Genomic DNA, 72,089 nt, shown 5'->3' with positions numbered 1-72,089 from the left:
TTTTCATTATTGTAAGATTAGGAATTTAAGACAACCAAATTCAGCAATATTTTCTTCTGCACTTAACGCTTCCCATTCCTGTTCAAGTAGTCTTTCCCAATTGCAAGGATGGAAAAAGATTCATCAATATTTTCTACTAAAATTTTGCCACCTTATTTCGACATTTAAGCTTTTAATCCTTTTGGAGTTGATTTTGGTTTTTCATGTAAAGTAGGTACACAATTTAATTCCTCCCCCCCTCCCCGGGTGGATAAATATGTTTTCCAGCTCAATTTATTAAGTGATCTTTTCCCAGTGATTTGTTAGACCACGTTTGTCATTTATCAAAGTACCATAACGTAGGGCCTGGTTTCTGAGCTCACTACGCCATTCCACTGGGCAATGTGCTCATCCCCGCGTAATCACATGATGCTTTAAGATATGCTGGCTGCAGTGTCACTCCTAATCTCTACTGAAGCACATCTCCCCTCCTTCTTTTTCAGACACGTCTAGCTACTTAGTATCATCTTATTGAGTTCCATGAGAAACTCTGTTAATTTGTGTTAAATTCATTGTATTAAATTGAATTTGTGTTAAATTTATAGATTAATTCAAAATTCAACATAATTTTGACAGAAAACCTTCCATCCATGAGCATGAGATATTTCTCCGTTTATATAGGTCTCCTTAATGTCTTTCAGTGAACTTTTATAACTAATATGTACAGGTCCTTTATGTAAACTTTGCTAGATTCATTAACAAGTATGGTTTTCGTTGCTGCTGTAATGTTCTACATAAATTACATTTTCTGTGTGTTGTTGCCACAGTACAGAGATATGATCAAATTTTCAATATTGATCTTCTTCTTAACCACCTTGCAAGTCTCCTGTTATTTCTAATAATTTATTGATTTTTTTTGAGTGAGGTTTTATGTAGACAATTGTTATTATTTCTAATGCTGGATGTCTTTCTTTTCTTTTTCTTTTGGTTCTGTTCTGGCTATGCCCTCTATCATGATGTGGAAGAAAAAAATGATAAAAGTTGGTATTTTTGTGTAATTCCTGATTTTAAACCTATGGGGATTTCCATAGGTTATCAATGCTTTCATGATATTTTCTTATTTAGCATAATGCTGAGTATAGATTCCTTGTTTGAGGTTTGTTGTTATTTTGGAGAAAGAGTGGTGATACACATCATCATATTAAGAAAGTCCTCTTCTTGTCCTAATCTACTGTTTTTTTTAATAACGCATGAAGGATTATAAATTTTATAGGTGGGATTTTTTAAAACAATTCCTTTTTCATTCAAGTTAATTTAATTGTGTTATTCAAATCCTTGGTAAATTTACTTATTTCTTTTCCTCTATTTGATCCATCTGTTTCTGAGCTGGGTATATGATATATCTGACTATAATTGCTTACGTTTCTAGATGCCTCTACATTTCTAGAGGTGTTACATACACTTTGAAACTAAATTGTTAATTGGATATGTGCTTATGCTTCAGGGTACATTGTTCCTCCCCCCACCCCGGATTCATTGTTCCTTTATATTCATTATGATGATTTTCACTATAATTATTTTTGTGTCATATTAAAGCTATTACCCTGGCTTTCTTTGGGTTCAGAACGGCATGAGATTATATCTCCCATCTTATTGTTTTCAGTCTTTTCCTATCTTTTTCAGTCTGCCTATTGAAGAAAACGTGATGATGAATATCATTTTTTTAAAAACAATTCTTTTCTACCATCACACTGTCTTTTTATTTCTTTAATATTCTTTTCCTGCTCTCCATTGCTTTGAAAGTTACACATTTCTATCTTTGTAGTGCTTTCTCATAACATGTTAAGATTCATACTTATTTTCTTCCAGTCTATTTCTTTTTTTTTTTTTAAGATTTTATTTATTTATTCACAAGAGACACACACACACAGAGGCAGAGACACAGGCAGAGGGAGAAGCAGGTTCCATGCAGGGAGCCCATTGCGGGACTCGATCCCCAGACTCCAGGATCATGCCCTGGGCCAAAGACAGGCTCTAAACCGCTGAGCCACCCAGGGATCCCCTCTTCCAGTCTATTTTTAAAGCTCACCAACAGATAAATACGTTTCAAATATTTTAAATTTTTCAAATATTTCCATCAAATAAGAAAAATAAGAGTGCTCATCTCACTCTAGTTTCTCCCTTTTCTGCTTACTGCCCAACCCCTAGCCCAAGCCATAGTGTTAGTTTTCATTTTATTGATTAACTATTACAATTAACTTGGAGGGGTGAGATAATTATTTATTTAGACAGGAGTAAACTTACTCTTGCTTTACATATACCTCATGGGGCCTTGAATTTAGTTTTCCTTTTTTATTAATGTATTCTTTGCAATGAGTTTTCGAAGAGGGTCTTGGGGAAACTTTCTAACACTTTTTCACGTCTAAAAATATCTTTATTTTGTTCTTACACTAAAAAGGTATCTTGGTTTGGTATATTATTTTAAACTCTAAGTTATCACTATTCCACAACTGGAAAATACTATTTCGTTGTCTTCTAGCATCTGACATTGCTATTGATAAGTATGAAGTCAGTCTGGTTTTCCTCCTTTGCAGGTAATCTTCTGTTTCTCTCTGGAACTCTCTACAATATTATTTGACTTTAACCTTCTTAAATTTCACTATATTGTGAGCAGTTGTGAGGTAGTATGTACACATCTTCTGATATTCAGTCTGTAAGTCATTTATTTTTAAAATTCATTTAAAAATTATTTATATTAGGAATCTTTCACTACACAAAATAAAGACAATATTACAATGAAGTCTCATGTCCATCACCCGGTTTGAACAAATATCAACAAATAGCCAATTTAACTTTGTCTCTACTCTTCCTACTTCACCACCACCACCACGCCATCCATTTTAAAGCAAACCCCAAGCCTCATAACTTTACATTCACAATAAATTCAGTATCTTTAAAAAAAATTTAAGGGGTGCCTGGCTCAGTGGTTGAGCGTCTGCCTTCAGCTTAGGGTGGGATCCTGGAGTCCTGGGGTCAAGTCCCCCAACAGGCTCCCTGCAGGTGTCTTCCTCTGCCTGTGTCTGTGCCTCTCTCGGTGTGTCTCTCATTAATAAATAAATAAAATATTTTAAAAAATTTGTTTAAATTTTTTAAATTTTAAGTAGGCTGCATACCCAATGTGGGGCTTGAACTCACAACCCCAAGGTCAAGAATCACATGTTGCACTGACTGAGCCAGCCAGGCACCCCATAAATTCAGTATCTTTAAGTAAAAATTATTAGGTTTTTCCCAAATGAATGGCAGAGAAATTAAAACCGGCAGAGCCATGCAGTAGGTTCAAGTGTGCTTTAATGGGAAGTGCTCCCGGGCGAGGTTCTGTGACTCGGAGGGGCTTGAGTCAGGGAAGTCCTGCCCAGGCAAAAGGCAGGGGGGTCTATAAAGAGTTTTCCGAGGATCCCTGGGTGGCTCAGCGGTTGAGCGCCTGCCTTTGGCCCAGGACTGGGATCAAGTCCCAAGTCGGGCTCCCGGGATGGAGCCTGCTTCTCCCTCTGCCTGTGTCTCTGCCTCTCTCTCTCTCTCTCTCTCTCTCTCTTTAGGTCTATCATGAATAAATAAATAATTTTTTTTTAAAGCGTTTCGGCGGGGAAGATGGGGGCAGGGCGGCATTCTGATTAGGGCAAGGGTTACAGGTCTTGTAAGCTAAGTTAGGGTAGGGCGGCAAGGTGGCCTTATTGGGAGGCTGCTGGCCTGGGGTCAGCCGTTTTGAGGTCCCCAGTCTCACCAGCCCAACAAAAAGAGTCCATCTTCTTAACATACCCACAACACTATGATTACACCTAAAAATATTATATTAATTCCTTAATATCGTTTAAAATCTAATCTGTGTTATATTTTTCTGATTAATCAGAAAGATGTCTTTTTATACTTGTTCAAACTAGGCTACAAACAAAATCAAAGCATTACATTTGTCTTACATAGTTTGTAAGCATTTTTAAACTGTAACTGTTTTTCCCTCCTTATTGGTTTTTTTGATGAAATGGTGGGGTTTTTTCCATTTTTTTTCTAATTTTGAGAAATTCTTTTAAATATTTTTCAAGTATTTTCTCTTTTGCTTACATTTCCCCTCCTTTTTGTAATTCTATTATGCAGATGTTGACATTTCTACAGTATCCTCCATCTGTCAACTTTTCTCCTGCTTTTTCTGTTGTTCTACCCTTTGCTAATGCCTTTTTTTTTTTTTTTTTTTTTTTTTTTTTTATTTATAAATTTATTTTTATTGGTGTTCAATTTGCTAGGTGCTGGAGTTTTATTTTTTTTATTTTTTTTTTTATTTTTATTTTTATTTTTTTTATTGGTGTTCAATTTACTAACATACAGAATAACACCCAGTGCCCGTCACCCATTCACTCCCACCCCCCGCCCTCCTCCCCTTCTACCACCCCTAGTTCGTTTCCCAGAGTTAGCAGTCTTTACGTTCTGTCTCCCTTTCTGATATTTCCCACCCATTTCTTCTCCCTTCCCTTATATTCCCTTTCACTATTATTTATATTCCCCAAATGAATGAGAACATATAATGTTTGTCCTTCTCCGACTGACTTACTTCACTCAGCATAATACCCTCCAGTTCCATCCACGTTGAAGCAAATGGTGGGTATTTGTCATTTCTAATAGCTGAGTAATATTCCATTGTATACATAAACCACATCTTCTTTATCCATTCATCTTTCGATGGACACCGAGGCTCCTTCCACAGTTTGGCTATCGTGGCCATTGCTGCTAGAAACATCGGGGTGCAGGTGTCCCGGCGTTTCATTGCATTTGTATCTTTGGGGTAAATCCCCAACAGTGCAATTGCTGGGTCGTAGGGCAGGTATATTTTTAACTGTTTGAGGAACCTCCACACAGTTTTCCAGAGTGGCTGCACCAGTTCACATTCCCACCAACAGTGTAAGAGGGTTCCCTTTTCTCCGCATCCTCTCCAACATTTGTTGTTTCCTGCCTTGTTAATTTTCCCCATTCTCACTGGTGTGAGGTAGTATCTCATTGTAGTTTTGATTTGTATTTCCCTGATGGCAAGTGATGCAGAGCATTTTCTCATATGCATGTTGGCCATGTCTATGTCTTCCTCTGTGAGATTTCTGTTCATGTCTTTTGCCCATTTCATGATTGGATTGTTTGTTTCTTTGGTGTTGAGTTTAATAAGTTCTTTATAGATCTTGGAAACTAGCCCTTTATCTGATATGTCATTTGCAAATATCTTCTCCCATTCTGTAGGTTGTCTTTTAGTTTTGTTGACTGTATCCTTTGCTGTGCAAAAGCTTCTTATCTTGATGAAGTCCCAATAGTTCATTTTTGCTTTTGTTTCTTTTGCCTTCGTGGATGTATCTTGCAAGAAGTTACTATGGCCGAGTTCAAAAAGGGTGTTGCCTGTGTTCTTCTCTAGGATTTTGATGGAATCTTGTCTCACATTTAAATCTTTCATCCATTTTGAGTTTATCTTTGTGTATGGTGAAAGAGAGTGGTCTAGTTTCATTCTTCTGCATGTGGATGTCCAATTTTCCCAGCACCATTTATTGAAGAGACTGTCTTTCTTCCAATGGATAGTCTTTCCTCCTTTATCGAATATTAGTTGCCCATAAAGTTCAGGGTCCACTTCTGGATTCTCTATTCTGTTCCACTGATCTATGTGTCTGTTTTTGTGCCAGTACCACACTGTCTTGATGACCACAGCTTTGTAGTACAACCTGAAATCTGGCATTGTGATGCCCCCAGATATGGTTTTCTTTTTTAAAATTCCCCTGGCTATTCGGGGTCTTTTCTCATTCCACACAAATCTTAAAATAATTTGTTCTAACTCTCTGAAGAAAGTCCATGGTATTTTGATAGGGATTGCATTAAACGTGTATATTGCCCTGGGTAACATTGACATTTTCACAATATTAATTCTGCCAATCCATGAGCATGGAATATTTTTCCATCTCTTTGTGTCTTCCTCAATTTCTTTCAGAAGTGTTCTATAGTTTTGAGGGTATAGATCCTTTACATCTTTGGTGAGGTTTATTCCTAGGTATCTTATGCTTTTGGGTGCAATTGTAAATGGGATTGACTCCTTAATTTCTCTTTCTTCAGTCTCATTGTTTGTGTATAGAAATGCCACGGATTTCTGGGCATTGATTTTGTATCCTGCCACGCTACCGAATTGCTGTATGAGTTCTAGCAATCTTGGGGTGGAGACTTTTGGGTTTTCTATGTAGAGTATCATGTCATCGGCGAAGAGGGAGAGTTTGACTTCTTCTTTGCCAATTTGAATGCCTTTAATGTCTTTTTGTTGTCTGATTGCTGTGGCTAGGACTTCCAGTACTATGTTGAATAGCAGTGGTGAGAGTGGACATCCTTGTCTTGTTCCTGATCTTAGGGGAAAGGCTCCCAGTGCTTCCCCATTGAGAATGATATTTGCTGTGGGCTTTTCATAGATGGCTTTTAAGATGTCGAGGAATGTTCCCTCTATCCCTACACTCTGAAGAGTTTTGATCAGGAATGGATGCTGTATTTTGTCAAATGCTTTCTCTGCATCCAATGAGAGGATCATATGGTTCTTGGTTTTTCTCTTGCTGATATGATGAATCACATTGATTGTTTTACGGGTGTTGAACCAGCCTTGTGTCCCAGGGATAAATCCTACTTGGTTATGGTGAATAATTTTCTTAATGTACTGTTGGATCCTATTGGCCAGTATCTTGTTGAGAATTTTTGCATCCATGTTCATCAGGGATATTGGTCTGTAATTCTCCTTTTTGGCGGGGTCTTTGTCTGGCTTTGGAATTAAGGTGATGCTGGCTTCATAGAACGAATTTGGAAGTACTCCATCTCTTTCTATCTTTCCAAACAGCTTTAGGAGAATAGGTATGATTTCTTCTTTAAACGTTTGATAAAATTCTCCTGGGAAGCCATCTGGCCCTGGACTCTTGTGTCTTGGGAGGTTTTTGATGACTGCTTCAATTTCCTCCCTGGTTATTGGCCTGTTCAGGTTTTCTATTTCTTCCTGTTCCAGTTTTGGTAGTTTGTGGCTTTCCAGGAATGCGTCCATTTCTTCTAGATTGCCTAATTTATTGGCGTATAGCTGTTCATAATATGTTTTTAAAATCGTTTGTATTTCCTTGGTGTTGGTAGTGATCTCTCCTTTCTCATTCATGATTTTATTAATTTGAGTCTTCTCTCTCTTCTTTTTAATAAGGCTGGCTAATGGTTTATCTATCTTATTAATTCTTTCAAAGAACCAACTCCTGGTTCTGTTGATCTGTTCCACAGTTCTTCTGGTCTCGATTTCGTTGAGTTCTGCTCGAATCTTTATTAACTCCCTTCTTCTCTTGGGTGTAGGATCTATTTGCTGTTTTTTCTCTAGCTCCTTTATGTGTAAGGTTAGCTTTTGTATTTGAGTTCTTTCCAGTTTTTGAATGGATGCTTGTATTGCGATGTATTTCCCCCTTAGGACTGCTTTTGCTGCATCCCAAAGATTTTGAACGGTTGTATCTTCATTCTCATTAGTTTCCATGAATCTTTTTAATTCTTCCTTAATTTCCTGGTTGACCCTTTTATCTTTTAGCAGGATCGTCCTTAACCTCCATGTGTTTGAGGTCCTTCCAAACTTCTTGTTGTGATTTCGTTCTAATTTCAAGGCATTATGGTCCGAGAATATGCAGGGGACAATCCCAATCTTTTGGTATCGGTTCAGACCCGATTTGTGACCCAATATGTGGTCTATTCTGGAGAAAGTTCCATGTGCGCTTGAGAAGAATGTGTATTCAGTTGAGTTTGGATGTAAAGTTCTGTAGATATCTGTGAAATCCATCTGGTCCAGTGTATCATTTAAAGCTCTCGTTTCTTTGGAGATGTTTTGCTTAGAAGACCTATCGAGTATAGAAAGAGCTAGATTGAAGTCACCAAGTATAAGTGTATTATTATCTAAGTATTTCTTCACTTTGGTTAATAATTGATTTATATATTTGGCAGCTCCCACATTCGGAGCATATATATTGAGGATTGTTAAGTCCTCTTGTTGAATAGATCCTTTAAGTATGATATAGTGTCCCTCTTCATCTCTCACTACAGTCTTTGGGGTAAATTTTAGTTTATCTGATATAAGGATGGCTACCCCTGCTTTCTTTTGAGGACCATTCGAATGGTAAATGGTTCTCCAACCTTTTATTTTCAGGCTGTAGGTGTCCTTCTGTCTAAAATGAGTCTCTTGTAGACAGCAAATAGATGGGTCCTGCTTTTTTATCCAGTCTGAAACCCTGCGCCTTTTGATGGGGTCATTAAGCCCGTTCACATTCAGAGTTACTATTGAGAGATATGAGTTTAGTGTCATCATGATATCTATTCAGTCTTTGTTTTTGTGGACTGTTCCACTGAACTTCTTCTTAAAGGGGAATTTTAAGAGGCCCCCTTAAAATTTCTTGCAGAGCTGGTTTGGAGGTCACATATTCTTTCAGTTGCTGCCTGTCTTGGAAGCTCTTTATCTCTCCTTCCATTTTGAATGAGAGCCTTGCTGGATAAAGTATTCTTGGTTGCATGTTCTTCTCATTTAGGACCCTGAATATATCCTGCCAGCCCTTTCTGGCCTGCCAGGTCTCTGTGGAGAGGTCTGCTGTTACCCTAATACTCCTCCCCATAAAAGTCAGGGATTTCTTGTCTCTTGCTGCTTTAAGGATCTTCTCTTTATCTTTGGAATTTGCAAGCTTCACAATTAAATGTCGAGGTGTTGAACGGTTTTTATTGATTTTAGGGGGGGATCTTTCTATTTCCTGGATCTGAATGCCTGTTTCCCTTCCCAGATTAGGAAAGTTTTCAGCTAGAATTTGTTCAAATACATATTCTGGCCCTCTGTCCCTTTCGGCGCCCTCGGGAACCCCAATTAAACGTAGGTTTTTCTTCCTCAGGCTGTCGTTTATTTCCCTTAATCTATCTTCATGGTCTTTTAATTGTTTGTCTCTTTTTTCCTCAGTTTCCCTCTTTGCTATCAACTTGTCTTCTAGGTCACTCACTCGTTCTTCCACCTCGTTAACCCTCGTCGTTAGGACTTCTAGTTTGGATTGCATCTCATTCAATTGATTTTTAATTTCTGCCTGATTAGCTCTAAATTCTGCAGTCATGAAGTCTCTTGAGTCCTTTATACTTTTTTCTAGAGCCACCAGTAGCTGTATAATAGTGCTTCTGAATTGGCTTTCTGACATTGAATTGTAATCCAGATTTTGTAACTCTGTGGGAGAGAGGACTGTTTCTGATTCTTTCTTTTGAGGTGATGTTTTCCTTCTAGTCATTTTGCTCAGTGCAGAGTGGCCAAAAGCAAGTTGTATTGGGAAAAAGAGAAAAAGAGAGGAGAGAAAGAAGGAAAGAAAAGAGAAAGAGAAAAAAAAAGGGAAGAAAAAGAAAAAAAAACGAAAAAAAAAAAAAGAAGAAGAAAAAGAGAAAGAAAAAGAAAGGAGAAAAAAAGGGGGTGGGGGAAGGAAACAAATCAAAAAGCAAAACAAAACAAAAACAAAAACAAACAAACAAAAAAGAACTACCGGGGAGTATCTTCTGATTCTGTGTACTTTAAGTCCCTTGGCTTCTCCTGGAAGTTGTCCGTCTAGCTGGTGTTCTGGGGGAGGGGCCTGTTGTGCTGATTTTCAGGTGTTAGCAGTTGGGGGAGCTGCTGTGCCCCTGCCTGGTGCAGGGCTCAGTGGGGGTTGTTTACCCCGTGAGGCCGCAGGAGGAACAGCCCCAGTGGCGGGGCAGCTCTGGAAACCTGGATTCAGCTCCGGCAGGAACTCCAGAGCTCTCCGTCTGCAGGGCCTGGAGGCTCCGGGGCGGGGCCGCTGATCTGCTCAGCTGGGGCAGGAGCGTCCTTGCTGTCCTGGGCCCTCCCGGCCTCTGCCTGTCCCGGGGGAGGCGGGATCCTGGGCTGTGTCCCGGCGCCCTGTGCTCCGGAGCCTGCGCTGTTGGATTCGCGCTCCCGGGCCGCGCAGCCCCCTCCGCACGGAGCCTCTTCCTCTGCCCGAGCCCCTCCGAGCTGCTCCCGGGGCCGCGCAGCCCCCTCCGCGGAGCCGCTGCCCGAGCCCCTTCAGCTGCTCCGGGTCCCGCCGGGTCCCGCCGTGCGCGCTGCAGCCCTTAGGGAGCTCAGCGCACTCTCCTGGGTGCGCAGTTGCTGTTACTGTCCCCGGGAGCCCGAGGGCATCCCCGCCCTCCTGGTTCCTGCTCCAACTCCCCGCGAGCCCCTTTCCGCCCGGGAAGGTCGGTGCAGCTCCTGCGTCTCCGGGACGGGGCTCTCCTGTCCTGGGGACACTCACCCCGGCCTCGGCCCGGCTCCTCGCGGGGCCCCTCCCCCTTGGAGGCCTTTGTTTCTTTATTTCTTTTTCCCCCGTCTTCCTACCTGGATAGATGCGCGAACTCTTCTCACTGTAGCATTCCAGCTGGTCTCTCTTTAAATCTCAGGCCGAATTCATAGATTTTCAGGATAATTTGAAGGTTTTCTAGGTAGTTTGGTGGAGACAGGTGATTTGGAGACCCTACTCTTCCGCCATCTTGCTCCTCCCCTGCTAATGCCTTTGAGACAGCGTCCTAACCTGTTCTGCGTACTAATTCATTCTTCAGTGAGACCTACTTTGCTATTCAGTTCATCCATTGTATTCTTTATCCCAGTTCTTGTATTTTTCATATCCAGTATTTGTGATTGATCCTTTGTTACAGCCACGTTTCCATTGCACGCTATCAAAACTCTCCATTAGTTAAGACGAATTTCTACATTTATTTTACACTCCTGCTTTTCTCTTCTCCATAAAATCTCAATGGTTTATAGTCTTCCTTGTATACAGATTGGCTCAGATGGCTTGGCATTTTTCTTCCTGAGTTCCTATTTTACTAAAGATAGCAGCTATGTTGGCAGATCCTGTGTGCCCCAGGGCAAAGCTCCCAGGCAGGAAAGTCTGGGTGATGGGTGCAGAGAGAGGAGTGTGAGTTTGGCCATGCTGTCATTCTAGGCCACCCACCTTGTCACATACCTTCCTGTCTCTGCCCTTTCCCAGTTTAAATGCTCTATGGTTTCTCTCCCTTGGTTGTGATCACCTCACTTTATGGGGTGCTGGGCTTGTACCACTGTTTTTCTCTTTTCTGGGGCAATGGCTTCCTCAGGGGTATGTCTGAGGTCCCCCAAATTGTCCCCCAGTACAAACCTTTGCCTCTCAGCCCTCTTCTGTGTTTAGACACCCTTCTGTACTGGGCTGCCTCTTCCCTGCCCCTGGGGCTCCTCTGGGGATTTCCATAGGTTATCAATCCATCCACCTCCCTCTTCCTTTTATGGAGTAGATTAACCTACATCAATATAAAATGACCATCTTTGTCTTATATAATAGTCTGTGATGGTTTCAAGTCTATTCCTTTCATGTTCCTCTGTTTAAAATAATCCTTACCTATTTTACTTCCCCCTATCTCTTTTAGTTGTCTTTCTTATAAAGCGCATAGTTAGATGAGGTATTTTTTCTATCATATCTCAAGAAGTAGTCTTTTAACAGGAAGCTCTAACCTACATATAGTACTTTCATAACTAAGATACACGGTTTTTGAGCACATCATCTATTCTAATACTGATTTTTATTTTCTGCTTCCATGTTGGTTTTTTCTAGTTGTTTTAAATATCGCTTCCAGCTTCTTCCAAAATAACTCTTTTCTTTGATAGTGTTTTAAAAATTGTATTTACCATCAATTTAAAACTTTTGAAAACATCTTCTACTGAATTGTTGATATTTTGTGTTTCTCTTATTTAAGAATGGTGCTTAATCTTGCTCCTGTTTTCCCATGCACCTTTCTCCTACCCCTCTGTCTGTGTTTATAGAAACTGAAGCTTTAAATTCTAATCATTACTAATAAGTTATAGTTCAAATGTGGCAGGTTCTGTATTTCAAGAATTATTTTGAAAATATATATGCATTCAGCATTACAATCTGCTCTGCTACTATTGTGATTTATGCTCTGTTGAACTAGCTTGAACTCTCACAGTCAGTTCTAGTTTATGACGACTTCCTTATACTTGAGCTCTTTATTTTGCTCCCTCCCTCTAGATTCAAGGGCTTTTTGAAACAAGTACACATAGATGCTATTTCTGAATTTTTGCATGTTTGAGAATGTTTCTCAGTTTCCCTCACCCTCATAAGATGATATTCATGGGAAATAATGTCTGGACAGCATTCTTCTTCCTACAAAATTTAGTAATTATCACTTTATTGACTTTCAGTGTTCTGTCAAGAAATAAATCTAAAACTCTAATACAGTATCAACCAAAATTCACACACTTCGTCTTGACAAAAAAAAATACCCTAACATTTGTGTGGACAAATGAATATGGAAGGAAGGTCAAGACTTTTCAATAAACTTTCTGAATCAAATGTATAATGAGGGGGTACTTGCCAATCCAAAATGAGAAGATGTTATTAATTTCTAACAATTAAAAGAACACTGGCTCAAGAACAAGCATACAGATCATAGAAGCAGATTTAGTATAATGTTTAGCATAAAGTAAAGATAACATTACAAGTAATGTTAGAGAAAAGATAGAATATTTAACTTATGGTATTTTGATTCATTTGTTCCCAAATTGACTGATATGGTTTATAATATTTGAAAGCTATTTTAGTGTAGAGAAACTAGAAATAAATATAATTATGTAATATATAAATTTGCTGTGATGGTGGCCCAACTACATCAACCCTGTTTATCAAACCTGACAGTGTGCTAAGTGATATTTCAGGAGCAAGAAGCATAATGATGAATAAGAGGGTTTGTGATCCCTGCCCTGGCAGAGCTCACACTCTGTTACAAATTATTAAAATCTAAGAATAACACAACAGGGAAAAATCACACAGTATATGAAAATGCCCAGTGGTTAAGAGAAGGGAGGTATTGGTGTCTGATGTGAGTAATCATGCAAATTATTCCTATGAAATAGATTAACTGTAAGAATATGCAAAAAAAAAAAAAAGAATTCTAGTGTCAATGAGATCCGATAGTGAAATGAAAATGAAATGAAAAAAATGATATCTGAAATTAACGTTCTCAGATGTATAAGGAAGAACTACAATTACGGTGATACACTGTCTCATTTTTCCTAGTCTTTGACAAACCATACAAATTTTAAAATAATACAGAGCATTTGGATATTGAAAACACTCAAACTTAAATTTTAGTGATACACACACAAACATGTTTCATACTATGATGAAGTATTAAGATATTCAATTACTAAAAAAAGAGATATTCAACTACTAACATGTTAGGGAAAAAATATAAGATTATTTTATAAATCAATATGAAAAATGTAGCATCTCAATTTAAGAACTAAGAAGCTAAAGAGGAGAGAAATACAAATAAATAAGATGCTACAAATTATGCAGTCTCTTAATAACAGAAATTCACTTTATTAAAAAATGAGGCAGAATTTTAGATCTCAGTTTGGCAAATATCTTAAAACACGATATGATGGATTGCTGCCAGGACTGTCGTGAAAACAGAACTCCCATAAACTTTTGACATTGTAAATTGGTATATATCTTCTGGAAGCCTCTCTTATATCAAGAGACTCAAAAATGCCCAACTTTTCTGACTCAATATTTCTAAGATTTCCCCCCAAATAAAATGTGTGTGTGTGTGTGTGTGTGAAGATGTTCAGTGGGAGATTGTATGAGGAACACAAACAGACACTTCCATTCATAAGACTAAGTCATGCACAATATTAAATCATGTCTCTGAAGATTATTTAATACAGAAAAATGTTATATAACTTAAGAAAATAAGCCACACAATTGTATGCACAGTACATATGTATTTTGTGAAAACCATATGATGTGTAAGCTATGTATACTTTTACAAAGTCCTTGTGTAGATTTTTATTGTATAGAAAAAGGTATCAAATGGAAACATGTCAAATTGTTAACAACGGTCAGCTATGGATGGTGAGGTTAAGGATGCTTCTTTTCTTCTGAACACTTTATTTTTCAAATAGTCATCTGTGGACATATTCTACTATAATAATTATTACAAAATGTTATTTTTAAAAGTGAGTCATCTGGTTTTATAGCATCTCTGACAGATGGTATGCCAGCCTGAACACTTCCAGTGTGTAGGGGTCTCAACATTTCCCAGCTTATCCACTCCATTGTGTGACAGTTTTAATTATTAGAAAATGTCCCTTATACTGAGCCAAAATCTGTTTCTCTGTGAATGCTGTCCATTGGTCAGAAGTGCATCTTCTCCTCCATATGGAGAGTCTTTGGATATTTGAAGACAGCTGTCACGTCAGCCCCGGGTTTTTCCAGGTTCAAACTCCTTAGCTTCTTTAACAATCCCTAGTATGGACCACATCTAGTTCATTGGCTTCCAGGCTGCAGAATTATGTGTTAGAAAGAAAAGCTTAATTATCAGAATCAGTTATGCTTGCCAAAAAGGAAGACATCAAGCCTGCCTGTGACCATTTGTGGCCTTCACTCTACCTGTGATGACTTCTCACAGCCCAGGCAGAGGGGGCAAGGTCCTCACCTGCCTCTTGTCTTCTCCTCTACCTGCCAGGTCTTGGCTTCCTCCTTACTATCAGAGTACCATGTCATGCCTTCATCTTGTTCAAAGCCGAACCGCAAGGGATGTGCTTTTGCTCTGCTATTCTCTTTATCACTCTTTGTTACTTGTCTCCTTCAATTCCCTATTTCTTCACATTTTTTGCCAGTGTTGTCTGCCTTTTCTCCCACCAAACCCCACCCTCAGCCTTATCATTAGATATCTAGAAGGTCATAAAAAACAAACCATATCTTTCTTCTTTGTGACACTTAACCTCAGAAGACCACTGCTTTTCACTTCTTCTTACTTTCAAACTGCAAGTACATTTTACTTATTTTTAAAAAATATTTATTTATTTGAGAAAGAGACAGAATATCAAGAGAGAGCACAAGCAGGGAGGAAAAGGAGAAGCAGGCTCTCAGCTGAGCAGGGAGCCTGATGCAAGATTCAATCCCAGGACCCTGGGATTATGATCTCAGCTGAAGGCAGATGCTTTACCCGCTGAGCCACCTAGGCACCCTTGCAATTACATTTTAATAACTTATTATCAGAATAAGCACACTTGAAGCAGAATACTCAAAGAAGTAGGAAATATTGGGTAGTAATATAATATTATGTTGTGAAATAAAACTAAACTCCTTTCTGATGGATTCAATCAGTCACAAAGTGTCACTCCATGTGCAAGAGAATGGTCCACCTTAAGTGTCACCCCATGATGCTTCTAGCTGAGAAAGAAAAACACATTTTCAGATTGTCAAGTGCAGCAAATATGATTCTACTAGCTTCCTAAAGAGTCTACTTCTAGGGATCACCTGTGTATTAGGGTTTTCAGAGAAATGGGACTAATAGAATGTGTGTGTGTAGAAGGAGTGATTAGAAGGAATTGGCCACATGATTACAGAGGCTGGCAATACCCATGTCTGCAAGGTGGGCTGTGAAGCTGGAGATGCAGGACAGACAGTGGTGTAGCTCCAGTCTAATGGGCAGCAGGCTGGTGGTCCAGGAAGAGCTGGCATTTATATTTGAGTGTGCAGACAGGACAAGTTGATGTTCTATTTCAAGTCAGAAGGCGGCCTGGAGAAAGTCTCTCTTTTAGGGGAGAGTTGGTCTTTTGTTCTGGTCACAGCTTCAACTGATAGGAGGAGACCCACCCACATTATGGAGGGCATTCTAACCAACACCCACTGATTTAAATGTTAATTTCATCCAAAGATTCCCTCACAGAAACACGTAGAATAATGTTTAACTGAGTATCTGGGCATCCTGTATTGATGCATAAAATTAGCTATCACAGCCTGCTTATTAGAAACAATCTAAGTATCCATGAATAGGCATTAGCTAGCAAACAACAACACCTGGTGGCATACTATGTAGCTACTAAAAACCATGAGTAAGTAACTCCCAAAACTGTCTGTGAAATAAGATTCCAAAAGAAAAGTAGAATAGAAATTCATATGTCCACAAACATAGCTTACGACCTGCCAAAAATAAATGTGCATTATTAAAAATGACTAGAAAATCTTAAAGAAAAAGATCAAGGGTGGTGGGATGAAGGTATGAAGTTTCTAATGCATAGAAAATAATTTTTCTGCAAACTCCCAAATTGATGTCTTAGCCACATGTTCATAACTTCTGCTTTGTCCTGTGAAATTATCATTAAATGGTCCCTTGAAAACTCTGTAGGGGCTTTTACTATAAGATTTGGTTGAAACCAATGGAATTCCCTTACCTAAATTAGTGATAAATTGTTTTTTTCCTCCAAATGTTCTTATATCTCTTAAAAACAAACATCAAACCAAATAGTTTCCTTTGAATATCATCTTTTTTTATATGGGTCTTACCGATCCCTGCAATAAAAGACCAAAGGTAAAAGGTGCTGGCTTCCTGCTTCCAGAGAAGTCCCAAGCCTGATAATCATACAGTATACAAAAACTGTCAGTGGTCTCCTGAAGCTCTCCTCACTCTCTCCAGTCACAGGAAGAGGCAGAGCGTCCACTCTGGAGAACAAGAAGTAACACAGGTTTGAAGTGAAGCTCACTGGCAACAACAGTAGCTCCACAGTGAGCTATTGGCTCTTCTGCTGTTTTGTCTGTGACGGGGTAGGGATGAGTGTGAGTCAGGGCTGCAGCAGTACCAGAGAGCTCGATAAGAATAGAGTGTGGGACAGAACAAGCAGGGAGCCTTGGGACACCCTGAAGCTGGTAAGAGCAGGAATCTGGCCCCATTCCTGACCCCCCACCAGGACCACCACTGCTGCCACGCAGTTCCAAAGGAGCACAGAACTAGGTTAGGGGCTGGGCCATGTTTTCCAAGCCCTTGAGAGCAAGAGCTGGGGAGGATGGGCCCAGCAGGAGCTGTGGCCACTGAGGGACACAGTCTCTGTGACTTCAGTAGGGAGCAATTGGGGAGAGACAGCCTGGTTCCTCTCTACCATCTCTTGATGGTGCCTCCCATTGGTTGATCCACCAGAGGCCAGTGGGCATGGGAACCTGGATGGTAAGTCCAGTAGGTCCAGCCTTGAAGACAAGGCAAGCAGAGAATGGCAGACAAAGGTAAAGAACAGCTTTCAGCTTATGTGGAGGTGGGTAGGAGGACAAATAGAAGGTAGTCAGCACGGTATGTTCTTTGCTGAGATGCATGGAGGAGGTAAAAGGTTTTTGCAGGGCTTCCCTTGACTTTGGGTAGATGGTGACACATTTCTGATGGTTCTCTCCAAAGGATAATCTAATCTGAACACCAGCGGGGAGCCTCGCAGGCTCAATCACGGCCAAGGTCAGGCGGAGTTTAATGATATGCCTGACCATCATCATGGCCCACTGAGACACCTCCAGGGCAGACTAACCAGGACATGCTATCAAATTTGAAAGCATGGTACTTAACACGGACAGGAGCAAGGTAGGAGCGCCCAGGAAGAATTGTGGCAGATGCAGCTCTCATAACTCAGGGAGATGCCGTGTGTCATGTGTTCAACCCCAAAGATGACACAGGCACTGGTATTCGAATGATATTTTTATCCTCACTGCCTTTATATGTTTTAATGATAATCCTGATGTGGCTCAGGCCATGCTCTGGAAGACTTCTGCATTGTCTCAAAGGGAGACAGATCTGCAGTTTGGCCTCTTATTCATGTCTCTCTGGTTTGGAATGATGCTTGTTGTCTACAGAGCAATCCCAGGAAGGGCTGTGGCCGAGGGTCATCAGGTCCATATCAGACAGGAACTACAAATGCGCAGATTCTCCTCATAGGGGACGCCCATGGTCTGGCTGTGCCACAGTTTATTCATTCACCTACTGAAGGACACCTTGGTTGCTTCCACTTTTTGGTAATTAAGAGCAAAGCTGCCAAAAACATCCTTGTTCAAGTTTTTGCATGGACCTCAGTTTTTAACTCATTTGGGTGAATACCAAGGCAAGCAATTGCTGAATCTTATGGTAGGGGTATGTTTAGTTTTTTGAGAAACTGCCAAGCTAACCGCTAAAGTGGCCACACTCTGTTGCTTTCCCATCAGCAAGGAGAGCTTCTGTTGCTCCACATCCCCCAACTGTTTGTGATGTTGTCAGGGTTCTAGATTTTGGTTATTCTAACAGGCATGTATCTCATTATTGTTTTAATTTGCATTTCCCTGATGACATGTGATGTGGACCATTTTTATTATATACTTATTTGTTATCTGCGTATCCTTTTTGGTGAGATGTCTGTTCAAGCCTTTTGCCCATTTTTTGGGGCAAAAGACATGAAGAGAAATCTCACAGAGGAAGACATAGACATGGCCAACATGCACATGAGAAAATGCTCCACATCACTTGCCATCAGGGAAATACAAATCAAAACCACAATGAAATACCACCTCACACCAGTGAGAATGGGGAAAATTAACAAGGCAGGAAACCACAAATGTTGGAGAGGATGCGGAGAAAAGGGAACCCTCTTACACTGTTGGTGGGAATGTGAACTGGTGCACCACTCTGGAAAACTGTGTGGAGGTTCCTCAAAGAGTTAAAAATAGACCTGCCCTACGACCCAGCAATTGCACTGTTGGGGATTTACCCCAAAGATCCAGATGCAATGAAATGCCGGGACACCTGCATCCCGATGTTTCTAGCAGCAATGTCCACAATAACCAAACTGTGGAAGGAGCCTCGGTGTCCATCGAAAGATGAATGGATAAAGAAGATGTGGTTTATGTATAAATGGAGTATGACTCAGCCATTAGAAACGACAAATACCCACCATTTGCTTCGACGTGGATGGAACTGGAAGGTATTATGCTGAGTGAAGTAAGTCAATCGGAGGAGGACAAACAGTGTATGTTCTCATTCATTTGGGGAATATAAATAATAGTGAAAGGGCATAGAAGGGAAGGGAGAAGAAATGTGTGGGAAATATCAGAAAGGGAGACAGAACATAAAGACTCCTAACTCTGGGAAACGAACTAGGGGTGGTGGAAGGGGAAGAGGGCGGGGGGTGGGGGTGAGTGGGTGACGGGCACTGAGGGGGACACTTGACGGGATGAGCACTGGGTGTTATTCTGTATGTTGGTAAATTGAACACCAATAAAAAATTAATTTATTAAAAAAATAAAAAGAAAAAGAAAAAAAGAAAAAAAGAAAGCTAAAAAAAAGCGCCTTTTGCCCATTTTTTAAAAATGGAGAATGGGGTTGTTCTGTTATGTTGAATTTTAAGTGTTTTTTGTACATTTTGGATAATAGTCCTTTATCAGATGTGTCTTTTGCAAATATTAGCAAGCCCAGTTGTGGCTTGTCTTCTCATTTTCTTTATAGTGTCTCTTGCAGAGCTGAAGTTTTTTAAATTCTAATGAAGTCCAGCTAATCAGTTCTTTCTTTCATAGATCATGCCTTTGGTGGTGTACCTAAAAAATCATAGCTAACCAAGATCATCTAGATTTTTCTCTCCTCTATTATCTTCTAGGACTTTCATAGTTCTGCAATTTACATTTTGTCTTTATGGTCCCTTTTCCATTAATTTTTGGAAAAGACATAAGGTCTGTGTCTGGATTTAGTTTTTCACATGTGGGTGTCCTGTTGTTCCAGCAGTGTGAGTTGAAGAGACTGTCTTTGCTCCATTGTACTGCCTTTGCTCCTTTGTCAAAGATTAGGTGACTGTATTTATGTGGGTCTATTTCTGGGGTCCCTGTTCTGTTCCATTCATCTTTTTGTCTACAGCATTCACTTTTGATGTACACCATTCTCCCATGGCTTTTAACAGCCAACGACAGGTGCTCCTTGCCCTGAGCCCAACCTCAGTGGGTGCTACAATTCAGTCCTGGGTGTTTAGGTCTCTGGAGATGCCTCTGCTCCACTGCCCTGACTACCTTTCCCAGTCATTACTATTCTACATCTCGTTTTATGAGGAATGCAGGGCCTCTGTGAGAAGTTCACAGATATCACCCCCCAAAAAACAAGACATAAATACTAATGTTCTTAGGTTGTTCCTATAACCCTCTGGAATTCTTCACCAGACCCACCTGAGGGGCAGCATGTCCTCCTCCTGCCACAATGTTGAATTTTTATTTCCTCTTGGACAAGAACTAGATCTTATAACAGCATGTATTCTCTTTCTCAACTGTTGTTTTTTATAGAAACTTTATACCTTCTTCCTTTAGAGTTTTTATTCTATCTAGTCTCAGAAGGTCCCCTTTCTCTTACAAAAACAAATAATCAAACAAAAGATTTATGTTCTACAAATGAAAACTTGGATTTAGAGACTATTAGTTATGAGTTTAACAAATCCACTAGCAACTTCACCAATGTCTGTTGTCCTAAGGCCTGAGCTCTATCTTCCCACTCAGCTCATTTCATACAACATGTTATCACAATGCCCCAACTAGTGGAAAAAGGAAATAATATTAAAATGCATGAGAAAGAAAAAGAAAGTCTGGCTAATATCTCAGTATATCCTGGGTATACACATAGGCTCACACATAGATTACAAACAGAAAAATAGATAACTTTGTAGATCAAAATAAATGAATACTATATACACATTGGTATATTTCTCACAATCTTTAATTGAGAGATAGTTTTGCATAGTGAAGACCATAGTAGTGTATGAGTGAAAGATCTAAGTGTTGTATCTATTTATACAACTATCTATCTAGTAGTAGAAGTATAAGCCAGTTCTTATTTCAGTTTGTTATTAGTTAAATACCTGTTTAATAAAATATCTAGTTGAACAATTAATGACTGTTCTTAATAACAGAACTGTTAATTATTTAACTTTTTTTAATCTGCATTTTCCAAAACTTTTAATGAAAATAAAAGCTTTAACCAGATTTTTTTTTGCTAATTAAAAATGTTAAAATGTAGTGATAACTATGAGATCTCATTTCCACGTAACATATTGGCAAATATCCCAGACTTCAAGTGCCCCCAAACACTTGGTAAAGCAAGCAAAAGTCCTCTCCAAATGAAAATCACCTCACTCTAGATCTCAAGAAATTTCTTCTTTTTTTTTAGATTTGGGGTTTTTAAAATTTATTCATGAAAGACACAGAGAGAGAGGCAGAGACATAGGCAAAGGGAGAAGCAGGCTCCCTGTGGGGAACCTGATGCAGGACTCGTTCCCAGGACTCCAGGATCATGCCCTGAGCCAAAGGCAAATGCTCAACCACTGAGCTACCCAGGCATCCCTCAAATAATTTCTGAAGTAGTTTTACAAAGGCAATATCCAGCAAATAATCAACAGTAACCAGAAATGCAAGAAGATCATACAACATAAATGAGATCTATAAAGCAAAACAATAGGATAGATCTATATGGATTCCAGTTACTAGAACAATCAACCACATCTTATAATATAACTGTGCTATCATGACAAAGAATAGAAAAGCCATGTTTGCAAATTTCTGTAAGGAATAGGAAACTAACAACTGACATAACCAATTTTGTAAAGAACAAAGAGCAAATTCTAGAACTGAAAAGTACAAAAATGAAAATGTATTACATGGGTTTAAGGGCAGATTAGACATTGCTGAAAAGAGAATTAGAACTGGAATAGAGGTCAAAGAAAATATCCAAAATAAGGCACAGAAAGACACAGGAGGAAAGAGACATAGAGTAAGATGCTGAATACAGTGAGAATCTCTCAATGCATGGAACTGGAGTCACAGAAGGAAGAGAGAAAATGAGTAAGAACCTTTAAAGAGTAATGGTTGAGAAAGTTTCAGAAGTACTGAAAAACAGTAATTCATAGATTCAAGAAACCCAATAAATCAGAAGTAGAGGAAATAAAAATAAATCTAAAACTAGGCACCAAAAAGAAAAAAGTCTATAAAGACAGATTATCTCCAGTTTCAAAAGTTAGGGAGGAGGGGCAAGACGGTGGAAGAGTAGGGTCTCCAAATCACCTGTCTCCATCAAATTACCTAGAAAACCTTCAAATTATCCTGAAAATCTATGAATTCGGCCTGAGAATTAAAGAGAGAACACCTGGAATGCTACAGTGAGAAGAGTTTGCGCTTCTATCAAGGTAGGAAGACGGGGAAAAAGAAATAAAGAAACAAAAGGGCTCCAAGGGGGAGGGGCCCGCGAGGAGCTGGGCTGAGGCCAGGGCGAGTGTCCCCAGGACAGGGAGCCCCGTCCCGGAGAAGCAGGAGCTGCACCGACCTTCCCGAGCGGAAAGGGGCTCGCAGGGAGTTGGAGCAGGACCTAGAAGGGCGAGGATGCCCTCGGGTTCCCTGGGACACTAACAGAGCAACTGCGCGCCCAGGAGAGTGCGCCGAGCTCCCTAAGGCCTGCAGCGCGCACGGCGGGACCGGTGGGACCCGGAGCAGCTCGGAGGGGCTCGGGCGGCGGCTCCGCGGAGGGGGCTGCGCGGCCCCGGGAGCAGCTCGGGGGGCTCGGGCAGAGGAAGAGGCTCCGTGCGGAGGGGGCTGCGCGGTTCCAGGAGCAGCTCGGAGGGGCTCGGGCGGCAGCTCCGCGGAGGGGCCTGCGGCCCGGGAGCGCGAATCCAACAGCGCAGGCTCCGGAGCACAGGGCGCCGGGACACAGCCCAGGATCCGGCCTCCCCCCGGGACAGGCAGAGGCCGGGAGGGCCCAGGACAGCGAGGACGCTCCTGCCCCAGCTGAGCAGATCAGCGGCCCCGCCCCGGAGCCTCCAGGCCCTGCAGACGGAGTTCCTGCCGGAGCTGAATCCAGGTTTCCAGGGCTGGCCCCGCCACTAGGGCTGTTCCTCCTGCGGCCTCACGGGGTAAACAACCCCCACTGAGCCCTGCACCAGGCAGGGGCACAGCAGCTCCCCCAACTGCTAACACCTGAAAATCAGCACAACAGGCCCCTCCCCCAGAACACCAGCTAGACGGACAACTTCGAGGGGAAGCCAAGGGACTTAAAGTACACAGAATCACTAAGAGCTATATCAGTGCTCTGAATGGATGAATAAATGAATAATGTTTCTTAAAAAAAATAAAAAAAAAAAATAAAGTACACAGAATCAGAAGATACTCCCCCGTGGTTCTTTTTTGTTTTGTTTTGTTTTGTTTTGCTTTTTGATTTGTTTCCTTCCCCCACCCCCCTTTTTTCTCCTTTCTTTCTTTTTCTTTCTCTTTTTCTTCTTTTTTTTTTTCGTTTTTTCTTCCTTTTTTTTCTCTTTCTCTTTTCTTTCCTTCTTTCTCTCCTCTCTTATTCTCCTTTTTCCAATACAACTTGCTTTTGGCCACTCTGCACTGAGCAAAATGACTAGAAGGAAAACCTCACCTCAAAAGAAAGAATCAGAAACAGTCCTCTCTCCCACAGAGTTACAAAATCTGGATTACAATTCAATGTCAGAAAGCCAATTCAGAAGTACTATTATACAGCTACTGGTGGCTCTAGAAAAAAGCATAAAGGACTCAAGAGACTTCATGACTGCAGAATTTAGAGCTAATCAGGCAGAAATTAAAAATCAATTGAATGAGATGCAATCCAAACTAGAAGTCCTAATGACGAGGGTTAACTAGGTGGAAGAACGAGTGAGTGACATAGAAGACAAGTTGATAGCAAAGAGGGAAACTGAGAAAAAAAGAGACAAACAATTAAAAGACCATGAAGATAGATTAAGGGAAATAAACGACAGCCTGAGGAAGAAAAACTTACGTTTAATTGGTGTTCCCGAGGGCGCCGAAAGGGACAGAGGGCCAGAATATGTATTTGAACAAATTCTAGCTGAAAACTTTCCTAATCTGGGAAGGGAAACAGGCATTCAGATCCAGGAAATAGAGAGATCCCCCCCTAAAATCAATAAAAACCGTTCAACACCTCGACATTTAATAGTGAAGCTTGCAAATTCCAAAGATAAAGAGAAGATCTTTAAAGCAGCAAGAGACAAGAGATCCCTGACTTTTATGGGGAGGAGTATTAGGGTAACAGCAGACCTCTCCACAGAGACCTGGCAGGCCAGAAAGGGCTGGCAGGATATATTCAGGGTCCTAAATGAGAAGAACATGCAACCAAGAATACTTTATCCAGCAAGGCTCTCATTCAAAATGGAAGGAGAGATAAAGAGCTTCCAAGACAGGCAGCAACTAAAAGAATATGTGACCTCCAAACCAGCTCTGCAAGAAATTTTAAGGGGGACTCTTAAAATTCCCCTTTAAGAAGAAGTTCAGTGGAACATTCCACAAAAACAAGGACTGAATAGTTATCATGATGACACTAAACTCATATCTCTCAATAGTAACTCTGAATGTGAACGAGCTTAATGACCCCATCAAAAGGCGCAGGGTTTCAGACTGGATAAAAAAGCAGGACCCATCTATTTGCTGTCTACAAGAGACTCATTTTAGACAGAAGGACACCTACAGCCTGAAAATAAAAGGTTGGAGAACCATTTACCATTCGAATGGTCCTCAAAAGAAAGCAGGGGTAGCCATCCTTATATCAGATAAACTAAAATTTACCCCGAAGACTGTAGTGAGAGATGAAGAGGGACACTATATCATACTTAAAAGATCTATTCAACAAGAGGACTTAACAATCCTCAATATATATGCCCCGAATGTGGGAGCTGCCAAATATATAAATCAATTATTAACCAAAGTGAAGAAATACTTAGATAATAATACACTTACACTTGGTGACTTCAATCTTGCTCTTTCTACCCTCGATAGGTCTTCAAAGCACAACATCTCCAAAGAAACGAGAGCTTTAAATGATAGGACCAGATGGATTTCACAGATATCTACAGAACTTTACATCCAAACTCAACTGAATACACATTCTTCTCAAGTGCACATGGAACTTTCTCCAGAATAGACCACATATTGGGTCACAAATCGGGTCTGAACCTATACCAAAAGATTGGGATCGTCCCCTGCATATTCTCAGACCATAATGCCTTGAAATTAGAACTAAATCACAACAAGAAGTTTGGAAGGACCTCAAACACGTGGAGGTTAAGGACCATCCTGCTAAAAGATGAAAGGGTCAACCAGGAAATTAAGGAAGAATTAAAAAGATTCATGGAAACTAATGAGAATGAAGATACAACCGTTCAAAATCTTTGGGATGCAGCAAAAGCAGTCCTAAGGGGGAAATACATCGCAATACAAGCATCCATTCAAAAACTGGAAAGAACTCAAATACAAAAGCTAACCTTACACATAAAGGAGCTAGAGAAAAAACAGCAAATAGATCCTACACCCAGGAGAAGAAGGGAGTTAATAAAGATTCGAGCAGAACTCAACGAAATCGAGACCAGAAGAACTGTGGAACAGATCAACAGAACCAGGAGTTGGTTCTTTGAAAGAATTAATAAGATAGATAAACCATTAGCCAACCTTATTAAAAAGAAGAGAGAGAAGACTCAAATTAATAAAATCATGAATGAGAAAGGAGAGATCACTACCAACACCAAGGAAATACAAACGATTTTAAAAACATATTATGAACAGCTATACGCCAATAAATTAGGCAATCTAGAAGAAATGGACGCATTCCTGGAAAGCCACAAACTACCAAAACTGGAACAGGAAGAACTAGAAAACCTTAACAAGCCAATAACCAGGGAGGAAATTGAAGCAGTCATCAAAAACCTCCCAAGACACAAGAGTTCAGGGCCAGATGGCTTCCCAGGGGAATTTTATCATATGTTTAAAGAAGAAACCATACCTATTCTCCTAAAGCTGTTTGGAAAGATAGAAAGAGATGGAGTACTTCCAAATTAGTTCTATGAGGCCAGCATTACCTTAATTCCAAAACCAGACAAAGACCCCACCAAAAAGGAGAATTACAGACCAATATCCCTGATGAACATGGATGCAAAAATTCTCAACAAGATACTGGCCAATAGGATCCAACAATATATTAAGAAAATTATTCACCATGACCAAGTAGGATTTATCCCCGGGACACAAGGCTGGTTCAACACCCATAAAACAATCAATGTGATTCATCATATCAGCAAGAGAAAAACCAAGAACCATATGATCCTCTCATTAGATGCAGAGAAAGCATTTGACAAAGTACAGCATCCATTTCTGATCAAAACTCTTCAGAGTGTAGGGATAGAGGGAACATTCCTCAACATCCTAAAAGCCATCTATGAAAAGCCCACAGCAAATATCATTCTCAATGGGGAAGCACTGGGAGCCTTTCCCCTAAGATCAGGAACAAGACAGGGATGTCTACTCTCACCACTGCTATTCAACATAGTACTGGAAGTCCTAGCCTCAGCAATCAGACAACAAAAAGACATTAAAGGCATTCAAATTGGCAAAGAAGAAGTCAAACTCTCCCTCTTCGCCGATGACATGATACTCTACATAGAAAACCCAAAAGTCTCCACCCCAAGATTGCTAGAACTCATACAGCAATTTGGTAGCGTGGCAGGATACAAAATCAATGCCCAGAAATCAGTGGCATTTCTATACACTAACAATGAGACTGAAGAAAGAGAAATTAAGGAGTCAATCCCATTTACAATTGCACCCAAAAGCATAAGATACCTAGGAATAAACCTAACCAAAGACGTAAAGGATCTATACCCTCAAAACTATAGAACGCTTCTGAAAGAAATTGAGGAAGACACAAAGAGATGGAAAAATGTTCCATGCTCATGGATTGGCAGAATTAATATTGTGAAAATGTCAATGTTACCCAGGGCAATATACACGTTTAATGCAATCCCTATCAAAATACCATGGACTTTCTTCAGAGAGTTAGAACAAATTATTTTAAGATTTGTGTGGAATCAGAAAAGACCCAGAATAGCCAGGGGAATTTTAAAAAAGAAAACCATATCTGGGGGCATCACAATGCCAGATTTCAGGTTGTACTACAAAGCTGTGGTCATCAAGACAGTGTGGTACTGGCACAAAAACAGACACATAGATCAGTGGAACAGAATAGAGAACCCAGAAGTGGACCCTGAACTTTATGGTCAACTAATATTCGATAAAGGAGGAAAGACTATCCATTGGAAGAAAGACAGTCTCTTCAATAAATGGTGCTGGGAAAATTGGACATCCACATGCAGAAGAATGAAACTAGACCACTCTCTTGCACCAGACACAAAGATAAACTCAAAATGGATGAAAGATCTAAATGTGAGACAAGATTCCATCAAAATCCTGGAGAAGAACACAGGCAACACCCTTTTTGAACTCGGCCACAGTAACTTCTTGCAAGATACATCCACGAAGGCAAAAGAAACAAAAGCAAAAATGAACTATTGGGACTTCATCAAGATAAGAAGCTTTTGCACAGCAAAGGATACAGTCAACAAAACTCAAAGACAACCTACAGAATGGGAGAAGATATTTGCAAATGACATATCAGATAAAGGGCTAGTTTCCAAGATCTATAAAGAACTTCTTAAACTCAACACCAAAGAAACAAACAATCCAATCATGAAATGGGCAAAAGACATGAACAGAAATCTCACAGAGGAAGACATAGACATGGCCAACACGCACATGAGAAAATGCTCTGCATCACTTGCCATCAGGGAAATACAAATCAAAACCACAATGAGATACCACCTCACACCAGTGAGAATGGGGCAAATTAACAAGGCAGGAAACAACAAATGTTGGAGAGGATGTGGAGAAAAGGGAACCCTCTTACACTGTTGGTGGGAATGTGAACTGGTGCAGCCACTCTGGAAAACTGTGTGGAGGTTCCTCAAAGAGTTAAAAATAGACCTGCCCTACGACCCAGCAATTGCACTGTTGGGGATTTATCCCAAAGATACAAATGCAATGAAATGCCGGGACACCTGCACCCCGATGTTTATAGCAGCAATGGCCACGATAGCCAAACTGTGGAAGGAGCCTCAGTGTCCAATGAAAGATGAATGGATAAAGAAGATGTGGTTTATGTATACAATGGAATATTACTCAGCTATTAGAAATGACAAATACCCACCATTTGCTTCAACGTGGATGGAACTGGAGGGTATTATGCTGAGTGAAGTAAGTCAATCGGAGGAGGACAAACATTATATGTTCTCATTCATTTGGGGAATATAAATAATAGTGAAAGGGAATATAAGGGAAGGGAGAAGAAATGTGTGGGAAATATCAGAAAGGGAGACAGAACGTAAAGACTGCTAACTCTGGGAAACAAACTAGGGGTGGTAGAAGGGGAGGAGGGCGGGGGGTGGGAGGGAATGGGTGACGGGCACTGGGGGTTATTCTGTATGTTAGTAAATTGAACACCAATAAAAAATAAATTAAAAAAAAAGTTAGACTGACAGCCCACTTCTCAACTATAATAATGGAAGCCAGAGATGATGGAAAGATACATTTAATGAGCAGAAGAAGAATAACTGCACTTTTATCTATTCTCAGTGAATACATCTCTCAAAAGTGAGAGCAAAATAAATAAACCTTGAAGAAAAGAAAAAAGAGAGACAACTTCCCACCAACACATCTACATTGTAAGAAAGTCTAATGGGTATAATTAAGATCAAAGAAACATGTCCCTGGATGGGAAAAATGTTGGAGATGCAAAAAAGAATGAAGATCAATGAAAATAACAAATAAAATGAAATGTAAGTAATCTTTTACTGTACAAAGCAAGAATAATATTGTCTTGCAAGGGTTAAACCATATAAAAGAATGGAAAAATACACCATGGTATGAGGGAGACTCTGAAAAGTGGGGCCAAAATATTCTAAGGTCTAGGATACTTACAGTATTAGGGAGGAAAATATAAAAATATCAGTTAATGTTAAGTTAGAATAAGTCAAAACATGGTGTTGAAAAACTAAAGTAACCACAAAGTGCATGGTAAAAGACAGCAGGGTGTCTATACTATTAGAGAAAAAATATCAAAATAATAAAAACAATGCCCCCATTGAAAAGAAGTCAATAAAAGAGAATAAATAGAGTATATAACAGGAGCAACAAATAGTGTGCATTTAGTGCAGTGACAGTTTTAATCAAGGTGTATTGCATAAAAAGGTAGAAAAAAACATCCCACCCATGTACCATTTTTATGAGTTATCTAAAACATAAATATACAGAAGGTTGAAACAAAACAAAACAGAACAAATGGAAAAAATACTTAGTTATTACTGGTGTGGAATGGCTTCCAGGAATGTTCTTTCTAACATTGAGCTTACTCATTGGGCACCTTAACACAAAGGGCCAGGCCAAGACATACCATGCTGTGAAAGGGTCTTTTGGTGCCCAGTGCTAAAAATATGTGGGATATGCAGAAATAAGATGTCAAGGGTGTGGAACCAAAGGTACCCTTAGAGAAAGGTTCTAGTCAGTAGATCTCTAAGTAGCAGATTCAGTTCTCACAAGAGATTTTTGACTAGATAATTTTAACAGTTAAAACATCCCACATAGAGTATTTTCTTTTTCAATGGGTACCATTTGAAGTAAAATTTATCATTTCTGTCTGTAGGGCATAAACATGGAACTACTATACACAGTGAGTAATCTTTGTGGGAAGTCACATTTTATTAATCCCACTTTAGGAGATCTCATTTTAAGATACCTGACATTTCTTACTGACAAAGTCTAGTGACTCCAGATTACCACCTGCACAGCAAGGAAACCTGCTCCTATGACAAAATGTCTATACATATTCATCCAGGGTCAGTGCATATAGTCTTAACCTGGTTATATGTTTGTGTGTCTCAATACAATATAGCAGTGATTTTAAAGTGTACTGGGGAAAAATAATGTGTTCTGGGATGCTTCTTGTGTATCTTTAATTTTAGAATAATTGTGGTCTAGTGATCGATTATACTAAAATTCAAATGCAATGAGAGAAAGTACCTGATTTACCTTATTAGGAGTCAATAATATAAAAAACAAAAGACTCAAAGAAGTTTCAAAATGTCAAAAAATTATCTCTTATTATATCACAATAAAAAAGCAAAATTCTAAAGCTAATGGTCAAAGTACTAATGGTATGGAGAAGAATTATGTTAGCCAAGAAAATGCTGGTAATGAAAATAGTAACATTATATGTTCTCATTCATTTGGGGAATATAAATAATAGTGAAAGGGAATATAAGGGAAGGGAGAAGAAATGTGTGGGAAATATCAGAAAGGGAGACAGAACGTAAAGACTGCTAACTCTGGGAAACGAACTAAGGGTGGTAGAAGGGGAGGGGGGAGGAGGGTGGGAGTGAATGGGTGACGGGCACTGGGGGTTATTCTGTATGTTGGTAAATTGAACACCAATAAAAAATAAAAAAAAAAAGAAAATAGTAACAGACAAGATCAGGAAGATTAGGAGAATATTCTCAAACAAAATGAAAAAGCAGAAGGAAGGTAAAAGCAATAGTAAAAAAAGTATAGTCTGTGTGATCAACAGAGTATCCATGAAGGTCAGCAGCAACTTCATTTTGACAAATTATTGGATTCGATAGGATTTGGTAATGATTCTTTTGTTATGATCTGATATGATAAGCAGTATCCCATTCACATTGTTTAATGAAAGGTGGTTTTTGTTTTTAAAATTATGATCCAATAATAACAATAGAGAATCCAACAAAGTGTGTAATGAGCAAAATATATTTTTCTAACACATTTCAAAGGAGAAAATTTAGTACCATTGTTATCCAACCTCATCAAAGCTTAAATACCTTGTTTCATTTCCAATCAGTTTTTGACATGACAGACATTGCTGATCTTAGGTTTTCCAACTTCTGAAATGTATTAAATACATACAATAGTCATCATGATCTCAGAGAGTAGAAGAAGGTGATGTTTCTTGGATTGCATGTAGATCAAATAAAACTGAAACAGATCAATCTCTTTAAAGATATATAAATATTATTTTAAAGGGCTAAAGATAGGGCAATGCCAATTAAATTTTTACATGAAACATGCTTACCTTTCAGAAGTCAAGAAATGAAGTGGTGTTCTTCAAATAATGACAATTTAATGAGCATATTAAACCCATTGCTGTGTTAGCACCAGAGTTATGTAAAGAGGAAAAACAATTGACTTGCTTATTCAAAACAATTTAGGAAGAATTAATTGAAATAACTGTTAATTAAAATTAACTGAGTTAATTGAAAAAAACGGTAATGAAATTGTAAATCAAAGAAAAAACAGACACAAAATACAATACCATTATTGTAGAGTTTCTACCACATGTGGGATTTAAATAATAATCAGTGTGCAATTATATTGCATTACTGTTATAGCAGAAAACTCGATGAGTTTTAATTTTTTCACCAGCTGCAAACATCTATCTGAGAATCGATTCAAAAGAAGAGAAATAAGTTCTGGATGATTCTAACCTGCTACTAAGCAAAATTCATGGTAGGCCATGAGACCACACTGAGGTTATGGAAAGGCAAGGGGAAAGCTATATGTGCTCTCTTAAAACTTTGATAAATATGCAGAAGGCACATGAGACATTGTTCTGATAGCTCCTGGACTGCTTTCTACTTGACTATTTTTCATTAGTTCTGCATTTCTCCTTCATATTCTCCTTATGGAGAGAGTACTTGGCCAACTTAGATTTTTTTTCTGGAAAAGACCAAGTGTGATGAGACAACCTACTCATTAAAAAGCTGTTCAGCCTTGAAGCACAGAATAATAACATTTTTTTAGGAGTCCGGAATAAAATTTTGAAGACTCATAAGAGAAAGCAATCATGAATGCCATGCCAAATGTTTGTTTTACAAGTTAATACATTTCAGTTGTGCCTTGCTTGAATACACTCTTCCGCACGCTCTCCTCCTTCAAGCAACGAGAGGCACCTGCTCCTTATTTTCTTCCCACTTCGTGAAGTTGCAGGCTCTGTTTTGCCTCCTATTATGTGTACTTTGCCTCTTTCATCATGCAGCTTATTATATCTTTCACTTCCTTGTCTTCTCACTTTATGGGTCTTCTCTGGAAATTTGCATATAAGTGCAACCCCAGATCTAATGTCTATCTTATGGACACCTGACCTCTCCTCTGATGCTTACTGAACTCCTGCCTGCCTGCTGGGCCTCCCTGTGGAGTCATGCTGCTTCTACCTCAAATACGCTATTGAAAACTGAGCTCATCACAACTCATTCGCCTGATACTTGTGTGAACATCAACTATACAGTGAGTGCTTTCATTTGGGTGGGACAAAAATAAGATGGCTCTGGCCCTACCCTCAAAAAGCTCATAGTCTGGAGGGACAAAAATGTGTGGATAAATGTGGGAATGCACCCAAGGGGATGCACTGAGCCTCACTGGTCCTCAGCTTCAGGTGGATTGCACCTCTCCGCACCCAGGGCACTGGTGGCTCTGACTCACCCTCTCCTCTCCCCATACACACCCAGGCAATTCCGAGCTCATTAATGGCAGTGTCCTGGCTTCTCTTCAGTCTTTGGACACCACTGCCCTTGCCCATACCTTTATAATGGCCCTATACCAGCTTTTGAAATGGGATTTTCTTATGCCAGTCTTTGACTTCCCATCCATTTTATACAGATCACTGCTCCAGGGCTGTTACCCAGGCTGAAATGGTTCATTGGCTTCAGTGCCAAAGAATCAAAAGAATCAAATCCCAATTCTCAGCTTGATATGGAAGGATGGCACCTCCCCCAGGTTCCCACAGAACCTTCAAACACACACACACACACACACACACACACACACACACTTTCCCATGTTCCCTTGGGCTCAGGTATACCAGGTCACAGACCACCTCTGAGTGGCACAAGCACTGTGAGTTCCACGCATGCACAACTGGCTTACTCACCAGAGCTGCAGTGTGGGTGCTACAGGGTGCACATCTCCTCATTCCCTATGCAGTCTCTCCCTCCCCGCCACACACACTGTGTGCATAGCAGAGTCCATGTGCCTGTCTAGCAAATGCTTCTTGGATTGACAGAAGTGCTTTAGAAGTGTCATTGGCTCAAGGCAGTGAAGGGAAACTACACACATGGTGAGGGTAGCCGTGTAGCTCTGTGCTCTGCAGAGGTCTGCAATGTTGGCCTGAACAGCAGAGCGTGGGGTACTGAGTACCAGAGCACCCTCCCTGACAAGTGGGGAGGAGAGAGGGAGGGACAGATCCCAAATGAGAAAGTCTGCAGCAGGGCAAGCCTGGAGCTCAGGTCTCTGGAGGCCCAGCCTCCCTGCCTTCTGGCACAACCTGCTGCTCCAGAGTTTTTTATTTCAGTGACAGGCATTTCATGGTTCTGTCACTTTTATTCCGTTTTGGTGAGGCTTCTGTTTCCAGGAAGCAAGCAGACAAACGCAAGCCTCAATTATAACATTTCCCTGCAATCCTAAAACCATTATCCAAAGGACGGGAAGAAGAATTTAGGTTTGGGGAACCGCAATGCTGGGAGGATCCTCAGTGGGGCCCGAGCCCGCCCTCTGTGGACAGTGAGTCCCAGCCTGCGCTCGCTTCTGCTTGAGGGACGCTGGGGGGGTGGAGAGGGGGTGGAGAGTGGGGCTCATGCTCAGCACCGTGGACAGCTGCTGCGGCCCCAGGGCGCGGAGTCCTCCTCGCTGGCCCCACAGTGCGCATCCACCAGGCGGCCTTGGAGGTTGGAACTCCATGTTCTAAACGTTTCTGTCCCTTTCTACTTCTAGCTTTGATTCTAGAATTTCAGCGCTACTGTGACAGACACATGAGGGGCCGTGGGGTTCCGTGAGGTCAGAGCGCGTGACTTCCCCTCACAACCAGATGGGCGTCAACTGCCCCAGGCAGAAGGTCCTCTCCCCCACTCCTATCTCTCTCCTCGCTTTCTCCTCTCTCTCTCTCTTCCGTTCTCTCTCTCTCCTTCCCCCCCCCTCCTCTCTCTCTCTCTCTCTCTCTCTCTCAATCTGTCTCTCTCTCTCTCCCCCCTGCCCCATGACCTGTCTGTTCTCTGCCCGGAGCATAAGGCACAGTGTGTGATCACCCTTGGCTGCCCTTGAAGAAGTGAGTTTCCTCCCCCTGAATCTAGAGAGCTCTTTGGAGGCCGGCAGGCCCCTCCATTACACTGTCACAGAGGCTGACCCAGGCAGAGAGGGCCAGGCCATCCGCGGCAAAGAGCAGAAGCCCTGCAGCCTCAATTTCGTGCCCGTGAGGGCAGGGCCTCCCCTCATCACCAAGGACGGCGAGTCCCTGGGCCCTTGCTCAGGAAGCTGCCAGGCTGGGACAGCTGCAGGCCACCGTGCAGTCATGGGACAGCCATAGGTCACCGTGGGTAAGCGCAACATGGCACAGGGAGCGAGGCCTCCAAGCTCAGGTCTGTGTGTAGGGAGTTCAAAGGCCCTCCTGCCTGATGGAGTTTTTGGATCCCCTTGTTAAGAACCACAAACAGGGCCATGACCCCTGCTGGGCACCGTGTGCCTCGGGTGCAGGGCTCTGTAGGATTCTGACTCCTCCACACAGCATCAAATCCTTCAACGAGAAACAGGAAATGGAAATCGTGCCCTAAATTTAATTCCAAAATACAAGTTGCCTTTCAGGCCATCTGATCCATATAACCAGAGGACTGGCATTCGGGAAGGATCTTTCCCTGAGGATGTTATTCTGTATTGGCAATGAAAGGCCACCAGAAGGTCACGTTCCAAACAGCATCGTGTCTGCTCCTGTGTCACCGCAACCATCATCTTTGCTCATGTTTACTGGGAACTATTCACTGAGCGCTCTGTTCAATGCCTAGTGCATGTTCATTCATTTAACCGTCACAGCGATTTTACAGTATGGAAACTATAACTGTCCCCGTTTCACAGCTGAAACTATAATTGTCCCCATTTCACAATTGGCTTCTGGTCTCACAGCTGGGACGTTGTGGAATTAGGATGTGGTAAAGCCCAGATTTGAAATCAGACCCCAAAGAGATGAAATGACTTGCAGACAGTAACACGAAAGTGCTGCACGACCAAAGTCTTCTGGTCCCCGGTGCTCTCCTCTGAGAGTCCAGGAGCCTGAGCTTTGGGGGGTTTGAGGATACCAGCTTTAGGATCAGACCAGACCAAGGTACTTAGTCTTACTCACTCGGGGACCATGAATAAGTTAGGTCTCAGCTCAGAGCTCCAGTTCTTCCTCCATACGAAGGAGGGGGCGACATCACCCATAGGGTGCTTTGGTGTGTTCCATACAATTAGTTCAGGGCTTTTCAGAAGTAGAAGAACAGCCGGGACTGAGAAGCACTAGGATAGAGACGTGGCTCCTGCATTTTCCCTGCGGTGGAGCTGAGGATACCTCCCTAAGCCGCCAGCTTCCTGCCTCCTCCTCACAGCTTCTCAGGAACAACACCTGCCCTGGCCAGGGAATGTCATGGAAAGGTGAAGAAGGGCTGTGTCCTCCAGACAGGTTGATATATGAAGGACTTCTGAAGAGCCATCACACCACACTCACACATACACACATGCATACACATGTACAATGCACATGCATGTGCACACACGCACATGCACACATGCTCACACACGTGCATACACACACATGCACAGACTCGCACACACACACTTTCTACTATCACCACTGGAAGGATAGGAAGGTGGTAAAAAAATTATAAATGTTATTTAAAACTGCCTCATCCTGGGAGGTCAAGTTCTGCCCTGAAAACATGAAGACAGGGAGTAAAAGCTCTCACTTTCACCCCAATGGGGCACTGAGTGAAACCAAGGGCCTTGCCTCATGGGGCCTACGTGTGGGTGCAGACCAGGTGGTGAACGAGTCTGGAGTAGCAGTGACATGGCATGAAGCAGCCTGTCTCGAGAACTGAAGGGCTCTGTGGATGTTTGCAGGAATCTGCGGATGCATAGCTACACCGTGGTAGGGGATAATCACTGCTAAGCTGTTTGGTGCTCTTGTCACGTCTCGGCCTTTCATCAATGACACCAAAACTTTGTTGTCTATTTTGCAATTGAGGAAATCCAAGAAAGACCAGAGAGCTACTGAGTTAGGACTGGGGTCTGGGTCTCAGAATACCCAGAGCAGAGTCTTCAGAAGGAGAAGTAAACCGCATGAGCAGAGCTGATGGTGGGGAGACCCGGCTAAGCCCCAAGGCTACCACCTCAGGTAGCCCGAGCCTGACGGGCCCAGAGGGACACGTGAGGCTGTCAGTCAACAGCAAAGAACTGTTTGAAGACCAGCTCCCTGGAGGGAGAAGAGCATATTAATGATACGATTTGCATATTCTTAACAAGGCAGCCTTGGAGAAATTAAGCATCAAGGAATAGTGTGTGGCTCAGAGCTAATTTACAAACTATTCAAGGCAAAGATAATGAAGATGAAAGTCCATGTTTATTAGAGATTTTTTATGTGCCAGGAAGTGTGCTATTGGCTTTTCATAGATTATGCTGTGTAATCCTCAGGAAGCCCTTACAAGTTAGGTGCCAATATCATCCACATTTTCACAGATGCAGAAACTGAGTCTAGGAGCTTCTAACCATTCCTCAGACGCATCGTGCTGGCCATGCATTTGCCATTCATTTTGTTGGGACGCTGCTCCCTGGGTCTTCATGTGCACAACCTTTCATAGGCTTCAAGGATGCACTCGAATATCTCCTGGAGAGGTTTTCCTGACAATGAACCTACCAGAACTCCAGAGTCTCCTAAGTCTGCTTGCCTTCTCTCTAAGGCAGCTGTCACTACTCGAAATTATGTCACACCTCTGTTTGTTTACTGCTGGTCTGTCCGGCTAGAAGGTAAACTCAGTGAGAGCAAGGGACTAACCCAACTTATTGCTGGTTGCAAAGTCTGACACATAGTAGATACTAAATAAACATTGGGTGAGCAGATGCCGGAGCAGATGGGGATTCAGCGTCCTACCCTCAGCCTTTGCTGGCCCTTCCCACTCCACGCTGGCCCTCAGGTTGGTACATACTTTCTGAGAGACCAAGAATTCTGCTGCCAAGTGTCACTGCCTACTGGTCAGTAAACAGAGATGGGGATGCTCTAGGCTTCTTGCAGATCACTTTTCTACTTTAGGTCCTTGGGCTGATTAATTTAAAAACCAGAGAACTGAGAATCATCACAGGCTTTCCTGGAGATTAAATTCTGTCTGTTGTTATTTCTTTGAATATTTTTTCCTTCCACTTCTCCCTGTTTTCTTTCAGGAATCCTATTAAGTAGATAGTGAGGCTTCTGAATCTGTCTTCTCTATGACTTTTTTTGACACAGTTCCTATCTCCTTGTCCCTTTGCATTGCATTCTGGGGACTCCATTTGGCTTAAACATGCAGTTTATTAATTTGGTCTTTGGCTGTGTCTTTTCTGCTGTTTTTATCAGCCACTGAGTTTTCTAAATGATTTTTTTTTATATAGATGCAGCATCCGCTGTCATCTCTCAGAGAATATTAACAAATCTATCAGGACCCTCTTGATTTTCTCTGGGTGGCAACTGTTCTCTTTGTCAGGTTGCTTCATCTTCATGCATGATGTCCCTCTGCTGCCATATTTGGTCCTTGTGTGTGTGCCTGCCTCTTTGAATCTAAGAATTGCCATCCAGCCATGAGTCCTGGTTTTACTTGCTCAGCCTGCCTCTAGGGATTGCAAGAAGGGACAGGGCTGTGGCCATCAGGGGTGCTCTTAGCCGTCCTCCTGGAGGTCATCATGCACAGGGACATTGCCTGCATCTCTGGTCTTGATTCCTCCACTCAACACTCCTGACTAAAAGTAGCACTCACTGTGGTCTACAGTTCAGCACACAATGGCTCTCCTGCATCTACCACAGACTCCTAGACATCTAAACATCTGATGGTGCCTCCTCCTTCCTGCCAGTAGCTTCCGCCCCAGTGCAGAGCCTGTCAAGAGCCAACACACCAGTGGCAGTGCTCCTGGGTTCTGCACCTGTGGTTCTGAGAAGTGCTCCTCCTCTATGACCTCCAGCCAGGTCTCCCAGAGACCTTCCTAACACCCGGGCTGTGGGGAGAATGACCTTTTGTTCCAGGACAGTGAGAACTCAGCATGGGTCAGCTAGGTGTTCACCATGCTCCTTTTACCCTCTTATGTCTCCTTAGCATCTGGTTGTTTTGTGGATGTAAAAATAAGTCTCAAGTACTGAGTCTGTTGGGGGAGCAGGGGGAGGGAAACAAATAAATACACATACACACAAAACCCTCTTTCATTTGAAAAATAAATGATATTGACGTAGATGTCTATCATACAGCCCCATAAAGTTTGCTGATGGACCCTCTGATAAAAGGTTGTCTCTGAGATATCTGGGTAGCCAAATGTCAAACCCTGCCAAATGTCTTCTGAGATGAAAGGACTCTAACCCAGTGAGACATTTGTTCTTAAGTAGAAAGTCCTGTCTCCCAGCTGGCTGACCAGCCCCCTTAGATACAAACAACCCTCAGGAGTCTGAGGAGAGGGAATCTGCAAGCAGCCTGGGGCTCTGTGTGTGGGCTCTTTGCTCAGCAATACTGTGGGCCCCTCTGCCACGGAACCCGCTAGACAATGTGCTCTGTGATGAAATCTTTCCAATTTCCCTGTTAAAGGAGTTGTTGCTATTTCTCAAAATTAGAATGATTTATGAATTATTTTTCAGAGATAAAATATTATTGACCAGACCCTTTTAGAGTTAATAAACTAGCTACACCAGTAGGTTGATTGGTCAACCCAGATGAATAACTATGTGAAATTTTTGTTGTTGGAGTTTTAAAATATTTGTTGCCTTCCCTTTCTCTCTGTGAAAAAGATAGACTTTTTGAAAAAAGTTTTCAAAATCAGTTAAGAAATGTATAGCACGGAAAGGCACAGCCCTGGGAGCCTACCAGTCACTGTAAACCTAACTTAACAATTAGGAGAACAAGAGGAAATGCTGTGGTGGAGCCAAAAATTGTAGTCTTTGGGTATAAAACAAAAAGAGGATGGAATCAAATTAACAGAAGAACCAAAGAGAGGGTCAATATTTTAAAAGCAACAAAAGGAGGGGGTCAATGTTTAGAGCTATAATACCTGATAATACCAAACATTTCTCACAAATGTAGTACATGCTTTCTTTACGTGTATGACCATATGCAGTCCTTTTAACAATCCTATGAAGCACAGAGTTATTATCCAATTTGCACATGAGGAAATGCAGCCCAGGATGGTTTAGCAACTTGCCCAGAGTCACACAGCTGGTGATGGATGAGGAAGTTGGAATGCAAATCCATACCGCCTGGTTATGGAGCTCGGCTCTTGCACTGGATATGGATACTCTTCTGACATTCACAAGGGCAGCTGCTTAGGCTTCTTGTCAATCCTTATCCCTATTTCATTTTCTTTTTCTGTTTTGTCTGCGCTGACTAGTACTGCAAATTCAATGTCAAATAGAATTGATGATAACAGACATCTTTGTCCTAACTTATTTATATTAGTCAGAGTTCTCCAGAGAAACAGATACAACAGGATACAGATATGAATTTTGATGTATCTATAGATGTAAATCTATAGCTCATATTTGGCCAGGACATGAGCTACTGGCCATAAAGATTATGATACAGATGCTAGCTTAAACTGGCTGCAAGTTGGCACTCCTTAACTTTTTTAAAAGTAAACTTTATTTTTTAGAACAGTTCTAGACATAGAAAAAATTTCAAGATAGTACAGAGAGTTTTCTTATACCCCCTTTCAATTATATTTATTTTGGGTAGATAGTCTGTTTATATCCATTGTCCATTTTTTAACTGAGATTTTATTTCATTACTTGTGAATTTGAATGAGCTAGTCATGCTTTAGGGAAATTAGTAGGGAATGTGTGTGTGTAATGTCATTTGCAACAATTTACCCTCTCATTTTTACCTGTCTTCTCATTTTGCTTCTAGTGGTTTTTGTCATGCAGAAATCTTGTATTTGTATGTAATTAAATTTACCAGTACCTTATGGTTTCTCTGTTCTAAATTGTACCTAAAATATTTATTATTCTGAATCTATAAAATAACTCACATTTTCTTCCCTACCAAGTAATCAATTTTTCCCCCTAGATCCCCCCATATGAAATAAAATCTGTTCTATTTTTTTAATCTATTTCTGGATTGTCTATTTCGTTTCCCTGAATTGTTTCTCCATGTGACAATATCATGTTGTTCAAAATGGTTCCATGATGACTCTTAATAATAGAAAGCAAATTGAGAGTTGATGGAGGGAGGAGGGTAGAGGATGGGCTAGATAGGGGATGGGCATTAAGGTGTGTACCTGCTGTGATGAATACCGGGTGCTGTATGTAAGTGATGAGCCACTGAATTCTATTTCTGAAACCAATGTTGCAATGTTTGTTAACTAACTAGAATTTAAATAAAAATTTGAAAAGAAAAAATAAATGGTGGGATGACATGTTTTCATACTTGATACAGATTAAGAATGCATATACATGTTTCATTTCAAAACATGATGACAACTGACGGTGGTGTTTTTGAGGTGGTGTTGATGCACACACACTGCTGGCGTTACCATGCTCAAACTGGAGAAACCTGTGTAGAAAACGAAGACAAATGCAGGAAAGTAGTCTCAGCCTTTGATCCTATAACGTCACTCCTGTTAGGTATCAGGAGAAATCATTCAAATAAATGAACATTTTACATTTGTGAAAACATTTCTCTTGCATTACTTATTATAGAAAAAAAGTAGTAAGAGCCTTAATGGCCAATAATAAGGAAATGAGTAATTAATTTTGGGAAATGATCTAAATGAAATAATATTTACTCATTAACATTGTAATTATGAAAAGTATGTAACATCCCAGAAAATATATTATGGATATAATTAATTTTAAAGAGCAAAATAAAATACCATAATAACATGTAGAAAGTATATACACATACGGGTATTAAGCAGTGATTGATGTTTCTTCCTTTTTAAGAGATTGCTTTGAAGTAAGAGATTTTTCAAAGTTTTTTACTATGTGTATAAAAGATTTTCATGACCCTAAGTGCTTTTTATTTGGAGGTTTTCTAAAGGTTATTATTTTACCACATATTTATCCATTATATTTTATTGTGTTCTTATCATGAAGCCACCAGTTTAAAACATTTGAAAGGAACACTTTAATAATGTACTAATTATTTTGCTAAGAAATGGCTAATTCAGAGATTGCTATAGCAGAGTGACATGAAACCTGAGTCATTAAAAGACACCTTTTTAGAGCTGTCTTGTTGTCAAGCAGAGTTCTAACAATTGTATGCCTGTTGCACAAATTCAGTAAAGAGGGAGGCAGAGAAGAAGCAGGAGAGGGGGAAAGAAAAGGAGCCAGGGAAGCCCAGACAAGTCAGGATTTCAGGGTTTTCCGTTCTCAGTATTGGATGCAAACAATGACACCCCCGCCCTGCCCACCTCGCAGGATTGTTCCAAGACCAAACGAAAGCAAACATGAGCCTAAGTGGAAAGCTGTTGTTGTAATTATAAGTGCACTCATCAGTGTCATTCCCTTCAAAATGTGCAGATTTCCAACTGCTTTGAGGGAATAATGCCACTGATCCCACTAATGCACGTAGAGGCTGAGAATTTCTTACTGAGATTTGGTCTAAAGAGAGGCCAATTATGTCTGGTTCCACACCTTGCAGGGAGCTGGCTTTTTTTCTTCTTCTTCTTCTCCTTCTTCTTCTCTTTTTTTTTTTCTTTTGGGAGAGCACTGCTTCACAAATCTTGACCTCAGCAGAGAATGAATGAGCAAATGCAGAGGCTGACATTGACTTTGAAATGTCTGACGGGACATAGGGCTGAAAGCATCTATCAATAATTCATTTTAGGTTATGGGGCAGAACAGGATCCCCGCTGGTTTTAAAGCCATTAATTGGTTGTTAGACTCCATTAAGTCACTATGGTTGTGAAAAGCATGTCTGAAGTTTAAAAAAGTCACAGATAATAAAGGCAGCTTTTTTTTTTTTTTTCTTCACAACTGGTGTGACTTCTTTGCTAGCAGGAAAAAAAGCCTAGGCCAAAAGGAGATGAAAATTGAGACTTCACAGCCATGGTTCTTTGGTCTTTATATCTGGGAACCAGAAGAGATGGCAAGACTTGCTCAAGCCATTGTTCTTTTTCCCAAACAAAACACAATTTTTATTTTAAATGTTAATTTCCTGACAGTTGCTTCCTAATATTCTAATGAACTCTGTTTGCAGATTTACAGATGTTTTGTCAAAAGTATCTATTTTAAAGAGAAAAAGGAATTCATAGGCTTGAAGTCAATTTGCCAAAAATAAACAAATAAATTTCCTTTTGGGCTAAAGTGCACTTATATTACAATGAAGAAATTATATGGGAAATCATTAAAGCCTTCCCTTGTTTTAAAAATGTTTTCATTCTTTCACTTGTCTTCCTAAATGGCCACAAGTAAACCAGGAAAGCCACAATTTCACATGTGATTGTAAAACAATATGGGGGCAATGCTGTTTACCTGCCAAGTGGAGCTCTTCCCTTTGCGCATTTAACATCATTCCTCTCACTTTGCATACAGATACCACTCATGGGCAATCAATCCTCATGAAAATCCAGACAGGAAGTTGAAACAATTATCTGTATCTCCATTTTTCACATGAGAAAAATCATACCCAGAAAGTTGAAGTGAATCTAAAAACAACACAGATAGAAATGTGCCAGACATCTTTGGAGAGATTTTTACCTGTGGTGGCTTTCTAGGTGCCATTCTGTAAAGTCCTCACCTGACCTCTTGATCAGGGGAGTGATTTGCAAAGGGTCCACTGAGTGCATGCAATACTTTACTGGGTCAAAATAATAATAATGAACCATTTGGTAATGATCCACTCTTTTTGATAGTAAAATACGCCCTTCCAGCCTTTGCTCTTCCCACCTGATTGTTCAACTTAGGAGCTCTCTCTTTTTTTTCTTTTTTTCTCAGATAAATATCCTATGCCCTCTTACCCTCACCTAGCTTTAATGGAATATCATTGACAATAAAAATTGTATATATTTAAGGTGTACAATGTGATGCTTTAATATACCTACATGCTGTGAAATGATACCACGATCTAGGTAACTAACATATCCATAAGCTCATACAGTTACCTTTCTTGTATCTGTGTGTGGTGAGAACACTTAAGATCCACTCTCTTAGCAAATTTCAAGTAGACAATAGAGCATTATTAAATATAGTCAAAATGCTTTACATGGGATCCCCAGAACATACTCATCTTATAACTGGAAGTTTGTGGCCTTTGGCCAGCATCTCCGCATTTGCATCACCCCCAGCCCCCCAAAACTACAGCACTACTCTCTGTTTCTAGAAGTAACATTCTTAGATTCCATATATAAGTGAGATTATGCAGTGTTTGTCCTTCTGTGTCTGGCTTATTCCACTTTGTGTAATAATTTCCTCTTGGTTCATCCATGTTGTCATTAGTATCAGGATTTCCTTCTTTTTTAAGGCTGAGTGATATTACATTTTATATATATATATATAAATTTATATTTATATTTATATATAAAGTATATATAAAATTTTATATATATATAATTATATTTATATAAAGTGTGATATATATATATAAAGTATATCACACTTTATCCATTCATCCAATGACAGGCACTTAGGTTGTTTCTGTATCTTGGCTACTATGACTAACACTGCAGTGAACATGGGAGTGAGGAGATTCCTCTCTTCTTTCTCTTTCTAACTGTACATGACAAGGGACAAGGGTGCTACGTTAATTTTTGGAATGGGCATAATATGAATGCCTTTCTTAAAAAAGTACATGATGCCTCCAGTGTATATGTATCATTACTGCTTAAAACTTGAACTTTATAAAAACAGCAGAAGCACTTATCAAGAATGACTGATCCACATGGACCAATTATGCACCTGCTGTTTAAAGACACCTACAAAATACATCCTGGGACAGTATGGAAAATGGTGGTACAGACACGGGCATGGATATTATTGCTGGCATTCTTCTCACTGTGTGATCCTGGGGCCCCTGCTGCTACTGCAGAAACCGTGGCTCAGATGACTCAGGGACGATAAAGAGGGGATGGTGAAGCCTGAGAAACCAAACACAGGAGATTTCAAGTCTTTGGAAATCACAGCATGTGTCTTATTTCTCCACCATCATGGTGGCTCTCAAAACGAAATTCAAAGAGTGCTCTGACATAATTCAATTCCATTTACAGAGGGCCAGAGAATTTCGGTGCGTGGCACAAGGAAGGCCATGACTTATAAGTAACAAAATCTCAAAGAGTTCTCACTATTCTATTCTTTCTCAACACTATATGAGTATTCCCTCCAGTCTCCTTGGAGTTTGGAATATAGTATATTTAAATGATCTCTTCTGTGTCTGTGTGTGTGCACGCACATGTGTAAATAAACTCAGTCTTCCAAATGATCAAGGCTCTACTAAGGCAACCTTGACCTTGGCTCTAAGCAACCTTACTATAGTAATTTTTTTAACATGTGAATAACATGATTGAAACAATTTATTATTTGTATTTGTTTCCATGAAACAATGGAAAATACCACAGCGATCTCAGATCTGTTTCAGATCTGTGATTTGCTATGATTTTGATTTTCTTATGAAGGAGGTATGGAAGGCAAGTGTGGGCAGGACATGGAGAACAGGGAGTGTGATAGGAGTGGGGAAAAAAAGTTTCTAGGAGAAAGCTGGGAGGTCTCACAGTGATTCAGCCAGGGCTTTGCAGTAGGCACATTCCACAACCTCCACTGTTCTTTGACTATAGGTAAACACAGTCTTAACAAAAACAACGAGGCGTAAATATTAACGAGGCCCAGTGTGAAATGATGTTTAAATAGATATAACCCAAGTAAAGTAAGGTAAAAACATATACACAAACAATCCTTTTATGTGACTATTTTTTGAAGTTTTGGAAGGCGCCCACGGATTCACCATACGTCTTAAAGGCAGGAAGGTTTTTAACGGGCTGAAAATCGACCGCCAGTCATTATGATAGAATCACATCTCTGTTAGGACCCTTGAACACTGTCTCTGAGCTCTGTTATGACAAAATGGGGCAAGGGAAATAGGTCAGACAAAAAGAAAATTTTCCTGATTGGAAAAATTATATTTCTATATATATTTTTTAAAAAATCAAGAGTTTTTTTTTTTTTATTGCATCATGGGGGTTTATAATTCTCTTTTTCAAGCCTAAGAAAACTGAGTGGTAAAGAACTACTCTGGGAAATAAAAGACACTTTTCTCTGTTCCAAAATGAATAGAAAGCCCAAGGAGCCCAGTGGCCAATTCTGAGTGCTCTATCCTGCAGAGAGCACAGCCCGGCTGGATTTCAGACTTCTAGCCTCCAGAACCATTGTTTAAAGACACAGTGTTTGTGCTAATTTGTTACAGAAGCCCAGACAAGCTAACACAGCGCACTAATATTCAGACATGAAAATGTCCATTCATTATTCACTTTTAATATTTTCTCCAGTCCAGAGTAATTTTAGAATCATTTTGTCAAAAAAAAAAAAAAAAAAAAGAATCATTTTGTCAAAGCATGATGAAAAATACAGTCCTATTCTGATGTTACTTAGAATAATGTTAAATACATAAAGGAAATTGGGGGCAATAGATCTCTTTACAATTTGATCCTTACACCCAGCAACATGATATGACTTTTTAGTTATTCTTCTGTTATATCGCATAAGAAAGCTTTGATTTTTTTCTTCATATGATCCTTGTAGTTGAGTTTAATTTTAAGTTTTTTGATAAGTATGTTATACATCATTGCTAATATAATTGAGTGTGATTTTATTTTTGTCATTATATGCTCTAAATCAGTGCTGTCAAGTAGAACTTTCTGAGATAATGTAAATGTTCTATATTTGCACTGACCAATGTGGTTGCCATCGGCCCTACATGGCTACTGAACACTTAAAATTGGGTTAGAGTCATTGAGGCACTGAATTTTTAAATTTTATTTCATTTTAATTGATGTAAATTTAAATAACTACATCTGACTAGAGACCACAATATGGAAAAACATAGTTCTGAGAGATTGATTACTGATGTTTTGTAAGAAGACCATGTAAGGCATTATAGTAAAATGGTTAAGAGCATAGGCTCTGGAGTCCTATAGTCTGACGCCACAGCTCGTCACCACCATTACTATCTCAGTGAACTAACACTGGAAATAACTCTAAGTATTGGTCTGGAGACCAGCACAGGGAGGTGAAAAACCCCGAGGAAGATAAGCATTGTCTTATGAGGGACTTGCATCATCTGAGGCTTCCTCCTTTTAGGTAAAAGATGGGAAATGGTAAAATCCTTCTTCAACTCCAAGAGTCCTGGGGAATCTTATGTACATCTATTCAAATAGCTCTATCCCAATTCTTCAGGTCCCACTCCTCCTCTCTCAGGATTTGGTCTTTAGTGTTGGACACCTCCCAGTACTGAGAACCCAACATTCTCTAGAATTTGTCTCCTCTTACAATTTGGCCCTCAGTTTGGTCCCCGCCTTTACCTCGGCTCTAGGAAATGAGATAGTTTTGCATGCAGTTGAAGAGGCCCTGAAGGACAGCCCAGAGAGGTTCTTGACCCTTTGCTCTGAATTGGTGATTGATTGCACCATGCTTGCCATTGTCTCTCTCCTGTGTTCAACAGTGGCTGCTCAGTTCCACAAGCGTTGTAACCACCATTTCCCCTCAAATCACTCAAAGGCTAGAGATATTGCTGGAGCTAGGCATTGGAGTTTGTGCAATCTACTGAGAAAGTGATCTCAGACAAAGTAGGGGAGAGAAGCAGAATAAGGCAGGAAGTATTGTTTAACAAAGATGTAGTCTCAACTGGAGTCTAGCTTTAGTCTGAGCATGCATTGTTCCACAAGGTCAGCCCACCACTAAGACAAGGGGGTCTGTCTTCTGCAGCCCTCTGTCAGGAAGTCATTGTCTGCAGGCTACCTGAGGTCAAAAGTAATGCCATTTCTGTTCTGCAGAGTGTGATTTTTCTGGATAAGTTGTAGCTATGAGCTTCTGGAACTTAGGAGAGCAATTGAGGCATTTGTTACTGTCCTGGTAAAGAAAATCTGTGAATCAAGAGTGTTCACTACCCTAATATTTTTAAATTGAGTATTAGGAATTGAATTTCTCTTAAAAGCTAATCATCTACTAAGATTATCATTTTTTCTTTTCTTTTTTTTTTAATTTTATTTATTTATTCATGACAGACACAGAGGCAGAGGCAGAGACATAGGCAGAGGGAGAAGCAGGCTTCCTGCAGGGAGCCTGATGTGGAACTCAATCCCAAGACCCAGGATCACAACCTGAGCCAAGGGCATGACCTGAGCCACCCAGGTGCCCCAGATTATCATTTTATCTAATTATATTTAGAGTTATTAGTTGTTATTGCTTATTTATTTGATAATTGGTCTATTGCTTGATTGCTCTATGTTACCCATGATGAGTTAGTCTTTTTTAAGCAACTGTTAAATTCAGTTGACTAACATTTTATTTAGGATTTTTTATCTGTTGTGTATAGCTGCATAAAACCTATTCTGATTCAAATTGCTTAAAATAAAAATAATTTATGTGCTCACAATTTTTCAGTTTGGGTAGGAGTGGGAGGTATGGCTCATCTTTGTTCCATATTGTACCTGCAGGGATGTAACATTTAAGATAGCTTTTTCCTAATATGGCTTGGCACCTTATGGGATTCTGGGAGGATGAAGGGTATTTCTCTCTTCCAGTGATGTCCCCACCTGACTAGCTTGGGCTTCCTCACAGCATGGTGGGTGGGTTCCAATTAAGAACATGCCAAGAGGAAAGTCCCAATGTTCAAGCATATTTCACATTTCCATTGGCAGCAGGTGGACTAATGTCTTATTGGCAAGACCCAGAGTCTCTGTGGACCTACCAGAGAGGGAATACCCATAAGGTGAGGGTCACTTGAGACCACCAGCATCAGTTTACTACAATTCTGCCCTAATGATTCATGTTTCTCCCACATGCAAAATATATTCGCCTCGTAGGACCTGTAAAGTCTAATTCCACCAAGGCATGAGGCTGAGACCTGAAATCCAGAGTGGAGACATCTAATTCAATCATGTAAAGGCAAGGCTCTGTGGATATAGCTCATCTTTATATAAAGACCTGTGAGCAAAACGTCTACATTTTCTGCTCACTCAAAACCTCCATATACAGTGATGAGACAGGGACAGCAAAACTGCAGTGGACACTGTTGTTCAAACAGAGAAACACAGGAGGCATGTAGCAATCATTGTTACATAGAATTTCTGAGATCCAGCTGGGTGCACTCTCTGGTTTCTCTACCAAGACTCAATCATCTTCCCTGGGAGAGATTTCCCTGGGATTTTTTGCTCTTTTCCATAAATTTGTGGTTCCTCCCTCTGGTTCATCCTTCTTTATCCATGAGAAAGGCCTATTTTTGTAGCTGAGTGGCTTTTGTGGCTTACTTTCTGCTCATTGTGAACATCTCTGTCCCTTTTCACCCAAGCAGTCGGTGCAAGTACAGGAACAGCAGGTGTAACTGTGTGATTGACCAGGCAAGGCAATTGGGAACTCTTTCAAGGCTCTTTGAAGCCTAGAGAAAATGGACTATGAAGAATCCACCTTAAATTTCTTTCAATGAAGGGTCTTACAGTTATACACATAATTTTCTACTTTGAGAGTCTTCTGTTAGGAGAAACAGGATAAAGTGGAGAAGGCAAATAAAAATCCACGTCTGGCAGCATATAAATCATCAGGAACCAAACTACAGAAACCTATACTTGTGAATGATGAAGAAAGTGAGGAATTTATTCATAAATGACATTCTTCTTTCCATTCTTTCCCTTTTCTCCCCAAAATACCTCACTCCCATCGTTAAGTTTTGGAAAGACTGGGAAGTTTTATTTTTGAATACAAGAAGTTCTGGATTCTTTTCACTATTTCAATAGCATCTATTTATTTGCTGAGACTTCCTATTTGTGGATTCATTGTAAGTATATTTTCTTTTATATCCTTGAGAATAGTTATAATAGCTCCTTTAAAATTCTTATCTGATACTTCCAACATCTGGCTCATCTCAGGTTTAGTTTCTTGTGATTGTCCTTTCTTTCCCACATGGGTCACATTTTCCCATTTCTTTGTATGTCTAGTAATTTTGCATAGTTTACTGAACATCATGGATGATGTATTTTAGAGACTGGTATATTCTGTTATACTCCTTCCTCTAAAGAACTTTGTTATTTTATTTTATTTTATTTTATTTTATTTTATTTTATTTTATTCTATTCTATTCTATTCTATTTTATTTTATTTTATTTTATTATTTGCTTTGTTTGGGCAGACATTTATTTTGTCTGGATACAAACTCCAAACTTTTTCTTTCCTGGCGAGAGGCAGTTAAAACATCTCTTTCATCATTTTATTCTCAGCGGGGCTATTTGGAGTCATCCTCTACATATGTAGTTCAAAGGTTTCCACACAAAAAAATTGTGACTCCTCTTTTCTGGCTCTTTCTTTGTTAGGACAACTCTGATCCCTGGTGATCACACCCTAGCTGTCCCATCCCAGCCAGTAAGATGGAGAGTTTCTATTCTAAGACTTTGAGTTTCTATCCAAGTTTTAGCAGCCTCACAGGGAGTCTGCCTGGAGGCAAAGAGCAATAGAAGTGGAAGACACCCACAACTCCAAGCATCCGCTCTCCTACAGCTCTTCCCTGTATCTGCAAGAAGCTGTTTTAAAATTTTCATCCAAAGTTTATAGTTGCTATCTGTAGAAGGTTTTGTCCAATAGAAACCCTTCTGCCATTAATGGAAATGCAATCTCTATTTCTTAGGTCTTAAAAATAGTTCACCTAGAAAAACATCTAGTCCTAAAATCTGGGTCAAAGTGAGGTCGTTGGGGAAGGAAAGGGAAGAGAAGAATGGAGAAAAGAATATGATTTTTCTATATGTCTCTGTTTCTTTCTCATTAATAAATATAGCTTTTCTCATTAATAAATAAACTATAGTTTTTGATGAGTTATATTTTTGGTCATGGATTTTTATCTAGATTCGTTGCTTAGTAAATGTTTCCTTGGGTAAGTAATTTAACATCTCTGAGCTACTCCTTCTTTATTTTTGTAACAGTGTTGATCATGCCTTTCTGAGGGAGAAACTGAGGTAACAGGTACTCTGTAAATGTTCATTTCTCCTCATCCACTCATTCACATGTGACTTATTCAATGGTAAAGACTACACTTTATCTTTGAGCCACAGATTTGGATCATTTGGTTGCCACATAAATATTTGTACAGTAAGTAAACAAACAGACTTGCCTATGAATGTGGAAAGTTTTAAGATTATATATATATATATATATAATTGGTGCATATATATAATTTAAGATATTTATATAATACATGTATATATTAAGCTATTGTTTCTATGTAGCGGTATTTTATTGCTCTGTCTGCGTACAAAATCTCCTGTATTGATATCCATGCTAATAGAGGTGAAGTTACATCTGCTTTATTTTAACAGTAAACTATTTAGAATCTGCACTTCTGTTTTTATGGTCTTTGTATACTCTTTATTACTATATAAATGAGTACAATTTTGTGTACCTCTTGAAAAATAACTATATTAAAATGTTCTGCAGAAATACCTTAGTCTAAAATCAGGTAATAAAAATATTTTTCCCTAGAGCCAGTTCTGGGAAAAGCATAATAGTCCAAAATCCCACGATTGCATAGTATAATAGTATAAACTAAGAAAAGATTTTGTATTTGTTGTTGCCTATGAATTATGTGAATTATATTAAATATGGTGGAGAATATTTTCCTTGCGTGAATAAAGTTGTTTATGTAACTAAGGTCTCAACTATGAAAAGGCCATGCAGATCTCAGCTTATACCAGCAGGTAATGGTATAAACTGCATTCTTAGCTTGCTGAAGGTATGAATTTGCTCTCAGATAAAACATTTCTTATTGTTGCTTATATATACAACTTAAATTTTTTCCTGAGTGCTCACTAACCCAAATGATAGGATGTTTATCATTAATTAAAACTGGGGCTTCCATCCCAATTCCATTTCAGAATGAAAGAAGTCCAGACTAGAGTCTTGACTGTCTTGGCAAAGTCTGCACTGTCCACCCATTTATGCAGCTATTACCTTGGGCATCTTTTTCCAACAAGAGATATGGCTGTGCTGAAAATAAAGCACCTACTACGTGTTGTGGGATATGCTGGACACTGTGGGAGGTTTGGAAAAAGATAAGACACAATCCCTATCCTCAGTGAAGTTCAGGAAAAATCTCAAAGTAAAAAAATATACAGTTTACAGGCTTCTGGACATAGTCATTACTTTTAACATAGCTACAATCGATATCAATGGAAAACTGGCTGTAAAAAGCAGAACCATGGAACATTTAGAAAAGAGTAATGAATATGGCAGAAAATTCAGTTCTCAGCAGAATCCTGTCAACAGGAGAAATGCTACTTCCACAAATTCCTGAGTGGAAGAAGGCGTGTAGAGAGCTTCCCAGGCCATCTATAAAACATGAGACCAAGAACAGAACAAATGAAGAAAGGTTTCTATTTTCCTTCTGATTTAGCCTTAACTTGTGATTTATATAAAAAAAATTTTTTTTAAAGAGAGGACTAAGCTCTTCTTGGGGCCGTTACAGGGCTGCATGGCTATGTGCTTGCACTAACATTGTTTATTTCGAACATCTGTGCCATCATCTTTGGTCATGCCTGTGGAATATATGAAGTCATCTCTTTGGATGTTTATATAGCTGAGGAATAATCAAAACCAATGCACCAGAGATGGATTCTCCTTTCCAGAGTTTTGAGCTCCTTTGCCCTTTTCATATCACTTTTAAATTTGCTCAATCCAGCAGCAAATGGTTGTTGAATTAATTAATGAGCATAGTCTGTGATCACTTTCTTGCCCTTCTCTCTCAACACGCACATATACCGCATTCACGTGCATGCACATATGCACATACATATGTACATGCATGCCCTTGCACATGCACACACACCCATGTGCACCCATGTACACACACACATATGCACAGTTCAAAGCACAGAAGAAAGATGAACAACATGACTTATGGTGAGCTGAGTTCTACTCTGGATCCTGCCATCCATTGCTCCGGAACTTGGGCAGGTCCAGCTCCCACCTGCCACCAGGGTGAACTCTCTTTGTTCTTCTTCTCCTTGAAACCCTCTTTTACTGCCTACTACGTGCATGGCAAAACCCACAGATCCTTCATGTTCTGGCTTCTGCCTATGTTTCCAGCATCATCTGTCACAATTCCACCAAAATGCACCCTACTGGTAACCATCCTGAACTACTTGCTGGCCTTAACTTCAGACATGCTCTTTCTCTCTCAGCTTTTTTTGTCTGCCCCTTGACCAAGCTGAATGGCAGCACCTCCTTCACCATCCTCAGTGCTACAAACACATCCTTATGGACACAGTCTTGTAGCTGCAGTTGACCCAAAGGCAGGTGAGAGTCTGGAATGAATACAGCACTGAAGGCAATTGATGGCAGTTCTCCTGAAAGTGGGAAGGACCATGCTGAAAGGCAGCAGGATCAGTGGAAACATTTGACATTAAAGATTAGGTTGTTTCTTTGTACCTACAACCTGTTGACATATTCAGGCTCTTTATTTTCAGATTCTTTTCTTTTTTATTCCAGTTGTGTTGTAAGCAATACAAGCGGGGCAGTCTTGGTGGCAGGAGGTGGCGCATTGCTGGTGTCATGCCTTATCTGGAGACTGCTGACACCCAGAGCCCTCACCCTTGGGGGCACTTTCTCTCCCAAAGGGCTAGCCTGTCCACCAGTCTCTTTCAAGAAGCACACTCCTGAAGGCAAGTTACTCGTGAAAGGCCCCTCTCTGTATCCATCCCCATTCCTCTTCCACCCTTCCAGAAAAGGCCCTGATGGAAATAATCAAAGGACATTGAAATGGAGAAGAAAGCTGGAGCAGGGTTGAGAAATGGGAAGGGTGCACCTGCATGTCCATCTTGGCCGTAGATGGGACTGTACTGAAGGGAGTTGCTGGCTGCCAACTCAAACTCTTTCTTCCTCAGAAAGTGACGCAGTGTGGAAGGACCAGAACAGTACTCTGCCAGCAGCTCCAAACCAGGAGGAAGAGTTGCACGTGAGGGTGGCTTCAGTGAAAGATGGGGAGCAACTCCATTGTCAGTGGAACCAATGACGTTTGTTGGTGACTTCTTAGAGAACTAGTGGCCCCTCATGAGAGACCGTCTGTGGGAGGCAGGGCTTGTTAGTTGGCCCTGCTTTCAATAGTGGGAAAATATTTCCTATGGGAATTGGACATTCTTTTACTCCCAGAGTGGCCAGGAAGCTGGCTCAACCAAACCATGACCTTGAAGTAGAACTCCAGGAGAGCAGATGAGGAAGGTGTCCTCCCGTCCAAGGTTTAAGGGAAGCCCGTGGAGGATACTTGGAGAAAAGATGTCTCTCACTTGACTACTCTGGACTGGAAAATCCTCTCACCTCCAGGGTTGGCAGCTGGACAGGCATGCTGCTCATACCACCAGGCTCTGATCTTAAGGCTAGAGAGAATTCTAGCAGTCACTAGGTAAACATGAGGGGGGCCACTCAGACTGTTTAGAGGGACACAGCAAACTGGGGCGTACCCATGCATGAATCAGAAAGCAGTGGTCCTGCGGGCAGACACTCACCCACATCATCCATCACATGTAGACTCTAAAATAGGTAAACAGGAAAAAGATAAAGTAGGGTCTACCAAAAATTCACTAATGTAAAAGTAGGAGACATATGTCACCCACAAGACATAGAAGAAGAGTGTATCTTCACAAGAGATGTACCAGTGACTTTTTGCATTGTTATTATGCAATTATTCATTGCAACAAAACGGTAAGTAGAAAATGCTGTTAAACTAAAAGAAAAAAAAAGCCAGCCATAGTCTCATCTGTGAGACATAGCCCATCATCCTGTCCACATGTATTAGGGGATAATTTACTATTAAAAAAGAAGGAGGAGAGAGAGTGAGCTTTCCCTTGTCTTACATTTATTTAATCTCATATATATTTATTATTTCCTGATACATATCAGCAAGGACCTTTGATTATTATTTTAGCCTGTGGATTATATCACTAATGGTTTGGTGCTTGTTGCATGCCAGGTTTGGCTAGTGGGAACCCCTTCAAACTGGCTCCTATTCTCACCATCTTTGGAGTACATCCTTACCTCCCAGCCCAGCCCTAGAATGAACCATTTCTGCATGGACTCCTCCTGTGAACATTTCCATATATTTCTTCCCAGTCATTTTTTCCTAGGACAACTTAGGGAGATTTGGCTTGAATTTCATGGAAGTCCAGACATTTCTTAGCTATTCAGGTGAGGAAAGGGGGCAGGTTCTCCTGAGAACCCTCCAGGTGGAAAAGATCCTGAGGGAAGAAGAGCTTAGATGTGCTGTACCTGAGCCAGTAAGAAGCCCTCCCCCAGCAGAGGAGAGAGGTACCTGTGTGGAAGCAGGAGTCTGTCCCTGAAGAAGTGAATAAAGCCTGGAAAGCTTCTCACCAAAAACATCCTGAAACTATGCAACATGATGGCCTGGCCAACACAGATAATAGGGTCCCTCCACCACCGCTTTGGGACTGTGCTTGCAGGGGACTGTGGCTGGTAGCTGCTGCCCTTGGAGAGGACTTTTGGGTCCCAGGGCAGGAGCTGAGGACGGACCACCAGAGTGGAGGGAAGGTAAGCATCCCACAGAAGCAGACAGGCTCGTGAACACCTGTGACTCACGCCCCGGTGCTTCCATAGTTCTGGGAAGACACCTGCAGAGGATGGGCTTCTTGTCTGAACAAGAAGAGGGAAAATTGGTTAAATCTTAGTTATTATGACTAAGATTTACACATTAGCACCCACAGAAAAGTGAAGCTCTGGTTACTTGGAAGACAGAAACAGATACTCATTTTATTTATTTATTTTTGATCCATGTCTGCCTTCCTGTTGAAATATAATGCCACCTCCCAAGACAAATCCAGAAATTTTCCTTCTGGCTCCATGGTTCTCAATTAGGAGAGCTTTCCCCCCACCCTAGGGGACATTTGGCAATGTCTGGAAGAATTTTGGGTTGTCACAACTAGGAAGATGCTAGCGGCATCTAGTGGGTGGAGGCCAGGGAGGCTGCTGAGCATCCTACAGGGCATGGGACAGACAGGATGGCCCCCGCAGCAAAAGATTCCCTAGTCCAAAGCGTCAATAGCACTGAGGACAAGAAATCGTGTTCTAGTTATATATTTTTTAATTGATTTGGAAAAGCTATTTATATATTAAGAACATTACCATACTTTATTGTATATGTTACACAACTTTCCCATATTTATCTTTTGCATTTAATTGTATTTTTAGACTCACAAAACTACAATTTTTGTATATCCAAATCTATTAATTTTAGGTTATGTCAGAAAATATTATTTCTATTTTTGATATTATAATTTTCCTAGGCTAACATTACACGAATATTCACCTATTGTTTTGATGTTTTCCTAGTTTTATCATTTATTTTTAGTGATCTGAAATTTATTTTGTGGTAGGGTAGAGTGGGAAAATCTCAAATTATTATTTTCTTCACAAATAGTTATTCTGTGTTCCAGCAATGTATACTGAATAAACTTGATCCTTTCTCCAATTTTTGAAATAATAAAATCATTATATTCTAAATCTAAATATATAGTTAGAATTGTTTTGGGGATTTCTATTTTGTTCTATTGGTCTATATATTGTGGTGACAGTTTTGTTGTAGCTTTTTTATTGTAGATAATAATTGTGTCAAGGTCAAAGAAAAATCGTATTGAGTTTGGATCAGGAAGGATATTTTCTGGGTTAATTTAAAGAGAATTGTTTTTGCAATGAGTTTTTTAATCCAGAAATATTCTGTTTCTCTATTTATTTATTTATTTTGTCTCTTCGTATATAGTTCAGGAGGGTTTTTAAAAAATGTCTTCTATATGTTTCCTTTAAATTTATTGCCAGATTTTTCATATTTTTGGTGTTACTAAAATATTTTCCCCTTCTGTTTTAATAGCTTATGCTCCATAGGAAAGATATTGCTTTTTAAAGTTCATTTTGTAGCTGGTTTTCTAAATTGCCACTGTTAGCAGTTTTTCAATTGATTGTTTATTTTCCAGGAATCATGCCCAGTTACTGTTCTTGGGCCTTTTTCTTTCCTGATAATGCTCTGGGGACCACCCTCACTCTTAGGAATTAGAATTGCTTTGAAGTTCTGACAAAAGTCCAAAAGTTCAGAGACTAGACACTTCCAGTAATATCCTAAGATGTACTGACTTCAGGACACCTATCATCATCATTTACTATATGCCCTAAATATGGAATGTGCTGTGCTGTATTTCTAGAGTATGAATGAAAACTGAGGTAAGATGTTTATCTGTTGAAATGCAGAGATCTTAGTTATGTAATTCCATGAGTTGCATGTATTCACGTAACCACCATCTAAATCAAGATATAAAACATGCCCTTTAGCCCAGAAAGTTCTCCCTCTCTCCTTTTCAGTCCCCATTCTCCTGAAGGCAACCACTGTTCCGATTTTTATCAACCTGGTTTTGCCTCCTGTAGGATTTCATATAAATGGAATCATGCAGTACGTCATCTTCTGTGCTTGGCTTCTCTATTAAACACAGTTTTTGAGATTTGAGCCCATGGGGCCACATATCAGTAGTTCATTCTTCTTTATTGGCAAGTAGTATTCCATTTCATAAGTTTGTTTATCCATTCTTCCATTGGTAGACATTTGGGTTGTTTTCATTTTTTTTCACTACTTTGAATATAGTTGGTAGGAATATTTCTGTACAAGTCTTTCTGTGAACATATGTTTTCATTTCTCTTGGGTAAATATCTAAGAGTGAAGTTCCTGAATCATTTGGCAGGTTATATATTTAACTTTCTTTGAACATTTTGGTCTTCCAGAGTTTACCAATTCTGAGAGTAGACACTTCTGCTAATACCTGAAGAGTATGTATTGACCTGAGGATGCCTATTGCTATCTGCTGTGTTCCCTGGATGTGGAATGTTTTATAACTTTGCATTCTGGCTAGAATTTTAAACTTACAAAAAGTTGCAAAAATAGTGCAAAGAATTCTTGCATATCTTTTATGCTAATTATTCACCAATAGTTTACATTTTGCCCTATTTGCTTTCTCTTTTGTTCTATCTACCCATATTATTATCATATATGTATGTATATGTGTTTACATATTAACCTTTTCTGAATTGTTAGTTAATAATAAAAGTAAGAGTGAACTAGTTGGTAATCATTAGCTAATTCCTTTCTGAATAACTAGCTAAAGGGATCATTTGATATTTTACCTCTAAATAGTTCAGTGATCCACCTAATAACGGTTTTATCCACTGAGTGGCATTCAATTATTTCAAGAGTTCCATCTACTTAAGTTTCTGGCCACTTTTTGTCATTATCCAGCATGTTCAAATAACTGTTTTCTAAAAAATATTTTGTACAGAGTTTATCACTGTTATCTGACAGGAGGGATGTTATCCAAAAAAGCTGTTCCTCTTTTATAGGAACCAAAATATGCCTTTGATACTGCTTTTGACTGAATCTTAGTGAAGTGCAACTAAAATCTCCCAGTGAAATACTGTTAATCTTCTTTCCCTCCATTGCCATCATGGCATTGACCATACAGCATGCATGATCAAACATGAGCTCAAAATCTATGCTCCCCCAACTCAGAGACATTGAAACCCAGAAAGCTCATTCAGTGATTTTAACTTTTTGTGGGATCTCAGTGTTTTGTGGTCATAGCATTAAAAAAATCTTCCATTTAATCTTAGCTGCATTCCCATTTCTAGAATAATGCCAAAATAACAGAGAGACCAAAGCAGATAGCCTGTGTTGAACCAATGTCATAATGTAGGATCCTTTTTAAAATCATGGAATGAAACCTGGTTGGTTATCATGTATTACTCTTCTAATTTAGTGTTTGAGTTCAAATAACATTTTGTCTGTGGTTCATGTGTTTCCATTCATAAATTAAACTATGGTTTTCTCTTTTGAGGTTTCCATGTCAAGTCCCTCTACAAGGGTGATATTTGTTGCATAAACTGGTCCTAGTCACTTACTTCACTATTTTCTGTAGGAGTTCAGAGAGCAGAGAAATCATTTGTGTTTTGGGGATTTGAAACACTGCACCATGAAACTATCTGTGTCTGGATTATTATTATTATTTTTTTGATTAGAGTTATTCCTATGAAGAGTTTTTCAAACTCTTAAGGTTGTTGGTCTGAATTCACATTTATTTCTCTTCATAAATAAATTTTAGAACATAGTAATTTCCTTGAAGATTATGTGATCATCAGAATCATCAAATTTAATAGAATATATGTTTAGATGGTTGTCTCTTACTACTTTGGAATCCCATCTGCATCTACAGTTATGGCTACTGTAGTAATGTTGTATATTCGTGTTTACTTTTTAATTTTTAATGAGTACTGAGAATTTAGAATGGTTGTTCTCCCAATTCTTCAATGCATTTTGAGGGGCTGGTAGCTTTGTTCTTATTTTTTTTTCCCTAAAGATACAGCTCTTGTATGTTTATACTCTAAATTAGTTTTCCAGTTCATTAAAATCTATGTTGCTATTAATTCCTTGCTTCTCTTCCCATATGTTTATTTAATTATGCATTCTCTGACTTTTTGTACTAAGTACCAATTTCAATTATTTTAATTCCTTTTTTATTTTACAATGAATATAGTAACTGCTCTGAATTTTTCAATGACTTTAGTTTCGGCATATGTTTTGGTTTAATTGTACTGCCATTTTTATTTCCAAAATATTTCTATTCATATGTTATCGATTCTATTCAATCATTATAAAAATGTGGGTGAAAATTATTAACATAAATAGATGCTAAAGATATTTTTTAAGTAAAAATACTGTGTTACTATCTGGCATCTACAGAATCATCCAATTTTTTTCATATATTTAGTAGTCCAACAAGTATCAAGTATTTGATAAGCATGTAAAAATATTTTTCGTGGGTAGATATGTATCTTAAATATATATCAATCATCTATAAAAAATATATTGACAGATAGTTTAATAGCTATGCAGAGAAAAGTTCTGGAAGAAAAATTAGCTGAGACATGATTATGTGCATATGGTAGAATTATTATTGTTTTAAATTTTTTGTTTTACTTCTATTTGTAGCAGATATTTGATTTTTAAATATTGTTATTGAGGTTTTTTTAAATGTGACTCTTCTTTGACCCAGTTTTTATGTTTGTAGGAATTTTGCCTAAGCAAATAATTCGGGATGTACAAGAATTTAGGAATAGCATTGTTTCATGCCAGATTGTAAGTAAATCAAAAGTGCTCCAACTATCTCTGTGTCCAACAATGGCTATGGATAAAATAAGTCATGGGGTTTCCTTACATGGTACCATGTACCCAATAGTATTATGTTACAAAATATATTAATGTGCATTGATGTATTTTGATAAATGACACACTCTTAAGAAAGCTATTAGCAACATATAATATAGAATGGTTATACTTAGAAATTCACCATAATTAGATAATCATAAAAAACATCTATAATTACATGGTATGATTTTAACCATTTATTTCTTAGCTGTTAATATTATCATGATGTTTTATTCCATTATTAATGCCTACCTTTTTGTTTCCTACGATAAACTTTCATGTCTTCTATTATTTTTTAAAGACTTGTGAAGGATAAAGAAGCGGAGGTGAAACCTAGGGGATGGCTGGTAATTGAAAGCATGTTTTTCATTCAACCCTTGTTTGGGGGAAATTAAAGCAAAATTGTTTTTCTGGAGACTCTAATAAAACTTAGATAAAATAGCAATAATTAAAACGGCAAGGGGGAAAAAACCCTCTGTGGAATTTTTATTGCAAATTTCCGAAAATAGAGAATGTGTGTCCATTTATGTGAGACCTTTCTTACCAACAGATTGGGGAACTTTCAACAGACCAGACAACAGAAACTAAGACTAACAGTGAACGTGAAAGAAACACATCCTTATGCTATTCCGGACCAAATACCTGGACTCTTGTTGCTGACTGCGCTGCAGGTGCACCCCTGTTCTGTTTTTTGTTAACTGTACCATGCCCCACACAGAGCCCAACTGGGGAGCACCAGCCATGAATGGGTGGGTCAGAATGTAGATGGGTCTGGGTGAAAAGTGTGGCTTTAGTGGAGTTACTATAGAATGAGGGTGAGAAGATGGTGCCCTGAGCTTCCAAGCTGTTAATTATTTTTAGAAAGTCATTTGGCAGACTACAGTAAATATGTCTATAATTTGAAAAGATATCTATTTGAAACCACATCTATTTGAAACCATGTAACCATATAGGTTTGAGCTAAAAAGTTCCCTGCTGAAAAAAAAAAAAAAAAGTTCCCTGCTGTATTGACAGCCAGGAAGAATTAGAAACTATCTCTCCCTGATGCCAGTGATGCTGTCCGTGGACTACACTTTGAGAATCAAGGATCTGTAATACTGCCAAGGATCTATACAATGATAATTGTTCAGCTATAATGACCCTTCTCATACATAAATATAAATATTACCTTGAGCAAGATACTCTGCTTTACTCAAATGAAAAGTTAAGATAACACCTACTTACCAAGAATGTTGAAAGGATCCCAGTAGCTAATGCATTTGAAGTTTCTGGCATACAGGCACACTGTATATGGTTCGAGAGCAGCTTCTCTTGGCTCTGTTAGAGAGATGGAGTCTTTATCTTAGCCAGTGACCTGTTAGGCATGACCTTCATGATGAAGGTGAAGATGGCATAGATCATCAGATCTTTGAGATTAGCAGAATGTATTTAGGACATTTTTTAAAGATTTTATTTATTTATTCATGAGAGACACAGACAGAGAGGCAGAGACATAGGCAGAGGGAGAAGCAGGCTCAATGATATAGGGAGCCAGATGTGGGACTTGATCCCAGGATCACACCCTGAGCCGAAAGCAGATGCCCAACCGCTGAGCCACTCAGGCATCCCATATTTAGGATAATTTTTGGATGGCGATAAGAGCTTACATTTGTTGAATCATGACTTCAAGTCAGTTTTGTCTGACTTAAGTGCCTGCACTCTGAACCACTGCTTCTTTGGGGGGCATTTTAAAAAATCATCTTTTTTAAACTTTTGCAATCATATCATTTAAAAGAGAGGCTTTCTTCGTGGTTGGACACACCACCTCCCCATAGTGATATCCTAGCCCTCCACAGACACCGGGAAGACCCTTACATTTTCATCTTGAAAGGAACAATGTTGTATCCCACCACAATAAGACATATGTAGATGTTGATGGCTTATAAATGTCCTTCTAGAGTTGATCAGCAGTTTGTGGCTGTGACATGACACCTTCACAGTCAAATGCATTTGGAAAAAAAGAAAATTCTTCCAACAAGCAAAACTGATGCAGGATAGTAAGCTTGCAGCTTCTGGGTAAACCCAATAAGTGATTGCCTTCCTTTTGTGGGTATAATCTTACCAACTTCATAATGGCTCTGTGAGGATCAGATGAGATGATGTCAGCTATGTTTGTACTCTAAAAAATAAACATATTCTTTCCATGTAGATTGGCTCTGGTGGGATTTGCTTCTATGTCAAAGTATATTTAACATAGTCTAATGTTTTAAAGCACTTTGAACAAGCAGAGATACAGTAGGATTAAAGAGAGATTTGCATATGGGCTTTTCCCTTTGTGTTGCATAATGAAAATGTGAATTCCACTTTCCCAGCCACAGGGGTGATGACTTTAGCATAAAGGGCTCACCAGGTAGGAGGTGGCTTCCTGGGATGACTGGCAGCATTCTCATGGAAAATTAAAAACAAGTGCTTATTTTTAGCTATGAAAATGTAATCATTCCTGCACTCAAATATGCTTTACATTACCTGGAAGAGGGTTTATTGGCACTGAGTCTGTTGTGTAACTGAGGAAACCACCATGTGCTATAAAAATGTGCTGATGTGAAAAGCAGTCCAATGAGCAACAGGCTGATGGCAGGAACAGGTAGCAGAGCAGAGGAGGCTCTCCTGGAGGGCGCACAGGAGACTGGGGGGGAGCCACCTGGTGCCACATGGTTAGGACTCTCTGTCTTAGCATGCTGCTGAACAGTTGGCAAAAAGAATTCAAGGTCAGAGGAATTATTACCTTATCAGCATGTGGGATCATTTGCCCTTTTTAGATACAAATTTTTATCTCTTGTTTGCAATGGTCAATCATCTCTGAGATCTCACATTTGAGCTCTCTAGATTGCCTTTTTCAAGGGAGAGATTCCCAAATTCCTAAACTGAGAATGTGGAGAAGAGTTCACAGTGATTCTTGGAGGGTAGAGTAGAAATAGGCATTTTTATAGCACATTATCTGGGGCTAAACTTTAATCGAGATCACAAAGGGCTCACTGAGGGTGGATCTCTTGACACTCAGAATTATTGACCTGACCTCTGGGACCTCTGGGTCTCATATCTGTAGCTCTTGGAAATGTTATTCCACTCATAATACAGAAGCATTATCAGTAGACATAAAAATTAAAATAATCAATACCAAGGCTCCTCTGGAGAGCACGGGAGCAGGAAAGTCTTAGTATATAAGCCACAAATATTTTCCTCTTTCTGGTCTAACAATTGGCTACAATGACCTAACTCCCTTGTGAACAGCTCTGCTCAAATCTGATATCTCAGGGCAAGCCCTGCCCTTGCTGACACCTCTGTCCAAGATATTGCCTGGGTCCCTCCAATACCCTCCTCCTTCTTTCCATGAAAAGCCTTGCCTGAGCTTCCAGGGATAGGACCCTCTCTTGTTCATTTTTACAATTTTTTTAACTGTGACTATCTTCTTTTTTTTTAAGATTTTATTTATTCATGAGAGATACAGAGAGAGGCAGAGACATAGGCAGAGGGAGAAGCAGGCTCCCTGTGGGGACTCCAACGCAGGACTCGATCCCAGGATCCTGAGATCATGATCTGAAAAGACAGATGCTCCACCACTGAACCACTCAGGCATCCCTTATTTTTTGTTGTTGTTGTTGTTAACTGTGAGCTCTGCTGCCTCCAGGCAGTGTGCCAGCATCATGGAGAAGAAATCCAAAATCTCATGCCTGGGCTGGAAGAGGCAAGAAAATAAACCTAAAGAGATTCAAAAAGAAATACTGAGATAAAAGCTGAAATTAATGGAAAAGATTTCCCCTTCTCTAGAAATGATTTGATTAGCAAAACCCAAAGCTTGTCTTTTGAAATGATGAATAAGACAGATAAACCTCAGGCAAATAGGATCAGAAAAGATGAGGCACAAGTAACATTAAAAACCACAGGAAAGGGATCCCTGGGTGGCTCAGCAGTTCAGTGCCTGCCTTTGGCCCAGGGCGTGATCCTGGAGTCCGGGGATCAAGTCCCACGTCGGGCTCCCGGCATGGAGCCTGCTTCTCCCTCTGCCTGTGTCTCTGCCTCTCTCTTTCTCTCTCTATGTCTATCATGAATAAATAAATAAAATCTTAAAAAAAAACACACAGGAAAACACCAGCACACAGATAAATAAAATGTTTGAAAATTGTAACAGGATACTATGAAAAACTCCGTAACAAATTTGAAAATAGAGTTGAAATAGACAATTCTCCTGAGAAATATAAAATCAGAATTGGCCCCAAGTCCCATATACAGAGGCTCTAGATTTCCTAGATTTATATGCACAGTTGTTTGTGCAATTCCGGCTCTTTCTCTCTACTTCTCACACCCGCTACACAGACTCTGCTCAACACCTGTCCCGGTGTGCTGCTCTACTTGTACCTGCTTTTGCTCTTTGCAATTTCTTTCCTATAAAAGGAGCATCCAGGAGGAAGCAGAAGAGGCACATGTGGGCAGGGGGTGTCATTGGGCCACTCTGCACTTGTCCTCACCTCACACTCTCCATCCCATCAATGGATGGGAACATTTTGCCATGGCTGCCCTACTGTCTCCTGTTTCTCCACAAGGTGTCAGTGATCCATGCCTATTCCTGTCAATTCTGAGTTCACACATTTCCGTTCCTTCTACATCTGCTCACTGACTAATCTATTTTCCACCTGCAAAAGAAGAGGCTCCCTGGTGGATCAGTACTTGAGCATCAACCTGCGCATATGTAGAAGAATGACTAGAAGGATGTGCAGCAACAAGCAAAATGTGCTTTTCTCACGTGGCAAGACGACAGATTTTCTCTCCCATGTGTTTTCTAGTTTTCCAGAGTGAGGCTGGACTGTCCTTTTAAAATTATTTACTTTCTTATTCAAAAGTAAAACATGAACACAGTCTCATGTTTAAAAATATGCCCAAGGTCCACAAAATGTTTTCTTAGAGGAATTACTCATCAGTGTGGTGGGTATCCAAATGCATCTTTGCTTTGAATTTCAAGCTCTCTCCTGCTGTGTGTCTATTTGTCTCTATCTCTGTGTCTCTTCTCGTTGTGGTTTGTGTGTAGGAGGGGTTGATTTTGTATCTAAATCTTGTTATACTATATTTCTTGTCCTGTAAGTTATACTTTGCTCATTTGACATGTTTTGAAGACCTTTGCACATTGGTACACACAGATTCGTTTTTGGGTATGTACTGCAGAGTTTGGAAGTCTGGTGGTGTATTTATTCCAATTTGATGTATTTCTCCAGTTTTGCCTGTTACCCACACCGCTGCAGTGAATGTATATGTCCTTTCACATCAGACACATGCGACTCTGTCTCTAAGGTGGAGGAGACACCGAGGCAGATATTTGCTGAGCCATGGAACATATATATTTTTCTGCTGAAACTATACTGTGGAGCAGCTATGGAAATTTATACCCACCAAAGCAATGAATGAGAGCATTCATTTCTTTACCACATCATCAAGATTTGATATGGTAATAAGAGATGGTTAATCAGATGAGTAAGAAAATGACGTGTCTTTGTTCTCACCTGCATTTTCTCATCACCATGAGGCTGAGAATCTTTTCCCATGTCTGTTAGTTATTGGTACCTCATCTTTTAGGACCAGGACTACCTGTTCATGACTTTTGTCCGTTAGGATTTTTTATTTCTTTTTGAAACAAGTATCTTTATATGTTCTGAACGTCCATTTTACTGTGGGCTATGCACCTTGCAGCAATGACTTTGGATACCGGGGCTCTCCCTCTCACTTAGGGCTGCAAGCAGGGCAGTGTATTGTCTCGTCTCAGATGCCAGCAACCTGTTCTGTGATGCCTGGCCCAACGCAGAGAAGCAGAGACACCAGATAACCCCTTCTGCTCATCCCCAATGTCTCCAGTAAGCACCCTGATGACCGCTCTTGACCACATCCATGCCTGTCCCTCCAGCGTCTGCTCCCTGGGCTGTCAGCATCTCCAGAGCCCATCTGTCCTTCCAACAGCCCTCCTCAGGTGCGTTTTAGCCCACAAGTTCTCCTCCAATCTGACCCCATAGTCTATTTCCCTTTCAGGAATTTTTATAATCTTTTCCTTTTTAAAAATTTCACTTTTTGTTTCTTGACATTGAACAGGGAACTATATTCACTTTAAAGGAAGAAGAAGAAGCTCAAAGACCTTATGGTGAGGTCACACTTTTGTTCGTTTGTTTATGAGTTAGGGTTGATAACCTCCAGTGTATGCAAGGCTGGGTTTCCTTGCTCACCTGGATTTATTCTGTAATTATTAGGCATCCTGGATGTTGGGCACATGTTTATTCTGACAGTCATCTTGAACTGGAAGTCTGGTGATTTTTAACATATTGCTGAAAGAAAGCAGAAGCAAACACCCAAACCCCAAATCTTTACATTATTCCTTAAAAATAAAGCCATTTCATCTAAAAATAGGTGTATCCAGCTACCATGCTGCACTTGGTGGTGGGCTGGGTGCCGAGGCCAGGGCGGTAAGACAGACCTTGCGCTCCCCCGGTGCAAGTGCACAGCCTCTTCCAGGGGGTCTTGGCTTAAAATACATTCCAGCAGGGGTTATCACCCAGAGAGAGATCCTTCCAAAAACTCTTGTCTAGTCATTATAATCAGGTCTCTTCCACTATGATAATAAGAGCTATATGTTATAATGAACAAATCTATATTCATCTGCAAAACAACCCTATAAGGTAACCGCTATTTTTATCCTAACTTTGCATATAGGAACTATTTTAATACTCTAAGCACACAGTATTTACCTTTCCTGGTGCACAATATGTTGCAAGGAAATCCCCGTTGGTTGACATTTTGCAGTGGCAGGCCTCCATGGGTTGATGACAGACCCCAAGTAACTCTAGGATAACCCACCAGATCCGACGACCCTCCTTCCCAGACCTATTGGCCAGAGGTAGGGCTACACTGTGCCCACCTGTGTTCTCGCTCTCCACAGTGTTTCATTTGCATTAAGCCATGACTCCCTATGAGCCCTCAGGTGGAAGTGCTCTTAGGATCCTCTCCCCTTTTCCTGAGGCACAGAGCAATGAAGCAAGCAGGCAAAGGTAACAATGCTGGGGCTGGGAGGGTCAGGATTTGAACCCCTGCCAGTAGAGCTTCCGAATTTTTGTTCTCAACCACAGGGAGGCAAACCATGGATGGTTTTGCACCGTCTACAAGCTAAGGGTGTCTTTGGAATGTTTAAGGTTTGTGAAAACAAACAAAAGCAAAGAATAACTCGTGCTAGGGGTTGTGTGTATGGCCCACACAGCCTGAAGTACTTAGTCTCTGGCTCTTTATGGAAACAAACTAACAATCCCTGCCCTGAACTGCTCAGCCACAGGGACCGCGAGTGAGCTGAGCGCTGGGCCAACTTTGATGACCTTGCATCGGGAGCTCATCCCAGAAGGGATGCTGGCGCTTGTACGTGAAAATCCCAGTGAGACACAAGTTCTTTTACATCTTTGGATCTTAGATTTGATGAGCTGTGCTTGTCTGCTTGGGTCTGCTAGGATTACTTGAGCCCCTTTGAATTTCAGATAGCATCGCCACTCCCAGGATTATCTGCAGGTTTTGTTCTAAGTGGAGTACAGAGCACGGATGGTTTAATAGGCATCACATTTGTCCTAGAAAAGATTGAGCTCTGAGTCTGTTGCAGAGGAGGAACTGAGGTCAGAGGGGGTGACACCTTGATGACTATGGCATGAGTGATCCTCGGTCACTGTGCAGGTCCCTTCTTCCTCCCAGTCATGGGCACACAAGGGAAATGGGAAATGGGAACAAGGGAGCATCTCTGTCCCTGCAACAGATGGGAGGATGCAACCTCCCATCTCACCGCTCCTCTCTCAGCTTTGCATCATGGGACTTGTGGAAACTTCAGAACACCTGTGAATCCTAAGACATCATACACAAAATGTGGCATTTGTGAACATGTATGAGGGACAGATAATTGTCAACAGATTCTTAAGCATATTCAGGACTCCCCAAAGATTAAGAACTATAAGCTGCACCAGGACAACTGGCCCATGGCCTTGTTTTATGTATACCTGAGTAAAAAGATGGTCAGTAAATTCAGTTTCTGGCTTTGGGAATTTTGATTCTTTCCCTCAAGTTTATTGTTTTAAATAAAGTAGTAATGATTTTTTTTCCACTCTGTAAGGGACATCTGTGGGTCATCGGAGAGCCCTGCAAGAAGCTACATAGCCTACTACGGGTCCTGCAAAGGGAACACAGACCACACATCAGCATTTATTGAGGATCTGCTCAAACATGGAAGCCCGAGTCTCTAAGGAAGGATGGTGACCCTTATGTGATAGAGGAAGAGATGGAAGCTTGGTATGTTTTCACCAGCATTTCACTGTCACAGCTCTGACCTCTCTGACTCTAAGCCCACAATCTTGTTTTATTAAGCAAAATGTATCTTGTTTTCTCAGATTACATGTTTATTATAGAGTAAATTAGAACTAACACAAAGAAATCACTCTGTTATCACCATAGTATGTTTCCTTGTCATAGACTAGATCTAGAGGCATAAATATTGACATAGGCATTTCCGAGATTGTGATTATACCAAATGTACAACATTTTATTCTGCTTTATTTCACTTAACACGATAACGTGAGTATTTAATGTTTACTGAAAACATCTTCTTAATGATTACATTATATTCTAAGGCAAAAAAATCCTGGCATCATGTATGTACTAAGTCATTCAATTACAGTTGTAGAGGAAAATCATTTACAACATTGTATGATTTCCATGAATATTTGTAAGCATAAAGGCTGTAGAGTTACTTTCTGATGGTAAAATTCTAGAAATTGTCACAGGTCACGAACCTTTTTTGAGTTCCAGTTTTGTATATGTATGTATACAAATGTACCAAAATAGCTCCCAGGAAAGTGAAGTTTATTTACACACACACACACAACAGTTTTTCTGTTTTATCTGTTTCGTGCATATTTGTCAGTACTGCAACCTGCCAAATTCATAAATTCAGTCCATTTGATTATTTAAAATAGTATTTTATGGAACAGAGCAGCATGGTAGAGTACGAAGAGTACAGCTTTGGAGCTGGAGAGCTCGCTGTGAAGTAGCTGGAACTTGACCGGTATGTGGTCTGTAGATAAGTCATTTACCTTGCCCCATGCCTCAGTTTCCTGACCAGTGACATTTGGAACATGACACCTGCTTGGTGGGCCTGTTGTGAACATCAGAAAAAAAAAAAAAAAGAACTAATGGAGGTAAGTGGCACTCAGTAAGGAGAGGTACTGCAGTCTCGGTAAACCTTCCAATTTCCAACATTTGATCGACCAGCCATGTCCAGCCCAACTTGAACTTTCATGTCCATTTTCCCCTTGACCGCAGGTTCTTTGAGCTGAAAGGATTGAGTTCTCATTTAAAAAAGGGAGTATTGCCTCTGTAGGTTCTTCTAGCAGATCAGAGTAGGGAGGTGAGGCAGAAAGGATGCTGCACCCCAGGCAGCTGCTCCTAGAAGAGGCATGGCTGTGAGTGTCTGAGGCAAAAGTCAGGCCATCCCAGAAGAGCCAGGAGGATCTGACGCACAGCCGAGGGGCCACACCACGGACAGGGTTCAATGAAGCAGGGGTACAGGAAGAACCTTGGGGTATAGGAAGAAAATTTATATGTACTTTTTAATTTAAGGAAGTTTAAAAAAACATAACTAAGCTAAAAATATATACAAATAAAAATATTTGTATTTTTTAAAGATTTTTTTAAAAGATTTATTTATTTATTTATTTATTTATTTATTTATTTATTTATGATAGACTAGAGAGAGAGGCAGAGACACAGGAAGAAGGAGAAACAGGCTCCCTGTGGGGAGCCCGATGTAGCACTTGATCCCAGGACCCCGGGATCACGACCTGAGCTGAAGGCAGATGCTTAACCCCGGAGCCACCTGGGTGCCCCTAGGCTAATATTTAAGTACAGATCCTAGCATTTGCAGTTGGCCACATGCTAACCAGTTATGTATGTGAAGAACCTTCCTCTGAGACAGGAAGTTGCAGCATAGGGGTGGGCTGAGCACGCGCTTGCTTACCTGCTGGCTTTCAACATGCATTTTACATGTGTCCCCACCAAGTGAGTTCACAGATCACAATCTTAGGTGGAGCATGTACAGACATGTATACATACAGAGTAAGTATAAGGTTACCTGTAGGACTTATGTTTTATACAGAGTTGTATACATGTGTACCCATTTATATAACATTATATAAAGAATTTTATGTATCTATAGGAATATATAAAGTGCTACTAGTATTTAGATGTGTAAAACTATGTTCAAAATTTTATATATGATGTAAGTATATACATAATCCTGATTATGATAGGATTATCAATCTGTATAGAGCTGCATTTAGTGAGTACATAGATGATTTTATACATGTGTATATACAAATACACATAACGTATATATCATATAAAGTATTAATGTACTATTGTGCATATATTATTTTGCACATATATATAATGTGATTAAAGTATATTTTATAAGAAAATGTTTATGGATATAATTATATATATATGCAAAGGCTTATATATGTGTGTCTGTGTCTGTCTCATATATATATCTCATATATTCTGTAACTACAAAGAGTTTCTTTGATTGCCCTGGAGTAACATACTTGGAAAGTTTTCAAAATTGAAGATGTCTGCAAATTTTTAGTTTTAAGTAGATGGATATTCCGAATTCACTAATACTTTCTGTGATGATAAATGACTCTGAGAACCTCACTCAGTAGGTATTATAAATGCACAATCTGCTCCTTCAAAGTAAAAAAAGTTTTAACAGAAACTAAGAAGGCAACTACTTTTCGGAAGAAAATCATAAAATGGAAAGAGCACCTTGATACAAATATGATGTTTGGAATCATTTTCATTGTTATGCAGTTTTGTTCTGAAATTTAAGGGTGTTACCTATAACAACATTCGGGTCTGCAGGCTCTAAAACCCTGAAGTGGAATTTTCTGGTTAAATACTAAATAGCTGGGCAGCCCGGGTGGCTCAGTGGTTTAGCGGTGCCTTCAGCCCAGGGTGTGATTCTGGAGACCCAGGATCGAGTCCCACATTGGACTCCCTGCATGGAGCCTGCTTCTCCCTCTGCCCATGTCTCTGCCTCTCTCTCTCTCTGTGTCTCTCATGAATAAATACATTTTAAAAATCTAAAAATAAAAAAAAAAAAACCTAAATAGCTTCAGTGGGCTTTGAACCCACTAAAAATATGCAACTAGTTTGCCAGAGCACCTGATTCCCACAAGGAGCGAGGGAAATGTATTAACTAAATTTAACAAAGTACTGTGCATAATGGGTGAACGGATCTAGTCCGTTTTAGCCAAGGATACACTGATTCCTTTTTAGACCTTTGAATCTTTATGAAACAGCTCCTCAGTTCTGAGAAGCATTAAAACAAAGTCTGGAAGATGAATTTAGAAGCTTCTTTGAATGACTGTGTTGAAAATGTAAACCAACGTTTTCCAGAAATGATACATCTTCTCACAAAACATTATTGATATTTAGTAAAGGGGATTGGTAATATTTATGGAGGGCAAAATAGATTGTACAATTGAAAAATAATTTAAAGGACTTGTTAATTCATCTTTTCCTCATCCTGTAAAAATTTCTTTGATACATAATTGACATATATTAGGAAGGTAAGGCATGTAATTTATAAACATATATAAGCATGTACTCACATATAAAATTATATGCACAATCTCAATATGTATGTATGTAATAATATGCATGTATATGTGTGTGTACATACATATATTCACACATGTGTATGTAGTATACTTAAATATTTTTAATGCTTAGGGGAGGTCAAGTATGTATTTGGAAATCACTGCCTTCAGTAGAGTAGGTCAGAAAGAACAACTGCTTTCCCAAGTACATATAGGTAATTTGCTCCACACATAGCTCAGTTACAGGCTTTTACACATCACTTTACTGCTGAGAGACAGAAGGGCAGCTTGCTCCTGGGGTGTCCAGGTAAAGTAATGCTTTTCCTCTCACTTTCTCCAGGTCTTGATAAGTCAAATTAGTGACTTAACTATCAACCTCAATTTTAGCAAAGAGGCAGACTTAAAGGGTCAGTGACAACTGGAATGAAACTAAAAATGCATTTAAAATAGTTCTTCGCAGGTAAATGTTTTACAGCCTCTCTCTGGAGATAAAAGCCTTGATGTGTAGCATTTGCCGATTTTCACGGTGTGACTACCTCCCTTGAAGCCAGTTTCAATACCAACACATCTCTGAATGCTAAGGTTGGAAGAGCTGCACACAACCAGCCCTTGCCAGACAGGATGAGCTGGCTCCAGCACCCACTGCTGAAAAAAAAAAATCATTAAAGTAAGTGCACCTTTAAGATTAAAAAGCACCATATGGGCAACAGAATCTCTTTCCCTTTCCCTCTCCACCCCAACCCATGTTACTGCATCAAAGAATAGAGTGGAGTCAGAAAACTGTGTGCCCCAAGTCAACCACTTACTTTTGGGGTCTTATACCAATCACAGCATCATGCTGGGCCTGTTTCCTTTTCTGTGAGATGAGCATGACACTAGCTCTCCCACCCAGCTTCCAAGATTGTCCTGAGGACCTAATGCTGTCCTGTGTACAGATTAACTTCTCATAACTTCATCCTGTCCATCAGGCAAACATTTCTCAAAGTTGAACTCTAGAGCCCTGTCAAAAAGGCAGATAACCAAGTGCATGAATTGTGAGCCGGAAACTAGGAAAATATAAATGATGAATCATCTAGCAAAGGAATGTCATGCCCAGTGCCTCCTGCAATTAGGGCTTCTAGCGCATTTTATTTTTCTTGATTTCTCTAATCATATGTAGTTCT

General features: G+C 39.9%; 1 long non-coding RNA gene across 1 annotated transcript; it reads left to right on the top strand.

The window, feature by feature from the left end:
* The first annotated feature begins 58,817 nt into the window (after positions 1 to 58,817).
* LOC112653932 (uncharacterized) lies at positions 58,818 to 71,729 on the top strand. Its single transcript, XR_004814699.2, has 7 exons — positions 58,818 to 59,161; positions 59,532 to 59,577; positions 59,781 to 59,901; positions 64,987 to 65,222; positions 65,342 to 65,390; positions 67,386 to 67,561; positions 71,377 to 71,729. It is a non-coding gene; the product is annotated as an uncharacterized LOC112653932 (long non-coding RNA).
* The last annotated feature ends 360 nt before the right edge of the window (positions 71,730 to 72,089 follow it).

The sequence above is a fragment of the Canis lupus genome, chromosome 3 (assembly GCF_003254725.2).
Source record: "Canis lupus dingo isolate Sandy chromosome 3, ASM325472v2, whole genome shotgun sequence".
In the NCBI taxonomy this organism is placed as follows: Eukaryota; Metazoa; Chordata; class Mammalia; order Carnivora; family Canidae; genus Canis; species Canis lupus.
Note: the sequence above shows the minus strand (reverse complement) of the source record. Positions and strands in the feature narration are given on the sequence as shown.